General features: G+C 36.6%; 3 protein-coding genes across 4 annotated transcripts; 1 reads left to right on the top strand and 2 right to left on the bottom strand.

Moving 5' to 3' along the window:
- Positions 1 to 9,351: 9,351 nt before the first annotated feature.
- slc30a6 (solute carrier family 30 member 6) lies at positions 9,352 to 26,964 on the bottom strand. 2 transcript variants are annotated; one of them, XM_060864385.1, is made up of 15 exons: positions 26,745 to 26,964; positions 26,216 to 26,262; positions 24,142 to 24,228; positions 22,544 to 22,628; positions 17,728 to 17,770; positions 16,882 to 16,947; positions 16,600 to 16,680; positions 15,635 to 15,670; positions 15,062 to 15,156; positions 14,359 to 14,407; positions 11,915 to 12,034; positions 11,421 to 11,523; positions 11,257 to 11,304; positions 11,066 to 11,134; positions 9,352 to 10,350 (listed from the first exon to the last, which is right to left on the bottom strand). In XM_060864385.1, the coding sequence occupies exons 1-15, from the start codon at positions 26,926 to 26,928 to the stop codon at positions 9,826 to 9,828; spliced, it is 1,638 nt and encodes a 545-aa protein (XP_060720368.1). In that variant the 5' UTR covers positions 26,929 to 26,964; the 3' UTR covers positions 9,352 to 9,825. The 2 variants fall into 2 exon arrangements, with proteins under 2 accessions (XP_060720368.1, XP_060720369.1); XM_060864386.1 differs by lacking the exons at positions 15,062 to 15,156; positions 16,600 to 16,680; positions 16,882 to 16,947; ... (3 more) ...; positions 26,216 to 26,262; positions 26,745 to 26,964 and having other exon boundaries at positions 15,635 to 15,657.
- A 2,664-nt stretch (positions 26,965 to 29,628) lies between these two features.
- mpc1 (mitochondrial pyruvate carrier 1) lies at positions 29,629 to 33,320 on the top strand. The gene is made up of 5 exons (XM_060864384.1): positions 29,629 to 29,826; positions 30,483 to 30,486; positions 31,425 to 31,521; positions 32,417 to 32,549; positions 32,931 to 33,320. Exons 1-5 carry the CDS (start codon positions 29,756 to 29,758, stop codon positions 32,953 to 32,955), a joined length of 330 nt encoding a protein of 109 aa, XP_060720367.1. The 5' UTR covers positions 29,629 to 29,755; the 3' UTR covers positions 32,956 to 33,320.
- A 4,809-nt stretch (positions 33,321 to 38,129) lies between these two features.
- chs1 (chitin synthase 1) lies at positions 38,130 to 47,491 on the bottom strand. The gene is made up of 19 exons (XM_060864383.1): positions 47,336 to 47,491; positions 46,863 to 46,998; positions 46,025 to 46,210; positions 44,345 to 45,429; positions 44,152 to 44,247; positions 43,904 to 44,068; positions 43,671 to 43,818; positions 43,512 to 43,577; positions 43,151 to 43,385; positions 42,482 to 42,682; positions 42,052 to 42,336; positions 41,741 to 41,920; positions 41,050 to 41,593; positions 40,688 to 40,833; positions 40,222 to 40,580; positions 39,887 to 39,997; positions 39,568 to 39,785; positions 39,396 to 39,462; positions 38,130 to 39,250 (listed from the first exon to the last, which is right to left on the bottom strand). The coding sequence occupies exons 1-19, from the start codon at positions 47,380 to 47,382 to the stop codon at positions 39,179 to 39,181; spliced, it is 4,347 nt and encodes a 1,448-aa protein (XP_060720366.1). The 5' UTR covers positions 47,383 to 47,491; the 3' UTR covers positions 38,130 to 39,178.
- Positions 47,492 to 52,919: the final 5,428 nt, after the last annotated feature.

Raw genomic sequence — 52,919 nt, 5'->3', positions numbered from 1 at the left:
GATGACCACATCCACTGCTGATGTGGATGTTGCCTGACCTGAAGACCAGATCCACCTGCTGATGTCTAAGGAACGTTGACAGTTATGTTTGTCTAGAGGATGTTCTCCACCGCAAGTGACTTGGTTAGAAGGCTTAGAAAAGCTATCTAGAGGGCAGTGGTCTAATATTTAATATTACATTTATATTATTGCAATTTGGCAGACATTCTTATCTTATCTAGACTGGCTTACATTTCAATCTCATTTTATACACTGAGCAATTGAGGGTTAAGGGCCTTGCTCCAGGCCCCAGTGGTGGCAGCTTGGTGGACCTGGTAGGCCGACACCTTAACCACTGGGCTACCACATCCTCCTAATACGCTATAAGCATGATAAAAATCCATAGCTGATTGGAAACATAGGCTGTTTTTGGAAAAACTAATCACTCATACTATTCAGTCCTGAAGAAAAGTGCCCAAACCTATTACTAGGAATAACTTAAAATGGCCTACAAGGAAAATGAAAAAAAAAAAAAAGACCAGAAAGACAGAACTCAGATAACAGAGCTAAGATTAAGTGAAAAGCTGTTACACAGTCAAAGCTTCAACTAAAACATTTACAAATGTTGGGTTTTAAGCAAACGAGTAGAAAAAGATGTCTTAATGCTCCAAAAGTATCCTAGATTTGGATTATATGCACATGTCTGACCTCAAATCATACGAACATTACTGATACTTCAGTCAGAGGCACACAATTCCTTTTCCTAAATGGCCAAATGTTTTCATTTGAAAACCTTAAATTTTTCATCAGTAGCTTCAGACCATCACATTCCGACTGCAGCTGCATCTCAATATGACTGTAATCTATAGACAAACATCCACTCTGCATTTCTAGTTCTGTGATGGTCTGCTTGGGAAAGATAAACCTCTACTGTTTTTCTATGTAAAGTGGGGAAAGTAAAGGTTATGGGAGTGTCAGGTCATCCTATTATCATTCTAACATTTAACAGCTGTCACATCAAATGCACTTCAGCGTCTGTGTGTTTTGTGTCACTAACATGCCACAATAGTTGGTGCAATGGAAGAATGGAAACTTAATGAATGAAGTTTTCGTTCACATTATGTGGATGGGTGGATGTGTGTGTCGCTTACCTTGGAAGAGATGGCACCAAGATACATTATGAGCACTATGGCGATGTTTTGCTGGGAAACCCTGGGAAACCCGAGTCCTGGCATTCACCTGGATGTTACTTTGACACGTATCACCTACCTAAAAAGCCCTTTATGGCAATGGTAATCCCTGATGGCAGTGAGTGCTTTCATCAGTATAATGCTCCCTGCAACACAACAACAATTGTTCAGGAATGGTTTGAGGAATGTGACAAAGAGTTCAAGGTGTTTATTTGTCTGCTTCTGTGGGCCGTGCTGGACAAACAACTTCGATCTGTGGAGGCCACACTGCACAACTTAAAGAATATTAAGTATCTGCTGCTAACGGCTTGGTGTCAGATACCAAAGAACACCTTCAGAGGTCTTGTGGAGTAAATGTCTCGACTGTTTTGGTGGAAAAACACCAAATCTATCTATCTATCTATCTATCTATCTATCTATCTATCTATCTATCTATCTATCTATCTATCTATCTATCTATCTATCTATCTATCTATCTATCTATCTATCTATCTATCTATCTATCTATCTATCTATCTGTCTGTCTGTCTGTCTGTCTATCTATCTATCTATCTATCAATATATCTAACTGCACCCCTGCTAACTTACAATATAAATAAAAATCTCTGATAAATCTAAATCATTGATGGTTGATAATCGATTATAATTGTCATGCACTGATCCAAACCAAATATCGCATTTTATGTGCACAAACATTGTGTACACAGCACTAAGCTCCCACTAAAAGAGTGCCTATATGACATTTGTGGGATAGCAGAGTTCTCTGCAGTAAACCTTCGGAAAACTGGATTCTGTCATTATTACAAGCAGTAAACAAACAAATGCTTGATTTGGAGCTTGAACGGTGCAAATCCCCTGCATATGCGAGGAACTAAGCAGCTGGATAACAGATGCCGTAAATAAGGCTGCACTGCAAACAAACATCACATTTTTCCCACATGAGTGAAATTCCAAAGACCGAGAATGCAATGTTTACACTCATCTCAACAAAACAGCACAGAATGAAATTGTATAGCAACATGGGTGATGTTTGCTCAAGGAAAATAGGCTTAATAATTAATCAGCGTTATGAATAAACAGAGACATCGTTAGAGTAAGAAACGAGCTGACTCCAATTGAATAGACTTGAACAGATCTTCCAAAACATGGGCTTAGCTACACCATTCATTCTTAACCAGAAAAGCAAAACATCATTATTTCACCACCATGTTATATTGTGGTATCTATCAATCCAGGCATTGGTCTGTTAAGGTCCTATAAAACACAGATGAGTTAAGAGTGATTTTACGTTAATTACGCAATTAAATAGACAGAATTAAGAATTGAATTTTTATTTATAGTTTGTCCATTGTTAAAAGCGCTATACAAATTGATATAGTGTTTTTCTCAGGAAATAATCATTATATGGAGAACAAAATATAAAATAATACAAATAGGACAAAGTATCTGCTATTGTTCATTCGTTTTCTAATGAAGCTCGTGTATACTGTTTACAATAATCAGATATTTCTACTATTAATTACCATTTGAACAGACATCAATACTCTACTGTTGTGTTATTAATGATGTGGTCAAATAAAAAGGTTCTGTTAATATAACCTTATTAAGATTTATACAAACATAACATTCTTTTATATATTGGACAATTATCATATGGAAATTTTATTACTGGTTCACCCTTACTGTGACTGCTGGTAAGAATGATCAGCCCTTTATTAAAGAAATGACTAGTACATGGTTAATCGTGTTAACAAAGGACTGTGTGTGTATGTTTAAATCTTAAACTCCATGAGAGTGTACATTGAGGAAAACCTCCAAGTGTGTTTACAGAATGATCCCAATTAAGGATTATAAGAAAGCTATTGTATATTGCCAAGAGAATGAATTAACAATGATCTAAGCATCATAATATGTAAATCCTTAAGTAAATAAATAATTGACTGCTAAATGTTTCTACAGTGTAGCACAGACACCTTTGAATGGTGGTTTTTAATCTTACTAACATTTCTTCAGTTTACATTGAACATTACTTCCAATGCAAAAAGTATCTTCCTTTAAATACATTTAAATAGCTGCGTTTGCATTGTAATGAATGCAAACTGCTTTTACTGCAATCAAAATAAATGAAATTTACATTCACATCGATGAACATCTGTAAGCTATGACAATCAGACTCATTGACCTCGACCACATTAGTGATTGCAGGACACAAAGAAGGTCTACTTCCTGCCACCAATCTGGAGGATGCACACCACCCTTGTACACACACACACACACACACACACACACACACACACGCACACACACACACACACACCAAACAGAAGTAAACCTGAGCAGATGTTCCTAATAGAAGTCCTCAGTGAGAAAATGATTCTGAAAAAAAGCAGAAAGCAATAAAACAGATAAAAAATCTTTCCAAATTCAAACAATCTTTGACTTGCTTGCCATGCCAAATTCTCCTCTTTGATGTTCCTTGCAACTTGATACTAGGTCTAAAAGAGAACAGCGGATAAATAAAAAGAAAAAAGAAAAGGAATCAGTTATTCTTGAATCAGCAATTATTCTTGACATGCTTGCAACACTATCCTACGATTTTTTTTTACTTATTTGTCATTAAAATAATATAGACCACAACTGTATTAAGCTGTGGAATGACTGCTGGACACCTCACACACAAAAGTAAATATAAACCATATACAAGTTGATGCATGATTACACATATGTGCTTTGGCTATTACTGTGATAAAGTATTTACTTGTTTTACAAAGGAAATGCACACGGCAGAACAGAATTTATTGGAGGCTTTTTTTAATAGCACAATAATAACATCAGTATATTACGGTCAGTTTCAATTAAATATTGATCTTTAGTCTTTAGGAAACCACAGAAATGTCATTTTTGCTTCAGTTTTTAATTTTCAATGTTTTTGAAGAAAAGTTGGACAGAGCTTTAACATTGATTATAATACTTGAATCGAAATATTTTTTGGTAACACAACAACAACAACAACAGCAGCAACAACAAAAAGAACCCATGACAAAATAACAAAATGCAGTATTTTCTTTAGAATATTAGACATTTAAAGATTGTAATGAGATCATATTGCCATAATTAGCAAATAATTTAAGTGTTTTACTAATCAAACCTGTAGCAAAATCTAATGGAATTGTTTGTAAAATATTACACATTAACTGATGAAATAGTTGCTCACACTGAGCTGAGTATTATAAAAAAAAAATAAAAAAAAGAAGAGAATAAAAACAATCATTTGAATTAAAAAAAATTAAATTTCAGGTCTGAAGACGTATGTTAGGTGTTATACACATGTGACAGTATGGACCAATGTGGAAAACCTCTACAAAATATCTGTTCCTGTACAATTTTCCAAAGACAGCATTAAGTCAGCGGCTGCTGTTTAGACTTAGTCCTCAGAGAAGAGCGCCACCTAGTGATCTATTAACACTTCAAATGGGCTACATTCAGTGCAAAAAAGGAGGCAAAAATTAGCTGAATGTAATGTAATTATACCAATAACACCATAAAATTATATAATTATATGGCTCTATCATGACTCATCAGACCAGGCCACCTTCTTCCATTGCTCCATGGTCCAGTTCTGATGCTCATGTTCTCATTGTAGCTTTCAGTGGTGTACTGGGATCAGCATGGGCACTTTGTCCAGTCTGTAGCTATGCTGTGTTGTGACACCTTTCAATCAGAGCCAGCAGGAACTCAGTTTGTGCTAAATTAACTCTTTTGAGGGATCAGACCAGATGGGCTAGCATTCGCTCTCTACATGCCTTCATGAGCCTTGGGTGACCATGATACTTTCATGAACCTCTTTTGGTAGGTAGTAACCACTGCATACTGGGAACATCTAATAATAACTATACATGCCACCCCTGATCTCCCAGTGTTCTGAGTTCCCAGAGTGACTGCTTTTCCTTTCCAGACAGTGAAAATTTGAAGACTTTGGAAGAAAGGAATTAGTGTTAAGTCTGTAATGAACTCTGTAATGAATAACCCTGTTACTTTCTTAGTATCTCTTGGTTGCACAATTCCACTGGACTACAAACTGTTGTAGAAAGGACATTATTTACATTTACATTATTTCCTGTCCAGTGTCACCAAATTCCCTTCTTTCCAAGCTTCTGTTAAAGCTATTTTGAGAGAACGTCCATTGAATTGAAAACCTCACAGGACCTTCTGTATCAGAGACATTGCTGACACTGTAAAGGGGTTTTAATATTATGGTATAACCGGTGTCTTATAAATCACTTCATATTGTAACCATAGCATTTATTTCAGTATAACAAAAAAATTTGCATGTGTTTTCAAGCTTTCTATTTTCACTGTGATTCTGACAGATTAATAATTATACATTACGCATCCAATATGTCATATGCAACAAATAAAAAAAGCAGTTTTTCGCCCCCATGTCAATTTAAGACCTGCTCACACTAATAACAATAATTATCCTTACCAGAAATGTTTGCTGTTACTAAAAGGAATAATCAGGCAAATAAAAAAGTCTAATAGATTTGAGACTTTTTTTTTTGACAGTTTTGCTTTCAAGTCTTTATTGTAAAATTGCATCTTAAAATATTTATCATATCGTACACAGTTATAGCAGGAAAATAATTTAATAATCACATTATAATATCACTATGGTTTGAGGTTTCTTCCTAATATAATCTCAGGAAGTATTTCCTTGCCATTTCTTGCTCATTAGGGATAAATTGATTAATTTAGATTTTTTTTTGTATTAAATTTTTTTTTATGTTTCTGTGAAACTGATTTGTGACAATTCTGCTACACAAATGGAATTGAATAAAATTAAAACCCAAAATACACATTTTTTACACACTAACATATTACTCAAAATAACAGAAAAGCCTTTGATCACATGATAAAATAATTGACTTTATGTACGCTGTCACTATGACTAGACTCAGACCTTGAAGTGTCCTTCAGTATCCAAAATCATGTACAGACTGTGACAGAAGGGCCTTCTACGTTCAAGATTTTCTTTACCTCTGTGATTTCACATAGAAGAGTGAACAGAGAGGAGGTCGGGGGGTGGAAAGGAAATTAGAGAAGACTAAGCACTTCAATTAAATGACCTAATGGTCAACAAACTCCTCTAATGTCACATTGCATCACGCAACTTTACCCAGTCAAGTGGAAAGACAAGGCAACACAGTTCCTACATGGAAAGACAAGAGACATGATTTTGTTTTTCATGACTCAGCCATTTCCTGAATCCTTTACCAATCAGGACTCGCTGTTAGCTTTACTCATCTTTACTCATCTCTTCTTTATGTTATTTTAGACTGAATTGCTAATAAAAGAACAAAACACAATAGATAAAGTGTTGGTATTGCCCCCCCCCCCCTCCTTTTTTTTTTGGAAGTAGCTTCAATAATGCAGATGTCATTTTATTTAATACTGTTTAATATATACATTTATCTTTGTATTTTTGGCTTTCATAGTCTGAAAAAATATGATAAACAATGTCCTTATTTTTCTCTCAAGAGGATTGGAGGAAAAATTGCATTATACAAGTGTTTCATTTAAAGTAACGCACAGAATCACTGCATTATTATCTGCTTAAAACAAACATACACATAACTATAATAAAGCTGAAAACAATATTTGCTTCAGCATTATCAGGATTTTCTTTTATCAGGAACATTAGTAGCATGAACAGAACTAAATGTTTATTACTGTATATGTTACAAGCACATTTCATCAACAGATTTAAGAACTACCTCCTTTATACTGTAAATAACATAGTGTATTGTTTTTTTATTTTTCATACAAATGACCTCACGAGGCTCACAAGGCACACAAGGCATGCTGTCAAGTTGGATTGGGACCGACCCACAAATAGAAAGTACTTTTAACCCCTCAATGACTTGGTTGAAACCTGCCCATGAATCGAACCCGGGATCCTGCCACCAAAATATATAGATATTAAAATACTGCATGTCATGTAAATTGGATACGGTGGCCAAATATGTTTATTAGACTCTGTTTACTGCTTTACAAAACTGAGATTAGTTGTTCTACTTTTAAATAACATCAGTGCAATAATTATACTAAGTTAAAAAGTATATTAAGTGCTCGTGGGGAGAGATTATATTAATGTTAAGTTTACCCAACATTATGTGTAAGGTTAAATATCTGTTTGGATCCTGTATATCATTAACGGTATCATTAACTATCCAATCATGTGGAAGCAGCAAGAAAGCATGCAGATGCAGGTCAAAAGCTTCAATTAATGTTCACATCAAACATTCAAATGACTAGGTAATAATGATCAGTCTGATTCAAACTGAGGATGAAGATGAGGGTAATTCAGTTCAATTCTATCGTGTTTGTATAGCTCTTTTTTATTTTGTTTTACTTTATGTTTATCCATTGGAACAGATTACAATCAATGAACTGAAAGTATGTATGTATGTGCATGGCTATCCCTAATGAGCAAGCCGGAGGCGACGGCAGCAAGGAAAAACTTCCTAAGATGATATGAGGAAGAAACCTTGATAGAAACCAGGCTCAGAAGGGAACCTCATCCTGATTTGGGTGACACTGGATAGGAAATGATGTAAATATAAATAACTATTTACAAATAACTAAAGAACTAATGGGTCATCGCAAACTCTGAGTTCATCTATGGACCCACAGCAAAGTCTTTTTCTACCTTCACATTTTTTTGTGAATAAACATACAAAAGGGATGTAAAGTTTGAAAGAAATTATTAAAATTATATGCAATTTTTATTATTATTTTTTATTTTATTATAAAGGACACTTTTTATTCCCAATACACACCTCAAATAAAACTACGTATTGTGTAGAAACAAAATCCCGTAAATCAAACCTTTTTTTTTTTTTTGGAGATCCTGTGCCTACTGAAGCCTCAGCCTTCTGTTCCTGGCTGACAGATGTGGGAACCTGATGTGGTCTTCAGCTGTTGTAGCTCCTCCACCTCAAGGTTTGTTGTATTGTGCAATCAAATATGATTTTCTGCTCACCACAATTATACAGCGTGACTATAAGATTCTGTATTCTGTCAGCTTGGACCAGTCTCTCTAATCAACAAGGCTTTTCTTACAGCAGAAAGGCCATTCATGGGATTTTCTTTTTTTCTTTACACCATTCTTAGTAAAGAATCTCTAGAAACTGCTGTGTGAAGACCCCCAGGAGATCACCACTTAATTAAAGAAATACCAGTTTTATTTATTTACCAGATGGACTGGTCTATTTATTAGACCAGTCCATCTAGTAATAACAACTGTGCCATGGACAAAACCACTAAGAACCAATTTTCCCCTATTCTGATGGTTGATATGAACATTACCCAAAGCTGCTGGCCTGCAATCTGTATAATTTTATGCACTGCACTGTTGCAAACACAGAAGAAATCAAGTTGGTAGACTGTGTCCTGGATGATTATGTTTTCAATCCACACTCACCAATTAGGGGGATACTTTAAAGATTCATTAGACATTAGCCTATAAAATAAGTGAGGGATGATAGCGTTAGTTCACAGTACCATTAGTTCACCAGTTAGTTGTTTTCATTATTAATGTTGTCCTGCACCACTAAAATGTAGGGTTCAGAGTCACTGTTGGGAAAAAAAGCCTACATCATTTACATGTAAGAGCACTTGGCAGATGTCCTTACCCAGAGGGACGTACAAAATTTAGATACATAAAAAGAAACAGGGAAAATAAGAGCTAGTTTAAATGTTTCAGGAAGATGTAGGTCTTCACTCGTCATTTAAAGACAGCTAGTGACTCAGCTGTTCGGACATTTAGTGGAAGTTCATTCCACCACCTCGGTGCCTTGATGTATACTTACCTCTTACCCTGAGAGATGGTAGGACCAGTCGAGCATTGCTAAAAGATCAACATTCCCAGTAACCAAAGTTAAAGCCACTAATAGACACAAAGCTTGCCAATCCTGGCCTGTATTTATCAGGGATATAACAACTTGATTGGAGTAGTTTAACCGCCACATTTATCCAACAAAAATAATCTTATATATATATATATATATATACACACGTATATGAAATCACCTGTTAATGCAAATTAAGTGATTTTTGATGTTATAGACAGCTGCTAGATCCTCTCTTAATTATATAGTCAACAACAATAATACCTACATGCTTTTCCTTAAGTAGAAATATTTAATAGATGTAGATGTTTTATTTTGGTCATTGACATACTTCCCATTAAAACAATTTACCAGTACTTAATATGAGTAATTGTTGTTTGTAGTTACTGGATAAAAGTGGATCTTGCAAACAGATGAAGAATCAATTACGTCTTAAACACAATACAGGTATAATGCTTATATTCAAGCATTCCTGGGCAGAATTCTGCTCAAATCATAATACACAAACCCACACACACGTCTTTTTAACACAAAAGTTGATTCAGATCTTTTTTTACACGACCCTCCTAAATCAACATCAGTGGGCAAAACTGAGTGTGATCTGTTTAATAGTACAAAAAACGTAATTAGAAAATTCTTTAAGGAGAAGACTGTTGGTCCTATTAATTAAATAGTCATAATAGTTACGGTCCTCTGCAGCTCAGCGTGTTCTTGGTTGACGTTTTAGTCCAGCTTGGAAAGTACCATCAGTGTTTATACGGACTGCTCTGTGATGGCAGCATATTGCTTCCGTATATGTTTGGAGCTGCACTAAAAGAAGTCCTGTAGCTCTGAATGGAGGGGATTCTTGGTCCTGTCCCCAAACCCACACCAAGGCTGCTTCCTGGCTGGGCTAAACCCTGACTGAGCACCGTATTGTATGTAGAAGGTCCGTATGCGAGGCCCATGTTATAAGGTCGTTGCTGATGAATATTTGGGAGTAAAACAGGTCGCACGTTCCTTCCAGGTGTGTTAAAAGAGAACTCAGGAGGTGGGCTACTTGGTTTAGAGGGCGTAGAAGTCAGTGGCTCCAGTTCTTCGAGTTGCTTCCCGGATGCCATCGGCATGTCGGAGATACTGAGAGGGCCGGTGGACAAGGATGGACGTGTCCAATCATCCTTGAATATTTGTACAGTGAGTGTGGAGACAAGTGTGTGGAGACGACTGGTAACATGAGCCAGCACCATTTGCTCGTTGGCATCCCGCCGGATGCGCACGTGGATGGAGCCAGCCTATGTTTACGAGAAAGCAAAACAAAGGAAACAAACATGATTACTTAAATAAACTCAAATTTACAGAATTTTACAGTCACTGTAGTGAGGGCCTGTGTACATTCACTGGTTTCTGCAGGTTTACACTACATTAAACAAAATAATATTATTTGAAAGATTTTTCTAACATGCAAAAGATCTATCTGTACGGTTTAGACGTTGATGAGGAAGGTCAGAGATGTATGGCCAAACTAGCTTGATCTTTCAGGAAGTCTAACCCCTTCTTTACAACCACAGTAAGCAGAAAAGCATCACAAAAAAACAACAACTGAGGTGGATGGGCTTCTAAAAGAAAGGGACCACATCATGAACCAGAGTCTACAGTGGGCAGAGGTTCATAGATACTTGAAAGCTTATGAATAGAAAATCTTCAGCTGTCTAGTTTTGGTGAGTCCCAGAGTACCCACTGTACACGTAAAAACAAAAAGATATTCCACGATTTAAAGTTAAAACCCTTCTACAAAATGAATCACAGGTTCAGCACACCAATCAGGAGTGATACTTTTCCTATAACTGCTTACTTATCTTACGGAGAAATTAAAACAAGAAAGACTTCCAATATATAAACACTACCTGAAAAAAATTGTATAGTCTGAAAACTAGATTATAAGTTTATGCTACAGGGGAATAAAAAAAAAGATTTCAAAAAAGAAAAAAAGCAAAACCAATATCGCACCAGAGAGCCAAAGCCTATAGTCCAGAAGTGTTCATTCCGAACTTCCAAAACTCCATCCAGGGTTGAAACCTGCAGGAAGAGTTACGCATTGTTAACAACGATCATCATTTGGTTGTGTTCCTGTATAAACATTCGACTGGAAGTAGCATGATTTATTTAATCTTGTTAACTACAACTGCTATGAAACTCACCTCTCTAAGCACTTTGTCAAGCTGTCCAATGACATGGGAAGGAGTGGTCTGTGGAGAAAGTAAGAAACTTAACCAATAAATCGATTTTAATCGACATCAACAATGTTGTTATATCATTATACCTACATGGATGTTACTAATACAATGAAACAGTATTATGATACCTGGAGAAGAACCTTTCCACTGTACACACTCATGGGATACATGGTGCCAAAGGTCATGAGGGCGATTACTACGGCAGACGCAGTGTCCACTGCGTTATAGTTGCTGCAAAAACAGAATTTGATGGGATTACATAAGCATTATATTTATAAAGAAACTGAGCAGGATGATTTATGTAGTGTTTGTATACGTTTACTGTGAACAGTACATGGAAATCGAAGGTACACGGTGTCACAGTAGTGGAGCCTATTTTACAAACCAAATATGTGACCCATGTGGAGGTCTGTATTCAGCAGTGTGCTCACAATAACCTGGTTTCATTTATCCTAATCTGCATTTCATATACTGCCAGCTAATTTTTGTCTGAAGTTGCCAAAAATAGAAAAAGATAAAAACCCAGATTGCGATTAAAAAAACATTTTTTGTCATTAAGTCTAAAAGTAGTCCAGTTATATCTAGGAAATGCTGTGTGAGAGAAATGTTTTAAAGCTCTTACTTAATCTCGATCAGCATGTAAGTGATTCCAAGAGCAAAAGCTCCAGCCAGGTTGATAAGGACGAAGGGATTCATTCGAGGCAATAAAATGCTGCTGAGTGCTGGGACGATCCCACAAAGACTGCAAACACCAAAACAGTGCAATGAACATAAATATCTTTACAGCGTTAAAAACAAAACAGCCAAGAACTTTGACAAGTCCTAGAATTTTACATTTACATCTATCACTGTAATATCTATACTGGAGGTAAATCCAGGGTTGTTCTGCTGCATAAAACAAGCTCAAACCACAAGTGCCACAAACATCTTAAATATGTCTATAAAAATTTTGGATGTCCCAAAGGCCTCCATATAATTCTTTTTTCCCAAGAAAGGACGCATTGAAATCATTGTTGTCAGTGGATCAGGAAGCTGGTGCAGGGTTGCCTTTGAACTGCATTTACATGCATAACACCAGATGTGTTAATAAGAGTTCATCGTGATTGAGAGAGATGGAAATCTGTTTTGTGAATAGTTACATTTTGCTAAAAAGAGTTAATTTCCCAATTGTATGGAGAATTTTGGGACAACCTGTATAACAGCACTCAAACTTGGCAGCTGATAAACCTGAACAAAAATATGATTAAGGAAAACTCAATACTGGATTAACACCAGGGCAAGATAGTCAAAACAATTTCAGTCTAAACTCGGAACATGCTGTAAACCTGCAACTTGTTATATTTCACTATTTAAAAAAAAAATAAAAATCTGAAATTGAAGTGAATGAGGCACGTTTCTTCTAATAATCAGATAATCTCACTGGTGCATTCATTTAATCCTATTAGAAGCCATGCATTGTGATTCCAAACCCTTCCACAATTTCTACTGTATAATCCTGCATCCTCTGTGATGGAAAACATGAGATTATGGCAAAACAAATAGTTGATAATATGTTACATAAAAGCTCAAACCAATCAGTAAATCCTCTCTAGTGAGCAGCGGTGAAATATGACGGGTTTTTACTTAGTAGTCACTCAAGCTTGTCACCACGGTCAAATAAACACATCACGATTTAATCGTTTGACTGAGCTTTCATAGCCATCGTCTTGTTAACTCACATAGAGAGCACAAATGACTCTCTATGTAAAATCTTCAAATAATCTCTTTAAAAATGCGTTACGTATTTATATTAAATAAAGAGGCGTGATGTTTATTTTTCACCAGACGCTTTTTGTGCAGACGGTTAGAGCACCACACTACATCTTTATATCATACTTCACAAAGATTTCATTTTAATCAATATACTCGTATACAGTGTACTCCCCAGAAACGGTTTACAGCCAGGTCTTATTGTTTCTTAGCGAGTAATTAAAGTCAAGTCAAGTTGATTTGCACAGAGCTTTTTACAATAGACAACGCTGCTTTACAGAAATATATAAATTCAAAATAAAAATTTTTAAATGTATAAATTGATCCGTAATGAGCAAGCCAGAGGTGGTGGTGAGGAAAAGCTCCTAGAGATGAAATGAGAAAAAAACCTTTAGAGGAACCAGATTCAAAAGAGAAGCTATCCTCATCTGGGTGACACTGGATAGTGCAATGATAAATAACGTCCCTTAGATAACTGTGTAGCATACGGTCAAAGATAGCATTTACATAACCAAGAAATTCCTTCTGTTTTAACATCAAGTCTATTTTGTTGAAGCTACCGACTGATCGCTTTGTGTAAAGCTGTTTGTATCGAATGCAGTCCAAAGCCTTCTTTATGGTTTCTAAGAGATACCACCCCACAGTGAGCTCATGTATCTTTTGGAGCCATCCTCAGCTGTCCATTTGGAGCCATCTCCAAGTGAGGAGAACGCCAACGTAAAGAACGGCATTAGGATGGATCTCGAATGTAATAATAATAATAATAATAATAATAATACGTTTTCATGAAACAAGACATTTAACACCTTTCTCTGTTGGTCTCAGATCAATTGTTGTGGTCTAGACTAGAGTGTAAATGCTGTGTAAAGAAAACTTCATTCCATATTGCCATACTATCCATTTAATGTCAACAGTTTAATTTTAAATGTGTCTGTGGCAAAATGGTAGATAAAATTATAAATCTACTGGCTGAACACAGCTAAGTCTTTTGGTCTCGCAGTTGAACCATTTCTTTCCTAAAAAGCAAAAAAAAAAAAAAAAAGAGGACAAAAAGATTCCAGTGACCCCAGTAATTACACCAGCTGTGACCAGCATGACCTTCAGTTGTAGCTCTGCCCTTAAGGTCATAAGGGTAATTTTAGGAAACCTGAAGAGGGAAATCCTGTAGACCATTTGTATTCACTACATCCACACAAGAGATGTGAAAACATCTTCCCTAACATACTACTAAGTCTCCAGAAGTCAAAGCTTTCCATTTGGGAGTTTGACAGATAAGGATCATTCACAGATGAATGACAAAGTGAAAAAGGATCTTACCTTTGGCTCAGGTCAGCTACGTGTTCCTGAAGCCAACTGGTGCTGGCAGCTGTTGGAAAGAGAAAGAAAGACTGTAAAAGAAAAATCCAGATTCAGATCTCGTATTTGTGGGTGAGTGAGGTACCGGTAGCCGTGTCGTCACCTGATCAGGCCTGGGTTGAGTCTAATGAATCAAACCCCCAGGGTGAGATTCTCAGGCATATTCTCACAATACATGCAAATTATTATAATTATATTAACACTGATTGATTGCTTATTGATCATTGATTTTGATTAAATCGGTTAAGCACATAACAGACAACTCATTAAGCAGGATGATGGAAAAATGGCGGACGACACTCTGTGGACAAGAATTGTTAAAAGTGCCTTTTAAATTAGCCCACAGTAAACATTTGAAGAAATCATCTACTGCTAAAGCTAGCTGAGTCACACCATGTCATTTACCTTCGACTAGGAAAAGGCTAATACTACCACAGTTAGTACAAATCCATTAGTGTTCCATCTGAGACGATGCTAACATTGTATAAAGTCATTTGGAATGTATGGCTATAGTCTAAATGGCTCATATATTGTATTATAAGCTGTGAAAAAAGCAGCCATGTTTCATCTGTATGCGCTCATCTATTACAGTTTTATGATTATTTGGATTGATCTTTAGATTCAAGTTCTTGCCATGAGGAAAAATGCAATGAAAAAAGCCTACCCTCAGAAACGTAGGCAAAGGGCTTGTTCTTGATTGAAAGGAGAGTCAGCAGGTTGAAAAACAGAGCCACAAAGGTCCCGACTAAAAGGCGCCCTCTACAGGAAAGCAGCACAAATCAAATCAACAGTAAGTCAAACAACCAAGTGATGTCAGGTCAGGAAGGAATTATACTTAAACAGATTAGACATGACAGGTGGTTTATAGCATTAAAGCTTATCTAAAAGCATGACGAGATTGTTGAAAGTCTTAATAGAAATGTGTCAGAAAAGGCATTTTTCACTGGACCAGTGTAAGTATGCAATGTTTATGAGTTGAACCAACATTAGAAAGCGAGGACAGATGTAGACATTAATCTTTTGTTTGGAGAAACATGGAATGACTAGCTGATAATCTCATTTGTTGAGTGGAGAGGATTAACGCTCCCAGTAGGGACTCGGGTTAGTTGCTGTCTCCTGACACTGTTGTAGGATTAGGTGCTGTGTGCATGTACACACATTTGGAAACACGAGTGTGTAATTGTGCACATTCAGAATGCGTGCATGCATGTGTAAGTGGAAAGGAACGGAAGCTTACGTGTGCACCTCTGGCTGCTCCATAAAGCGTTCCACGCTGCAAAGATGACAACAATAAACGTTACTCTACAAGAACCGTGTTGTTAAATGTCATTCGCACTGCACCCCGCACCCTCCGATCTACCAGCACTGCTCGACTGGTTCCACCATCTCCCAGGGTAAGAGGCAAGTATACTACAAGACTCTTCTCTGTTCTGGCACCAAGGTGGTGGAATGAACTTCCCCTAGAGGTCCGGACAGCTGAGTCACTGGCTATTTTCAAGTGGAGGTTGAAGACCTACTTATTCAGGAAACACTTCAACTAGCACTTCTTTCCTTATCTTTTGCATATAAAAAAAATTTAAAATTGACTTTTTCATTGTAACTTCGAACAAATGTTTTAAACTCAAGTAAATCTCAAGTATGTAACCTAGTGAGCCAGCACTAATGTATTCAATGTTAGAGATTTAAGCACTTATGTACAGTACGTCGCTCTGGATAAGGGCGTCTGCCAAATGCTGTAAATGTTAAACATAAACATATATGTATATTATATTTCATTTATATTATAGGCGGCACTACTGCAATGAAAGGTTTATGGGGTAGGGAGATGTACAAGCATAAAACAGGTAATGGTTATTCCCTACGGTATGCTCTGAAACATTTCCTAGACCTGACATGTTCGTAAGACGTGACTCATTAATGTTGCCGTTTCTGCTCAGTTATATTAAGCTCACGACTTTCATATTCCATACAAAAGTTGTCTAAAGGAGTGATCACTTTTGTCAAGTTAATAATGTTTCATCGAGTTAGAATAATATCTGTGGTGAGCTTCAGAAAGCTCTGAAGCATAAACTAGGTTTAGACTAATACTATAGTACACAGGTAGAGTAGCTTGTAACAAACTAGGTTTAAGTCAATGAGACAGTTATGACAATGTAATTTTAACTTTCAGAGCAGGGAGGAGTAGAGATGGAAATGACTCACCTTTCCTTCAGGATGAACAAAGCACCCAGCTGAGCCAGCACTGTAGAGGCAAACACTGCCAGGACCTCAAAGCGCTCGAAACTGTCAAAACATAAGATAGGGAAAGAAAAAACAACATTTTAGCATTGCACATGATCACGCTGGGCAAGAAAGCAAAGCAAGTCTTTACTATGGAAAAGCAGAAGTGTCTGTGCCATTGGTTCAGTCTCATGCTAAAGATGTGATCGAGATCTTGTGGAATAAGAAGGCCTTAGTCTAAAGAGAAATGAATCTTGCACTTACCCAAACGAAAAGGTCTGACTTGGCTTTTTCATAGTCACCCAGGAGCTTATGAGGCATGTTATCAAACTGGAATAGAACAGAACAGAATTAATAATAATAATAAAGAAAAAACAAGCTATGGGAAACACTATAAGCACATAACTTTTCATTAGATACCATCATTGCATTATCCTAAAACAAATTTTAAATCTGTATATTAAAAGAAAACTTTTGAAGACCAAATCCAAATTTAACAAATTTAATGTAACAAAAAATAAAAAATAGAAAAGTAGAAAAAAAAATAATTCTTTAAATTCAATTTCTGTCATGATATAAAAATAAATAAATAATATATATATTTTATTTTATTTTTTTTAATTTTGTATATTTAAAAGGTAGCAAACAGTATTTTCCTTGTCACTAGTACAATCAAGGCACTACTTATTTTTGGTAGTATATTTTACCTAGGAACATTAATGTGGTGCATCTATAATTGTTTTAAATAAAATAAATAATATTTTAAAGCGTAAAAAAGGTAGGAGTGGTGCCAAATTATTTGGGTTATACTAAGACTGTACATTAGTTTCTCGACATATTTTCAAAACAGCATAAATGTGCATTGTCTGAATGTGTGCTTTAGGGTTTCATGAACTAATTAAAACCTTATTTAATTAGAAACTTAATAACGACGGTGTTTGTGTGATCCATTCAGACTCTGAGCAGCATGGGACGAAACAAAAGCTGTGCATTACAATGCAAATAACTGAACATGGCTAAGCTTCCATTGGTGACTTATTCTGCTATTACTACTGGATTGAACTACTGGAGTATCTCTTTAGAAAGGTTGTGCATATTGTAGACACTTACCTGAAAAGATCAAAAATGGTGAGGTATGTGTAGGCTGTTAAAGCTGAAACAGAGCAAAAGAATCTGTATAAATAAAGAGCATTGAATTGCACATGAATAAAAAGATTCATCTGAAGAAAGCTTGAGAAAGCCACGCTGCAGATGCTGTGTATGTTATGGACATGAAGGGGAAATGAAGACTCTTTACAATTCAATACAAAATGAACATCACTGAAAGGACGCACAATATGAACAAAGGTCTGCAATGTGTATTACATATCAAACACCAGTGAAGCCTTAATGTGACAGTAAAAGTTCGGTTGGTATTAGTTGTCTGTCTGTTGGATTGTACGATTAAAAAAAAAAACACCATCAAATGGAACATTGTGTTGTTACTGGGTTCGTAGGCACAACTGCAAAACGCTGAAGGGAAGAAAAATACAAGCGACACTGTATAGTGATAGACAGCCAAATCCCTGGTGGAGGGGAACCAAACCCTTGTAGCATATTGTGAGCAGATTAAGGTCACTTGTGTATGTTTACAGACCCAATCAATGCATATGAAAGGAGGAGAAGCAGTGGTGGAAAACAGAGCCGGAGCAGAGAGATTAATATTTAATAAGTGTCTGCAGGGCCTGAGCACCAAAACATGTCAAATTGCCCACTGCTAGCTGCCCTCCTTCCTCTTCCTCCCCTGTGGGATTGTGAGGTCCATTAACAAAGCATCAAGCGTTGCTTGGTTATTCAAAACAAAAGCGTAAAGTTAAGGATGCACAGTCATGGTGATTGCATTCTCCTTCTGCTGTGCGGTCGCAGAACAGCTCGGAAACCCGGTATTTTCGATAAGAGAGTGAAAATTTGCAAACTGCAGCGCTCGGCTGTCATTGAGCTCGGGTGTCTGTTGACGCGGCATGTTGAAATAGCGATATATCAGGCCAGATGTAAACCAAAAGCCTTATTGATCGACTACAATGTAACACCTGGTGAGGGAAACAGGAGAATGTGGAAGGACGCGAGCCCTGCTGACATGAGCTTCTTTGGGAGTAAACTGAGACGGCACTGCTGGTAGAGCCGAGGCGAAAGCATGGCATGGACAAACGCTGTCCATGTGAACAACAGACACAAGAGACTGGGCATAATATTGCCAGCAAATTGGTTTCGTTGACTAAGCCTTAATTACAACTCTATATTCGCACCATCAAGAATAAACCACGTCAAGTCAACATAGGAACGATGACGGCACTCAAAGAAAAATACCAACTTGTTGACATGAATAATCAAATATTTAATAAAGCAATCCGGTCTATAACCAGAGACAGATATTTATGGTAAATATTCTCTCCTAAGTAAAGAGCAGAAAGTAAATGTAGCTTGTTACAGCATTCAGTGACTTGATAAATGGTGAGGACTTCTTTGAAATTGTAGGAGGGAGTGGTTTTAAAGAATAATTAATAGGTCTGTGTAAGGCAAGGCCACAGATGGAGGAGGGAATACAAGACGTTAAGTAGGCTGTCTGTAATGAATAGAAGAGTTCAGACACGTCTCACAGGAGCTTATATTGACGTTCCATTGCTTTAAGGGCTTCCACAAGAACATTTATTTAAGAATCACAACATCTGAGAAAAACACTGATGTTTAACTGGTATTAATAATAATGAAGATCGCTATGCAAAAGCAAAACATTCACAAGGTGCTGAAACTGGAGCTGTATTATAAATAATAGAGTAAAATATTACATGTCACTCTGGCTTAAGATCTCATTGTGGCCAGTTGTCTCTTTCCTTCTCTCAGTTATAAGCAGATGACAACAATGCAACAGAGGAAAACACAAACAAAGGAAATGATTCAAACATTAACTAATTTAGTGACAATCTTACTAACAATCTGGAAATAAACCAAAAGGAATGAAATTCTTTGTGAAGTGTGATATGGTAAAGGGTGAAAAATGAAGGTAGAATGTATAATAAAAGTAAAGTTAAAAAACAAGTTTCTTGGTCAGCTGGAAAGCAGACATTTGACCGTTGGTGACCTACTAATCTGACCACTCCCCCACCCCATCACACAAACCCATTACACACACCCATCACACCCCATCACACACACACACCCATTACACCCCCATCACACACACACACCCATCACACCCCACCACACAGATCACACACACCCCCATCACACACACCCCGATCACACACACACACCCCCATCACACACCCCCCATTACACCCACACACACCCACACCACAATCACACCCACCACACCCACACCCATCCCACACCTATCACACCCACATCACACACCCACCCCTTTGACTTGCTCTTGATACACAATCTAAGTGGAGAATCTGTGCTAAAAACAATGCAGTAAAAGACAGGCTGCCATCCATAAAGCAAGTAATAAATTTCCTAAAATAATCCACAGTAAAAATAACAATACTGGTCATCGCTTTTCTAAAGCAGAAAAATAACACAGTCTTTTCCCATTTTTTGTCTTGAAGCACCTAGACCACTTCAATTTGAGACTTGTGCCACATCGATCTAGCTAAAAGAAGTGTTGACAAAAGAAGAATGTGCGTATTGGATTAAAGTGTGTACATTTTCAACAGCTGGTAACGCGATCCAGTCTTCCGATGCAGAATTTGACCTCGGAGAGCTGACTGAAGCAAGCGGCATCCTGTAGACTCATCTGTTTTACATTTTAGAGCTTTCTGTGGGACGTGAAGATTGCTTACATGCTCAAGCAAATGGAGATGAACACACAAAAACAAATGTGTGGGGCATCACATTGCCAAAACCATCATAAAACAAAAAGTGACAAAAATGAATGATGAAAAAAATACAACGGGGGTCAAACAATGAGATCTTAAGCTGCTCAGTAGAAAATATCTTTGAAGATACTTTCAATCACGAAAGAACTTTTGTGATCGTGCTATATCTATTCACACTAATCAGCTAGACAATTCACTCAATCCTTACGCTTTCCCATTTTTACAGCTTCCAACACCTCAACTTTGAGAATGGTCTCTTCACTTGCTGCCTAATTCCACTTATTTACAGGTACCATTGTAAAAGAATAATCAATGTTACTCACATCACCCATCTATGACTTTCTATATTTCTATATTTCTATATCTAATCTATATAATCATAAGAAAGAAAAATGACACCCTCTTTAATTCTAGGTTTAATTTATCAAGCCTTAAATTATTTCTAGAAACAACCTCAGGTGACAGCAAAAACTTAGACTCATTTGTGTGTCTTGCAAGACCAAATTTCAGCCCATATAAGCTGCTGGACAGATGGCTTCCTATTGTCTCAAGAATATTCTGGTATGACGTCGAGGCCATTGTCTGTCTCGATGCCTGCATTTTTTCTGATTCCCTGGCTGCACAACAAGCCTAGATCCTCACCCCTGCACTACCGTGCATGCTGTTATGGGGCGTTTGTGATGTGCTGTTTTCAGTTTTAGCCAAACCTTGGTCTTATCGGTGCGACGGATATTGTTCCAGAACTTTTGTGGTTCCTTTAGATGTTGGAAAGAAGAGGATTTTTTTCTCATCACCCTTCCTTGAAAGCCATACATGGCTCTTTTTTCATTGTGCCATCATGAACTTCAACATTTGATATGTTTACAGATGACTCCAGCTCTTGTGGTTTCCTTTATCTCTCTTAGCGTGCACCTGACCTTGGCCTAAACTTTCTGGAAAGACAAGGCAATTTTCTAGAAGGTTCTCCATTCTCCCATGCCTTCTGTAATTTACAGTGTTTTACACCCTAGAACTTTTTATTCCTTGTACCACTCTGTGTAAATTCTATAGACCTTTGTGTGTGAAAGTCTCAGATTCGTAGTTTCTAACAAACCCATATGACATTAAAAACATCAGAGTGGAAGAAAACGTGATCTTAGACTAGGACCATTGCATGGATGTTAATGCGAACGTTACCTGAAGTTCTTCACCCGTATCGGTTGTTTACGTACTGCGCTGCTGCTACGTGACTGACAACAGTTTTTCCTAAAAAAATATCAGTGAGTGAGCGTTTGTATATCTTTAAGAGGGTGCGGCAGATTCGGTCTCGATCCCTGTTGCTACAACTCGAGCAAGCATGCAAGAAACAAAATCTTCCTCTCAATGCCATAAATATTAGCGTTTCATTTCGGTGTGGATAAACACCATATGTGAAGTGTACCAACACACTCTTGTCCTCTGGATCTTTTGTCCTTTGTCTGCAGGAAGAAGTGCAGATCGGTCTGCTTGGTATTGACGTCGAGATCGGCTTTCACTTCTCTGCTCGATACACGAGCGGCGTCCGTTTCCTGTGTACAGTGCAGTGGTGGCAGTTTCTGCCGTCTGTCTATATTTTTTCACTTTTCCCTCACACACACGGTCAGCTGATACTTAATATGTTTATGTATACATTCACATAACACACACACAAATATATGTGTGTGTGTGTGTATATATGTATATAAATATATATATAAATAAATATATATATATATATATAAAAATATATATAAATATATATACACACACATATACACACATATACACACACACACACACACACACACACACACACACACACACACACACACACACACACACACACACACACACACACACACACACACACACACATATATATATATATATATATATATATATATATATATATATATATATATTGCACTGTATAAGTTTACAATCAACTGAAAAAGTTTTTCCTTCTGGGGTTCCTCAAAAACCCTCCCCTCATTGTACTGTCCTGTGTTAGACGCTATACTAACAGAGCACTTTGACTGAGGTTTATTATCTAAAAGCAGTGGTGTACTTACCCATACTGTTTGTGGAGTTGCACCACATCAGCAGAGAGGCTGTACAGACTACATTCAGCAGCCCGAACAGTAAGATCCTCCATGACTGCAACACATTTAAACACATGCCATTCCATGTATTACAAGGTTGCATATCCCCTTTATCCATAACTCAGAGTAATACTTGATGATATTAATCCTGTTCGAGAAACATCAAGTATGCAAGCAACATACATTACATTAATGCAAACATTAATGTCCATACACTGCACTGAATCCATACATTAAACCCTGCATAAATTAACAATGCCAAAGGGCCTGTGAAAAAAAACTGTCAGAATGATTATTTCATAAATTAAATAATACAGTAGTGGAACCTGTACAGATTTATCCCTGATAAGTCAACCTGATGTCTCAAATTAAGAAGCGTGACCAGAGAAACAAAGTGTACTATCACCTTGGTGTATGTTACGTACCTAAAGCCCAATAATGTGGCTGTTACTGAACTGAAATTGTAGCCGGCCCTGTTTACTATTTGTAAGGCCAAGATGTTCTCACAGAGCCATAATTAAAAGTCTAAAAATTCCCAGATATTTTTAAATAATAGTCCTTTATTTAGTTTAATAAAGGTCATTCACAATACAGTGGGTTAGTTCCTCTCGGTCACGTCACGTCACGGCTAGCTAGCCCTGCCCATTAATGGTCCAGCGTGTTAGCCCCAACCACTCCATTTAGAGCAGGTCACGATCCATCTGTACTATGAAGTTTCGTCCCATCAGTTTTGTATAGCTCTAAATCTTCATTTTCTCTGTCTAACGATCGTAGTACAGAACTGACCGAAGATTTGTATTTTTTATAGATGCTTTTTAGCAAAGTATTTTCTGGCTTTCTGTTCTTGAATGTTACCATTGGTTTATCTCTTGAGGTGAAAATCAGCACTTGGAATCGAGAGACACCTCGAGATCTTTATTCTAATTATTTTATAAAATAAGGAGATGTGATAAAATAATGAGGAATCTGGTGACACCTGGCCATGAAACTGCTTAAGGATGACGGAAAAATAAATTAAGAATTTGTTTCCATTGTGTTGGTAAACAAAGAGAAAAAGACAAAAGCAAAGCCACTTTCAAATACTTGATGGTCAAACAGACTCAACTGTATACCAGCAACTCACAATACCGTCATTAGACACCTCAAGGCAATAAAAAAAAACACCTCCAGGCGCAATGTGTTTAAAAAAAAAGTATTCATATTCAATATATTTTACTGAATTACTTCAGTGAAAATGTTTAACTAAGTAACTTTCCAAAGACATAACTAATAAAGTACCCATCCTTGATCCCAAACACAGACCTCATATTGATCTCTGCTGGCTTGTTAAAGTATAATGTGTAATCCTATCCTGCTTGGTTTGTAAAGCAGCGCACTTATAACGAACAGAACTGGATTACAGCCCACCTCTGACACCCCATGACTTCATCCACTGCAGTTACAGTGATTTACACAAGTAACCTTATGACTTTCAGGGGAAATAAAAAAAAATAAAAAAAAAGATTAGCATTTGGTCTTAAACCCAAACCTTCAGTATATACACCCAAACTAAAAACACAATCACTCACCCGTCTCTCTGAAGTGACCAGGTTAAACTCCTGGATGAACTTGCTAAAGATGGACTTGTGTGACTTGCGGAAAGGATGAATGGTGCCCTTTAGGAGTGAACAAAAAAAAACAAAAACAACCAAAACGTTATAGTTTTAAATAAAGGTCTGGCTAAAATAAACAACATTTTCTCACCTTTTCCACATCAAACAAATTTATCAATAATACGCACTTCCTGATACTTATTAGTATTTTTTTTTTAATTCAAACCAAATTAAAATAGCTATAAAACACGAACATTTACATTAAGATTTCAATATCCGTTACTGAAGATCTTTAAGTGTGTCTACATTCTGGCAAACCTTACAGATAACGTTGCGTGTGGCTCATTCTGTTTCTTCCTCAACATTACGCCTATTTCCAAACCCTGTTCATGTCACATCGGCGGTGACGTGACTGCAAAAAAAGGAGTCTGGTTTCCATTTATTTTCAATGAGACCTTGTCATTTCTGGTGTTAGGTAACATGACAGTTTGTGTTGCCGGGTTGGTGGAGTAAGTGATATGACAGTTTCGTTCAATTCAATTTTATTTGTATAATGACTTTACCGATGAACGTCCTCACAAAGCAGCTTTACAGAAATATATAAACTCCAGATAGAAATGTGAAATTTGCTCCTAATTACCAAAGCAGGGGCTAAAACTTGTCCCCAAAGATGTTTGGAAGAAAAAAATGCTTGAAAGTACCCAGACCCAAAAGGGAACACAACCTTACCTGGGTGAAACTGGACAATAAGATTTAAACCATTTCCCTTCAATAATTCTGTATTATTGATTCCGATGGGCCATTTTGTGGAAACAGAAACTACCAGCAATAAACGATGGTGGTAAGTTTCTTCCTGTTGTTGTTTGTGTGTATAGCACATTAGTGGAACCAGGGCAACCAACAGTTAAAGTAAAATGACCAACAGTAAAATTCCTAAATGTAGGAATACATTTTAGTTACTGAACTGACATCAGTGAGGGCGGGATGAAGCTTTCGTGCCTACTGTATTGAACAATCTTCAAAAAACAAAGACAGAACTGATGTAGACTCTTTCAAATAATGGAATACTTGATGGTTTACAATGTTTTTCACATTTCACACATCACAGTCAGCGTTATTTTAAGTTCCTAACAATATAATAAATACTATAAAGCAGACAAGAGAGATTACAGACGAGATACAATCGTGTCCTAAAGGCTCTGAAAGACCACATTAAATTATATGTATTATATATATATATATATATATAATACATATATATATATATATGTATATATACATATACGTATACATACATATACATACGTATACATACGTATACATACATACATATATATATATATATATATATATATATATATATATATATATATATATATATATATATATATAAAAAATCAGAGATAGCTCTTTGTATAAGAGAGATGTTAATTGTACTCAAGTTGTGATATTTTAATCCAGTCAAGTCCATAATTAAAAAAAACTGAAAAAAATGCATCAACCTTATAAGTCATATTACAACAACCTGTGTGTGTGTGTGTGTGTGTGTGTGACGAATGGCATTAAATCCCTTTGGCTCCTGGTACGTTTGTAAATTGACCAGGTAACAGCTATGAAATGCCTAAAAGAGAAAGTCTCGTCGACCACAAGTAAAAGAAACAGTCTACTTTTGTCCAAACAGTACTGCGCAGTTTTTCCCATCACATCACAGTCAGCTTTATTTTAAGTTCCTAACAATGTAATAAACACTAAAAAGCAGACGAGAGAGATTACAGACGAAATACAATCGTGCCCTGAAGGCTTAATATATTTGTAGTTTAAATTTTCACAACACTTTTGAACAAATGTCAACATTGTACCTTCCTGACACATGATTTGAAGCTCCTGGAGATGACTCTTAACTTCACCTGATACAGTTTACACAACCAGTTTTACACGTTTTACAGAAAGGGGAACTTCTCTAAAAATTACAGACACTCTGTCAGATCCAGATCAACTGAACTCAAGCAGTTTAAAAGACACACAGACTGTAAAAGCTGAAGAATTTTACCAGAACATATGTGTCTGCTTCTTGTTTCTTCCTGTGTACTGGTCTATCTGTAAACAAACACAAGAAACAAAGCTTTTAAGCAGAATAACACTCATACAGACGTATTACACTCATCACAGAGTAAAGTCGTTATTATATAAACTATACAGTCTCACTTAGAGACACAATCACGGGTCATTAGACACTCAGTTAGCAACAAGCTAACAGTCATTAAAACAGATTCGGTGACAATGTATAAAATATAAAGCATGTTAATTGTTCTTATTATACGGAACACCTTTTCACATATCTGATTTAATTATGTTTAACTTCTGTAGTTATTGGGAAGATAACGTTCATAGCGTATTGTTCGAATTAGCTAAACGTTAGCCATGTAGCTAAGGCCGTATCTCAAACGGCTCCGTAACGAATACGAAGTGCACTACAAAGGCTACGAAGAACACCGTTTCGCACACTATATAGGGCACCTAGATAGGGAGCTATACCGCCGTTTGGGATTCGTCCCACACAGAAGATGCTAATGAAATACCCGAATCCTTGAAGTTAATAACGTCCACTGAGACCATGTCAGGTTTATCTGCAGGTCCGGTTTTCCTCTCCGTTACGCCAGAAGGTACCACGTCCGGCTTAGGACCAAGTTTCCTCGGATAATAGTCGGAAACATGATGATACGGTAGTCCTGATGCAGACGTGGACATACCGTCCATCGCCATTTTGGAACGCCGCTTCTTCTAATGTTATGGCGTATTCGCGCCCCCTAGTGTTCGTGGAGGTTAAAGCTATAATAAATTAATAACAAATGAGCATAAAGTCTTTTTTTAGTTTTAGCAGTTTAGTTTGTCCACGATTCACTTTACGACTCTCTGTTATAGTTTAGTACATTTTTAATGAAGTAATAGTACATTAAATTCAGTGTTGTAATGTAACGGAGTACAAATACTTCGTTACTGTACTTAAGTAGAAATTTCACGTATCTGTTAGTTTACTTCGCTATTTAAATTTATGTCAACTTTCACTTTTACTCCACTACATTTCCCAGATAAAATGTATACTTTTACTCCGTTATATTTCCACTAAGCATCTTCGTTACTCGTTACTACAAAATAAAATCAGAAGAAATGTGTGCGACTGCAATAAGGGAGGTTTGGCGAATCACTGCTCCTAGATTGCATTACGCTCTACGGAGAAGCACAGCCACGCGCAGCGTGCACGCGCAGTCAGAGCTGGAGGCATTTATCTACTGTATAACGTTAATCGGCGGAAAGGCGCAAAGACGGCAACCAAAAGCAGTGGAATTTCACTATTATTACCAGAGTTGTAGCACAAACACAATATTAATGCAAACAATCCATTCAATACTAAATAAAAATAACATTTATTGATTTGGTCTTTTTCCGGAATATTTTTTTATTAATGACTGCATTCATTGGACACACTGTTTGTAGAGAATGCACACATACATGAACTGATTTGATTCAAGACTGACATTATGCATAAAATTTTGGTGTCCACTTTTGCCATTTTAAATAATACCATAACTTTTGGCTTACTATGTAGTCATATAATATACAATATAAAACTCTTCTTGTTTTAAATTCTCACTGAGGGCTAAAACCCCTAAAGATGAAACCCTAGAACCGCCCCTGCTCTTATGCCTACCGAAAAATCACAGAAATTTTACTTACTTTTACTTCAAATACTTAAGTACATTAAACATCATAAAATTACTTTTGATACTTAAGTACAGTATATATCAGATACTTTAAGACTTTTACTCAAGTAAAATTTTATATTTTATAAATATTATATTTATATTTTCTATTTTATATCTGAGTATATTTTAATTGATGCCAATTAAAATATACTCAGATTTTAATAACTTTTCATTCAAGATTTCACATATTTTGGAATTTAATTTGGATATCTTTTCAATCTTTGTGTAAACGTTCCCCCTCTAGTGGCCATTTACAGGAAGGACAACACTCAATTTTCTAGGACCATGTCTGTAATCCTAGTAAAGGTAATGCATTAAAAATATCTTTCTGCCTCATATTCTCTCTGTTTCAAGAATTTCTTCCCTAACTTTCAGAACACCTCCCACTTTAAAGATTTGAGGTCAATGCCTTACTTTAAGCCACAACCCTTTAAAAAAAGTCAAAAGCAAGAAAAAAATTATTAAATAATTAAAAAACAAAAAAACAAAAAAAAACAACAAAACAAAACAAAACAAAACAAAAGAAAACAAAACAGAATTAGAATCAGAATTAGAATTAGGTTTATTGGCCAAGTGTGTTGCACACAGGAAATTTGGTTCCAGCTGTTTGTGACTCTCAAATGTACAGACATAAATAACACTATATTAGACTATACAATACAGACATAAATAACACTATATTAGACTATACAATACAGACATAAATAACACTATATTAGACTATACAATACAGACATAAATAACACTATACTATACAATACAAGACAATACAGACATAAATAACACCATACTATACAAAACAATACAGACATAAATAACACTATACTATACAATACAAGACAATACAGACATAAATAACACTATACTACACAAAACAATACAAAACAGACGATGAGAGACAATATAGACAGTATGGGTATTGAATATGAATACAGAATATATGACAGATTAAAGTACATGGTATTGCACAGAACAGTGCTGTGCAATATTATGCTTTTGTACAATATACAGCAGCAATGTGTTTAACATAATACTGATGATGTGATGACTGACAGTTCTGATAATGCAGTACTTATAGATATGAAGCAGGGAATATAATTATATTCAGTTGTTAATCAGGGTGATAAGGGGCCTGGGGACAGAAACTGTTCCTGTGTCTGGCAGTTTTGGTAAACAGAGCTCTGTAGCACTGAAAGAGGTTGTGTCCAGGGTGTGAAGGATCAGTAGTGATTTTTGTTAAACCTGTTATGTAAAAACCTGCTTTTCAGCTTTTCAAACTAGCTTCTGATTCTAATTACCCTAAGTACCCATTTTACATCAAAGGAGTTTTTTGACAAAAGCCTTTAAGCCTTTTTTATTTTTTATTTTTGTAAGCTGTATACATACACCAATGGACAATATATGATTGTACCTGTCAGAAATTATATACTGCATGCAGTACAGAATACTAGTAATATTTGATGCTGAGTAAGGACTCTTATACTGAAAAAGTGGCTAAAACAGGTAGTGACGTACAATTGCCGACTATTTGTCCTCTACCGTTTTGACAAAAGCATTTTTAAAAAAAAAAAAAAAGTTGTATACACATACCAATGTACAATATATGTCACAAATTATATACCGCATGCATGACAGTATACTAGTAGTATTCGATGTTGAGTAAAGACTCTTATACTGACAAATTGGCTAGAACCGGAAGTGACGTAACGTTGCTGGCAACGTAAAACAGATTTGTCCTCTATTTTCCAGTAGACTGAAACGAACATCTCGGCCTTCCAGCTTAGATTGTTTAATTTGTACGTTAACATTTATACTTGAGTGAAACAATGGCTGGTACTTTGGCCCGTAAAGCTGTGGATCATCTCCGCAGCAAGGAGTTCAGGGATTATTTGATGAGGTAAGATGAGCTAGCAATCTGCTAGCTAACTGAATATATCTACTACAAATTCTGACCATTCGTGAACAGTTAGTTAGTTAGTTAGTCAGTTAGTTAGTTAGTCAGTTAGTTAGTCGAATAATCAACGAGATCGCTAATTTAGATAATTTTAACAGAAATGAGCTTTGACCGAATTGAAGGGCGATTTGTCAAAGGCCACGTCCTAAACGACTCCCTGTTCACTTCACTACGTACACTAGGTAGTGTATGAAGTCCCCGCGTTCAACAAGCCTACCTAGTGCACTTTGTATAAGCATGACGGCTTATTAGATCAGCCTCCTCTGTTTACATATCAGCATGTATTGATAGTTCTGACAAAACGACAAGCAAATAAATAAAGTCTTGTTTAAAGTAAACAAACAAAAAAATCTGGGCGTCTTTCTTCTACCCATATAGTACGAATAAATAATTAAATATGTCTTTAGGAATGAGTTTTGCTTTCTGCTCTTTTAGGTCCATTTTTTTAAAGTAAGTAATGAGAGTTTTGTATGAGCGAATTTGCACTTTACATTTAATGTCAGTTTGTATGAATTAAGCTTTGCTTCATTTTCCCTTCAATAATATTTTTCTTTTTTCTTTTCTTTTATTTCCACTGCACATGGAACCTTCAACACCAGCACAGTAAGTGTGTCTCCTTGGTTATGATTTTTTATTAGTTGACACGTTGAAAACACTTGACATGTTGTTATAGAGAAATAATCCTTGACAGGACGGTTTTATTTCACTTATTCCACAGCGATTTGAAAAAGATCAGTTTTTTATTAGTTTATATAATGGAACATCCAAGTATCCCAGTTTCTTAGGAGCGCTTGGTTGCACTATTGGCTGAGGAGGTCTGGGTTTTTAATTTTCCAGATAAAGGGAAGTTTCTCACCATAGATTTAAAAGTGCAGTTATGACTTTTTTACTCTGGGTTATAAACCCTGCTCTGAAGTGAACGCATTGCAGTGCCAAGTGTATATAAAAACCCTCGTGTTGTGTAAACGCTAATTGCAGTAGGAGTTATTTGAGGGAAAATAAGAAACTAAGTTAAACAGTGACAGAATGCATGTCAATTGGAGCGAAGAGGAGAGTTATTATTAGTCCTGTTCAGAAAAGTCAAACTGTCTGGCAGAAAGAAATAATAGAGCATTTAAGGAATTCTCTGAAACATTAACAGAAGCTGGTTATCAACAAATGAATATAATTACACAACGTAAAATGATAACAAAGCTGTGAAAGATAACAATGCTTGCTTGGGCACAGAAGACAGACATGACTGTTATTTAACGTGCTCGTTCTGAGTTTATCCAATCACGGTTGATGAAAGTGTAAAGATGCAAATAAGAACCCAGGGTTTAAGAACGTACAGTGTGAAACGTCACTGGATTTATTACTAACCCCAGGTGAACTATGTATGTCTCGGGGGTTTACAAGAACCCAGTATTAACTGTTTCACGTGTGAAAATCTCTTTAGTGTGTGTCTGACACATACCAAACACATCATTCAGCCTTCACATAGATCTTTTAAGAAAAGTGTGATTAAATTACTGTTGCTGATCTGCTTTATTCATTTTCAGCACTTTTGGGGTCCAGTAGCAAACTGGGGGCTGCCGATTGCTGCCATCAGCGACATGAAGAAAAGTCCAGAAATTATCAGCGGACGAATGACCTTTGGTACGTGATAAAGCAGATGTGTCTAGTTTAAATAGTTTCACAAACTGATGCTTTGTCTGTGGTTGGCACACATGCGTAGATATAAAATGCAACCTCTGCGATTTTTTATTTATTTATTTTTTTTTTTTTTAATATTTGTATATATGCAGAGTCAGCTCTAAAATTATTGGCACCCTGGTTTAAAAAATGTGTTGCAGATTTTAATTAGTTTTCCATAATTATTTTTCATCATTATGAATCACACCCAGAGGTCTTCAACAGTAAGCCCGTATGGAACGTGTTATCTGTAACATCGAACTTCATGTTTGATATTGTTTTATGAAAATGGAATGAATTAGAATCATCACTTGATGAAAAACAAGGGGGGTCTCAGACTTTTGTACACAACTGAATATATATATATATATTTTTTTCTGTAGCTCCAGTTCTCTCAGTTTTCTAGGTGAGATTATGACAAATAAAAACAGACCATTTTTTCCCCTAATCCCTTAATTAACCCGTCTTTCCAAGGGTGCCAATATTTCCGGAGTGTTTTTTTCCATAATAGAGGCATCTAAGCTTTTAGATTTAGCCAATAATAGGTTTCAGTCTGTTTATTATAGCTGTTGAACCAGTTACAACAGGATCTCTATTCTCAAATGCTAAAAGGAGACGGATCATTTTTCTCTTTTGTGTCGAGGTAACACTGGTGACTGCTTTTGAGGTGTTTTAATACACTTTATTATGGACTGATTTAAAAACAAATTGTTTGGTATAAGCGGAGAAAATCATGAAAGTGAGTGAGGTTCGGTCAGTACACCATGTAGTCTCCTGTTCTATCACTTTTGATCCCATCCGTATGAGCTGTATTACTTTTACGTTAAATATTTACACATATTTATCTCACTTTCTCCAGCTCTGACCTGCTACTCGCTGCTGTTCATGAGATTTGCCTACAAGGTACAGCCAAGGAACTGGCTCCTCTTTGCCTGCCATTTCACCAACGAGGCGGCGCAGCTCATTCAGGGAGGACGGCTTATTAAATACAAGTAAGACGTCGCCGTTTTATAGCCTTCTCGGTAAGAGAAGAAGCCTTTTATTCTTTATTTCATATATCACAACTTTGGAGTTTGAGGTCAGAGCACAGGATCAGACATGATACAGCGCCCCTGGAGCAAAGAGGGTCAAGGGCCTCACTCAAGGGCCCAACAGTGGCAGCTTGTAAGTGCTGGGGCTTGAACCTCGATCCTCTGATCAACAATAAGTGCCTTAACCACATGAGCCAGCACTGCTCCAAGGAGCTAACTGATTGACCTCTAATCTACAATTATGTCAACTTGTCTAGCAAAGTATTGAAACAATTGAGAACAGCTTTGTAATACAAAATAATTCTATCTTCTTTCTCCTTTGTTTTTCTCTTCTCTTTCCAGCATGGAGAAAAAAACAGCGAAATGATGAGCAGCCGTGACCGGCGGCGGTTTTCTCTCCATAACGAGCGGATCATAACTTTCAGAAATAAAATTTTAAACACAAAAAACACTTAGAATTTTATCTGAATAACATCATCAGTACAATTGAGCTCCCGTATCAAAGGGACGTAGGCTTTCAGAATAGATCGGAATAAAAATGTATATAAAGAACGATTATTTCTAAGACTGTTACGCACACTTAGCTTTGTGTTTTTTTTTTTGTTGTTTTTAATCTTTGGTACACATCAAGCTACTGATTTCTGGAATTGTCATTTCAGTTAATTTATTCATGGCTGAGAGGTGTAATATAAAGTTAACCTCAAAACAAATAAAATCTGAATTAAAAGCTGATTTACTGCATTAAGTGCTGGTTTGTTCTGGCTATGAATGTGCATCGTTCAATCCACAAGTTCATATTCAACCTGAAACCCCAGTGCAAAAATAAATCTCTTAACTCTTACACACTGCCCATATTCTATAGCTTCATGCTAAAGTATTCCCTCCATAACAAGTTTCTACACCGAATATCGATATCACTGATCTGTTTATAACATAGAAATAAGTATAAATGTACCATTAGGGAGTTTATCCTTGATTGAATCAATTCAGTTTGATTTTTATTTGTATCACAGTATAAACAATGGGCCTTGTCTCAAAGCAGCTTTACAGGAATATAAAAATTCAGAGTAAAAATGACAAAGTTTAAAATGTTTCGGGGAGCTGGGAGAGTGTACGTGTTTTAGATTTTAAACGTAAAAAAGCTTTTATATCAAGACGTGAAAACAAAACCGGCCGAATGATTTGAATAGATTTTATTACGTTCCAGAAGTGTCGAGTTTGTTATATAATCATTCCTAAGCATTACAGCCATCAAACACTTTCCTCATGGCAACAACATAAAAATACTTATAATTACTATCTAATTAAAGCTATTAACTATTAATTCGGCTTTTGCTTTGTGACGGAAGACGAGGGAACATGAGGGAACACTGGAAAATTGTAGGTGCTTCGTCTGGCTCGGGTTTTATCCCCTATTAAAGGCGGCTCTTGTGTGTACAGCTAAACTGGCTATTTATTTTTTTAAATAAATAAAAACAAACGGAAAATAAGAGCTAGTTGAAGAATTTCAGTAAGAGGTAGGTCTTTATTATTCGTTTGAAGATCGACAGTGACTCAGTTGTTCAGACATCTAGGGGAAGTTCATTCCACTACCTCTGTGACAGAACAGTAAAGAGTCTTGATGTATACCTACCTCTTAACCTGAGAGATGGTGGGACCAGTGCTGACAGATCGGTAGATTGGAAGGTGTGAGATGGAGGAGTGATTGAGCTTTGAGGTAAGAGGGAACCGGTCCATTTTTGGCTTTGTAGGCAAGCATCAGTGCTTTGAATCAGATGTTTTCAACTACTGGAAGCCAGTGGAGGGAGAGTAGCAGTGCGGTGGTGTGTGAGAACTTAGGCAGGTTGAAAACAAGTCATGCAGCTAGAATTAAAATTCTAAAATTTTAATTATAGCTGTATTTAAAATTAAAATTCTTCTAATATACTTTTCTGGTATCAGGTGCAGCAGGACACCTGAACGTCACATCCATGTAAATTTCCCATTCCATATTTAATCCACTTTGCTGTTATAATGTTGTATAGTGTTATAAGCTCTCCAATCTTCTCCTCTGAGAAGGCTTTCCGGAGTGTGTTTGTTTGGATTTGTGATCAATCATCTACAAGAGCATTAGTGAGATTAGACACTGATCTCATAATGAACTCAGAAATTACTCTGACCTATTAGTTTCTCAGGAGCTCTTGGTTGCACAATTCTATTCGAACACAAACTGCTGTAGAAAGGACATTATGATGGTGGGTTCCTCATGGTTCCTCACAAGGTTTCTTCCTCTTATCATCTCAGGGAGTTTTTCCTTGCCACCGCCGCCTCCATTTTGCTCAATAGGGATAAATGTTAGTGAAAAATTAGTAATTGAATTTTAAACTTTACAATTTTTATTGTTACTATGCTTCTGTAAAACTGTGTTGAGACAATCTCAATTGTGAATAGTGATATACAAATACTTTTTAAATTTGTTTTATGTGCGTGATCGTTAGTTGTCCATATACATTTGGCCATAAGTATCCAGTGTATGAATCCAGGTCTTCTTATTCCCGAAGTGCTTAAATTATCACTTAAAACTTTGTGCTTTTCTTGGTTATAGTACCACCAACAGAGTTTTAGATACCCTTACTCTAGTAATTTTAGTTATTCTAAATCGGTGACCTAGTGAACAAGTATCAGGATGTGAAAGACTTCTGTAATCGCTCTTGATAATGGCGTCTTCAACCAATCTTATCCTGCCACGCCGAGTCATTTTTCCTCACTCACTCTCACTCACTCATTTTCTACCGCTTATCCGAACTACCTCGGGTCACGGGGAGCCTGTGCCTATCTCAGGCGTCATCGGGCATCAAGGCAGGATACACCCTGGACGGAGTGCCAACCCATCGCAGGGCACACACACACACTCATTCACTCACGCAATCACACACTACGGACAATTTTCCAGAAATGCCAATCAACCTACCGTGCATGTCTTTGGACCGGGGGGAGGAAACCGGAGTACCCGGAGGAAACCCCCGAGGCACGGGGAGAACATGCAAACTCTACACACACAAGGTGGAGGCGGGAATCGAACCCACAACACTGCAGGTGTGAGGCGAACGTGCTAACCACTAAGCCACCGTGCCCCCCCTCATTTTTCCTCAGTTTATGCAAATTCAATCAACAAACAAAAAGGCGTTATTTGTGCATAAAATTTAATAGCATTCAACGTTAACATTTATCTAACACTTTCATTTAACTAGCACTTTCCATCGAATGTGTAAGTATAAGAACAAAAAGCACTTGTCTTTTTCACTTTTTCTACACCACAAATACTGAACCTTGTAAACAAACTTAGCTTTCATAAACACTACAATGCATAATCTCTCCAAATCACATTAACAATCATTTACACAGATATGTTGTTGAACCATTACATTAAAGTTAACAAAATCTACCACAACTGTTATAGAGCCAGGTAATTATTACATTTGGAATTGATTTAAAAAAAAAAAAAGAGTGTACGTGTTTTAGATTTTAAACGTAAAAAAGCTTTTATATCAAGACGTGAAAACAAAACCGGCCGAATGATTTGAATAGATTTTATTACGTTCCAGAAGTGTCGAGTTTGTTATATAATCATTCCTAAGCATTACAGCCATCAAACACTTTCCTCATGGCAACAACATAAAAATACTTATAATTACTATCTAATTAAAGCTATTAACTATTAATTCGGCTTTTGCTTTGTGACGGAAGACGAGGGAACATGAGGGAACACTGGAAAATTGTAGGTGCTTCGTCTGGCTCGGGTTTTATCCCCTAATAAAGGCGGCTCTTGTGTGTACAGCTAAACTGGCTATTTATTTTTTTAAATAAATAAAAACAAACGGAAAATAAGAGCTAGTTGAAGAATTTCAGTAAGAGGTAGGTCTTTATTATTCGTTTGAAGATCAACAGTGACTCAGTTGTTCATATATCTAGGGGAAGTTCATTCCACTACCTCTGTGACAGAACAGTAAAGAGTCTTGATGTATACCTACCTCTTAACCTGAGAGATGGTGGGACCAGTGCTGACAGATCGGTAGATTGGAAGGTGTGAGATGGAGGAGTGATTGAGCTTTGAGGTAAGAGGGAACCGGTCCATTTTTTGCTTTGTAGGCAAGCATCAGTGCTTTGAATCAGATGTTTTCAACTACTGGAAGCCAGTGGAGGGAGAGTAGCAGTGCGGTGGTGTGTGAGAACTTAGGCAGGTTGAAAACAAGTCATGCAGCTAGAATTAAAATTCTAAAATTTTAACTATAGCTGTATTTAAAATTAAAATTCTAATATACTTTTCTGGTATCAGGTGCAGCAGGACACCTGAACGTCACATCCATGTAAATTTCCCATTCCATATTTAATCCACTTTGCTGTTATAATGTTGTATAGTGTTATAAGCTCTCCAATCTTCTCCTCTGAGAAGGCTTTCCGGAGTGTGTTTGTTTGGATTTGTGATCAATCATCTACAAGAGCATTAGTGAGATTAGACACTGATCTCATAATGAACTCAGAAATTACTCTGACCTATTAGTTTCTCAGGAGCTCTTGGTTGCACAATTCTATTCGAACACAAACTGCTGTAGAAAGGACATTATGATGGTGGGTTCCTCATGGTTCCTCACAAGGTTTCTTCCTCTTATCATCTCAGGGAGTTTTTCCTTGCCACCGCCGCCTCCATTTTGCTCAATAGGGATAAATGTTAGTGAAAAATTAGTAATTGAATTTTAAACTTTACAATTTTTATTGTTACTATGCTTCTGTAAAACTGTGTTGAGACAATCTCAATTGTGAATAGTGATATACAAATACTTTTTAAATTTGTTTTATGTGCGTGATCGTTAGTTGTCCATATACATTTGGCCATAAGTATCCAGTGTATGAATCCAGGTCTTCTTATTCCCGAAGTGCTTAAATTATCACTTAAAACTTTGTGCTTTTCTTGGTTATAGTACCACCAACAGAGTTTTAGATACCCTTACTCTAGTAATTTTAGTTATTCTAAATCGGTGACCTAGTGAACAAGTATCAGGATGTGAAAGACTTCTGTAATCGCTCTTGATAATGGCGTCTTCAACCAATCTTATCCTGCCACGCCGAGTCATTTTTCCTCACTCACTCTCACTCACTCATTTTCTACCGCTTATCCGAACTACCTCGGGTCACGGGGAGCCTGTGCCTATCTCAGGCGTCATCGGGCATCAAGGCAGGATACACCCTGGACGGAGTGCCAACCCATCGCAGGGCACACACACACACACTCATTCACTCACGCAATCACACACTACGGACAATTTTCCAGAGATGCCAATCAACCTACCGTGCATGTCTTTGGACCGGGGGGAGGAAACCGGAGTACCCGGAGGAAACCCCCGAGGCACGGGGAGAACATGCAAACTCTACACACACAAGGTGGAGGCGGGAATCGAACCCACAACACTGGAGGTGTGAGGCGAACGTGCTAACCGCTAAGCCACCGTGCCCCCCCTCATTTTTCCTCAGTTTATGCAAATTCAATCAACAAACAAAAAGGCGTTATTTGTGCATAAAATTTAATAGCATTCAACGTTAACATTTATCTAACACTTTCATTTAACTAGCACTTTCCATCGAATGTGTAAGTATAAGAACAAAAAGCACTTGTCTTTTTCACTTTTTCTACACCACAAATACTGAACCTTGTAAACAAACTTAGCTTTCATAAACACTACAATGCATAATCTCTCCAAATCACATTAACAATCATTTACACAGATATGTTGTTGAACCATTACATTAAAGTTAACAAAATCTACCACAACTGTTATAGAGGCAGGTAATTATTACATTTGGAATTGATTTAAAAAAAAAAAAAAAAAAAATCACAAAATCACACAGTCAGCTTGTAGGATTGCATAACTGTCTAATCCAGCAGTAAACTAACTAACCAGAAATTACAGCTTCATTTTTAAACTTCTGGCACCTGGCTCGTAAATGGACAGTCATTTGGTTGTAAAAAAAAAAAAGTGAACCACACAGAGCATGTTTTGAAAAAAACAACAACCTTGTTGTGTGAGTCTGGTGATCTTGTACCTTTATAATTATGACAATCCTCTTTCAGGAATCTGGGATTTTGATTTATAATATACAGCACCGATACAAATGAGTTGGTCAATCTTGAATGTAAATGATTATATGATAGCTTTATCATTTGTTGATAAGAATTGTTTCATGACTGCTTATGTTAACACAAACTCTTTAGACATACAGTAGAACTGCAGAGAGTCTTTCAGCTACAGCTTTTCTTTCTTAGCCTTCACCATAAAAGAATCACATATATATATATATATATATATATATATATATATATATATATATATATATATATATATATATATATATATGTATATATATATATATATAATAAATACAGTACACAGTATTTATTGCACATACTTGAGTCATTGCATTATTTTCCCTTTCTATTGGCTAGATTTTCATTTGCATTTTTAGTACAATAAAACTTGTACTTGTACTAAAACTGTTATTACAAGAGTGCAGTCATAAGTAAATATAAATTTACCGAAATCACACATCTCTTCATCTCATCTCAAGTCAGCGTCGGTAATGACAAGCTCATTTACATTTTGGTTCTCCAAGATCATGGCTTCCTCATCCTGCACAAAAAAAATAATCGTCAATGGATTAAACCCACCGTTTTCATCATACATTCTTGGCATATTGGGTCCAAAGCTAATATAGACATAAATTTGGTAAAATACCCAAATATATTCAAAAGAATGAATCAAAATGATTACTCACGGGATCCTTTTCTCTGTAGTCCTTCTCCGTGCCTCTGTAGGCTAACACATGGATCAAGGTGTATACTCTGTTACGGAAGACAAAAAAAAACAAGAAAGCGTATAAAAATCATCAGTACAACACTTAAGCTCATTTGAACCGTATCATACTGTATTATGCATATGTAATGTACCTGTGGTAAAGCATAGCCAGAAACTGGATCAACAGAAGTAAGGCAAAAGACAGCAAGAACATTAAACTTAGTGGTTCCACCTTCAAAGGTTCATCAGCCAAACTGCCATTAGGCAGATATTTAGGAATCTTGATGCTAATTATGTCACCTCCAATGGCTTGAAGAAAAAATGTGGCCACAACCCATAAGACGTTCACAATAAAGTACAGAAATACTGCCTGGAATGGAAACAGAGTAGGAATTTTAATGAAGTTAAAGACTAGATTGATGGATTTCAGTGAAATTAAGGAAGAGAATCTGAGATTGTTAGGATTGTCACCTTGTTCCGTAGGGATTTCAGTTCCCTTTCCACTTGCTCTAGATGGCTTTTGGGATCTTGTACAGGTTTCAGATAGCGCTCTATCAGTTTGTTCCAGAAGTCTGTCTCATCCTGGATAGATAAACAAATATTTGATTCAATGATCAGTATGACTAATACAATCATCTACAGACCAATCCTCCTCATAAAGTTGCTAATTTCCAGGCTGAATTTATTAAAGAGCAACTCCTAAACAGCTGCTGTTCTCTTTAAAACAAAAACCAAGAACAAAAAACATGAATTATTGCTTCCAGTATGTGATGAAGTAGATGGAAAGAGCCCAGTGCTGTCCTTACCTCAGTCAGTCTTATAACCTGAGGAGCTACCAGGGTTTTCTCTATAGCTCTCTTGACTCTTGCCTCCAGCCGCTTCATGTGGTTGATTTGCATGCGGTTGCTCTTCAGGATCCTCCTTGCTGACTCATTAAGTGCATCCTGTAGTTCTTCTAGTTGGCTCTCTGACAAAATGTCCTCTGGGCCCACTTTGTCCTTTAGTTCTTCATTAAGCGTTTCTGATAGTGTCTGCACAAGTTCCTCACACAGATCTTCCTGGTTCTTATTTCTGAGGGTGTACCTAATCTGCTCCTGGAGGTTCCTCTTAAGATTTGCATAAGTAAGCTTCCTCAGGAATACAGATTTCACTGGTCTGACCCAGTCTGTTCAACAAAAAGAATGACTTTATAATAGATCCTTCTAGATTTACTAATGCTGCTTGCTAAAGATTTAGGTTGATCAAACCAATTACTCATTTTTTAAGACTTACCACTCTCAGGTACAACTTCCTTTTCTTGCTCCTCTTTATCACTGTATGTATCCAAGTCGTCCTCTTCCTCATCATCATCATCATCATCATCATGATCATCATCATATGATGTGTAAGTTTTTTGATCCATGCTGAGGTCACTTGTACTGTAAAAAAATATTTAATATTTAATTAATAGACAGAAAATACAAATGGCCCTTGCCTCAAATGCAGGCCTCTAATTAAAAACCATGTAATTGTATTCACTATATACTTTTACACATATTAGAAATTGCTGTTTTTACTGGCTATGAAGCACAGAAGAGAATATAGACAGTTGTAATTAACTTTTGAGTGGAAATAATAGCTGGATGCAGGTCTACCTGTTCACAGATTTTGTTTCTTCCTTGTCATTGGACAGATTCTTGATGTTCCTCATCCTCAGTGAAACGCCTCTATTATTTTCAATAGGGTTATCGTCAGTTTCAGAGTGCTTTAAACTTTCTTCAGCATCCTGCAAAGTTGTCTCCTTCTCTGGTATGGCTGATGAAGCATTGGATAAACCATTTGGATTAACTGCATGCTGGATTTGCTGTAGCATCAAGTTTTCAGTTTCTTGAGTGACTTGGATATTTACATCCCAGCAACAGAGTTTGCAGTTGCGGTTGCACAAAACTCCAACATGTCTTTTCTGCTCCTTCTCTTTGGTGGATTCTCGAGTGCCCCAGGAGACTATGTTCATGTTGACCAAGGAGTAGATAGTAAGGAGGAGGTAACCACTGGGGATGCATATAAAATACATGAGACCATAGACAATCATGCCAAACTCCTGCGGATGAAGTAATGCTGTGACAAAGTACAAGATTGCCATGGACACCAGAAATATCCCAGTAGGGGTGATGAATGTGCCTTCTTTCACCATGTCACCTGTTGGCACATTGGGATGTTTAAGTAGAACAACGTGATCACAAACGGTGCTATGAAAGGCCATATCATTGTTGAGTTTTCTTATAGATATAAGATGACGGATATTTATAGCAAAAATGCAGTTGGGACTAATAGGATATCACTCACCAATAATGGAGAAGAAAGATGCTGTCATTAGAAATGCATAGAAAACACTTAGAATGGCTGCAATGGTAATTTGAAAGTTGGATTTGGTGAAGAAACAAATTAGCATGTAAATAACTGGTGGTATGACGGCTATGATAATAGACAGAGTCCCTTCAATTCTAAACACAAACTGGAAAGCCCCTAAAGAAAAGAGAAAGATAAACAATATATCTCAGGTCAATAATACAGAACAGTTCATTTTCTTATATTTATGCATCACTGATATTTTCTGACCAATAATATGCCAGAATATACTGGCTTGATATACTGACCAGCTACCATCAAGGTGACTGAAGCAGGTCCGAGAATCGAAGAAGCCACAGTGAAAATTTGGTAGAAGATGTAGAGCATAGATATGGAAGAGTTTCTCTTTACAGTTTCTTTTCCACTGTGTAGGAGGTCTAAAGTATTTGCAAGAGTTGAGGGGCCCCAGCGGCGCCTTTGGTTGTAGAACTCCTTAAATTCTTGAGGAGAATTAGTGTAAGCATCCGAGGCAGCGTTGTACTCCACTCTCCATCCCTGCTGGAGAAGCAATGTGCAAAGCCAGCGATCCTCACCTAAAAATACATTGGAAATGATTTGTCAGTGTAATGAATTAGTTAAATGTTAGAACTTCCCTTGACAATAATAACCTCCCCACATTTTATTTTGCAGGTGTTGGATTGTGGGTTTGTGTAATCAGTCCCTGGGAATGTCTGTTACCTTGATCATATTGGACGTACTCAGAAGCCCTTGTGGCCTTGGTGGTGTATCGCTTGAGCACATTGTCATCCATTAGAGCTGACCCCCTGAACAGACTGAAGCATCCAGGGCTGCAAAGAACACACCCAAATACATGCTCTGCTGTTTTCTGGAGCCAGTGACCCACAGCATACTCAAATTTCTGGTACCACACCATTGGCCCTGCAATCAAAATTTGAGCGCTCATTAGCACCTTAAGTAGGTACTGTAAGGAGCAGGCTGAATCAAAAGTATTAGAATCCATATGCGGAGTTTATTCAAAGCACAAGCACACTAGATATAGAGAATAGAGAAGCAAAGGTTGAATGAGAGAGAAGGCAGAGGTCAGAAAATACAGAAAGGCAAACAGCATGGCAAACAGATCCAAAAACACAAAATTCAAAGGGCACAATACGGGAGAACCGATACACGTCTTGGTAAGTCAGAGAACTGACAATACTTTGCAACTAGCTTAGCATGAGCTAAGCTTAGCATAGCTAAACTAAGGATTTAACTCTTGACCTGAGCACAGTTCAATATTCTTGTGAGGGCTCCCTCTGTTGGGTCTGGGGTGGATTTTCAGCTGGTATTGTTACAGGTAAATTCTGAATAGGAAGGAGACAAATTTTATCAAAATGAAAACAATCTTACCCATTCCAGTTGGATGAATTCTTCCACATGCAGCACCTACATTAGCATACATTCGCAGACGATCAACCAGTAAAATCACAGCAGAGGGGTGGAAGTCAGTGTCACCATCCAAAGCCAAGATATATGTATTGTCATCTGATATGTATTTTCTTTTACTATCGTTGTCACAGTTTGGTAAGAGGTAAGCTTCTCCATCCAGTGATATGAGACTTGGACGATGTACAAAGTTCTGTCTCTGTTAGCACACATAAAGAAACGTCCACATAAACATCAATTCATCCATTTTCTGTACTGCTTATCTTACACAGAGTTGATAAAAATACAGAGTACCACTTTAACATGATATTATGAGAAATCTTACAGTGATTTTCTGGGGATTTTTCACGATGTAACCTTTCCAACCCAGGAGATAATACATATACATTATCTGCAAAGAAAAACAATCAAATTATGAAAGGTTGCAGTTGAATGATCATAATTCTAAAACACAGCTCAGTATTTATAATTTCTTCCATCTCACCTGTGACCATCTCTTTTTGTTTCTTATAAGCTCTTTGTCCTTGAGATGGACATATAACATATTTCCCTCAGGTAGCACAAATGCAATCCGACCACCATAAGGAGTGTCAATGATAGACACTTCATCTGGCTCTTTGTTTGTGAATACTCTGAACAGCATAAACGTTAAACTTTTAATTAGGAAAGAATCACTGGATAGATCACAAACTACTGAATTTTTTAAATGGTTCTTACCTGTACACTTCTATGACCACATTGATTAGATCTTCCACATATGAATTGACCAACTTTGTCTCAGTCTCTTTCTCTATCATGAAGGCATCATCAACATAAATATGGCATTCGAATTCAAAGCAATTCTTATGCTCTTCCTTTGGGTCACCTCTGTACCTGTCCAGCCTAAAACCATGACAAATTGGAATGAGCTAGACATTACAAGTAGACCTATGTTCCTTATATAAACAATACAAAGCAAATTTTACCTGAACATTGAGGTAAGGATCTTAAGCATTTCATCATATGTTTCATGCCACATTGTTGCACAGAGATATATGACAACATTTTCTGCCTCTTCATGGCTGAAATTCATATATTTAAAAAAATGTGAAACACGTTTACAAAATGTTACCAAAATGACATTTGGTGTTCAATTAAGTTAAATTAATCATATTTTACCTCTCTGGGTCCTTCACTTTCATTTTGGTGTTTAGTAGTAGTGACTGATCGATGAAAGCGGATTCATACAGCCGCCGAACAAAGAGCTGTGATGTCCGCTCAATAAGGGGCACCTTCATGCTCCACACATAATATGAGCACGAAATCAACCCAAGCCACATGCAGGCACCTTCAAGTGCAAGCATGGAGAAAGGCCAAACTGCATAATGGCTACTCAGTGTTGTTTTACAGATACTATTGGTGAGCTCCAGGATGATCAGTGGAGTACTGTTAGAATCCTTCAGCTTCACAAGACCAGAACAAAAGTCCAGAAATGGGTTATAGATTGGTGAATAGTTGGCGGTCAACTCAGAGAAGTATGAGGTCTCTGGTGCCACATCCAAGGTGTTCACTTGAGTCAGGAAAAGTGTTATGCCTACAATCAGTGTAACAGGACCTGTCAGTGAGACTGGCGTGGCAAAGCTCATTCTCACTGCATGTATCTTGCAGGCCACAACCCCGAACCAATGGCAGGCAGCAGAGCAGAAGATTTGGAGGAAAAACACTCCAAGGCCCACCTCAAGAGTATCTTTTGAAATTTCTGTGAAAGCACCCCAGTTGATGCGGTTCTCAGCTATTAGGCAATAATAAAAGAAATACACCCCAACAGTAACAGCAATCCTCATGAGACTGGTTAACATGAAGACAGAATCTCTGAACCCATCTAATTCGTTTAGCATATCCTGAATCTTGTTGCTGGCCTGTAGAGAATTTTCCCACCAGTTAAAAGAAATTAGAAGAGAAGAAAATATAGCAATACCAACATAGTAATAACAGTCTTGCTCTTGGTGTGCAGTATGAGAAGTTATTCGCACATAGTAATCAATAGCAAGCAGGCAGTAGCCAGTGGACACTAGAACAATGGAGCAAATAGGGAAAATGATCATCCAGCGATGGTGCTGAAGTTGAAAGAAAGCATGAAGGAAGGCAGTGCCGATGCAGACTCCTCCAGATATGAAAAGGTTGGTCAGAACATCAAACTGAGGCATCACAACCAGAACCAAGACTGAGGTCCCCACCGCCACCAAGATCTCAATCCCTGAAATCTGCAATATAATATGATAACATTTGTGAACCACTTCATTTAGTGTGAAAATCTATGCAGTTTTATGGGGCCATATTTCATTACCAGGGTAGTCAGTGTCTTTTTTTAGTTTTAAGGTGTTCAGGTCACTAAAGTGTTGTGAATTATTGATCCTAAATCTCTGTAGACTTCTATATACTTATGAAAAATAAATATAGATACATATGATATATACAGAGCTAGAGGCATCAGTTCAGAAAGTGGAGAGTCTTCACAGATATCTTTGTTCTTCCTGATTAGCAAAATGAAACGGTTTTTAAAATTCATCTACCTGGACAAATGGACAGAGAGGTATACAATTTATTTTCCCAAAGACATATTAAAAACAACCCATCTATTTACTGTATTAACATGAAACTCCACAGAAAAACACCATCACATTGAATTACTTGTACGCATAAACTAATCAATGGTTAATAATTAATATCTGTTGCTACCATTTTGTCATGGTTCACTGCCTATCCAGATCGTTGCAAACAATATATATATATATATAAATCAAAAAGTCACCAATTAGTGAAGAATTTGTTTAAATGATTTGCATTATATTAACTCACAATTCCCAAGATTTTCATGGTGGGTGAAACATAGCTTTTGAAGGCACATTTCCACAGACATTTGAGGAACACCAGCAGGTTGGGTGTTACCAGGGCACACATCAGCAGTAGGGTGTAGAACTGCCTATCTGTAGAAGTCCTGAGGGATTTTGGACTAGAAAGTGTGGCCAATGTCAGGAGAGAACCCTGTAATAAGATTTGTTATATTATTACCAGGCTGTTTAAGGCTATTTAGGGATGGAAAACAACAACCACAACAAAAACAAAACGAACTTAAATGAAAACAGCATGGATTTTTCCTCCAAAGGTAGAATGTGTGAAAGATTTAATTATAGATTCCATATTCCTTGTGGAGAAAATTTAAGAAACTTCATGATGTGTCATGACTTTGAAACAAGAAATTAAATAAAGACAATTACACAAAAACCACAGTATGACTGAATAATTTTATTAGCTTCAATTATCTCAAAAGATACCATGTGAATTTGAATTTTATTATGATCCCTAAAGCTCCCTGTAATGATTCTTAATTTACTTCCTTATTACAAAGTTTCCAAGTCATCAGACTGCTGCTTTGTTCCACACGTTGCTAAGATATCACTTTATACCGGTGAGGGTAGGAATATTCAGGATGATATAGATTACAGAGTACAAAGTAGTCATAGCTCAGTGCTATCATAAAATCCATTATAAACTGCTAGATACAGCAGCAGTTCCGTGTGAGTTGTTACTTGGATTGAATAACAGAAACAGTTATAGCTGTTGTTATGAAGCCTGCGCAATAAATAATTTATGAATTATTCATACGTAATGCAAAAGTTTCAGTGTTACAGTTCACCTTGCTGATGACGGCACTGGTCAAGACCAATAAGCCTATAACCACTGCCATGAAGTGCTGCATTAACATCAAGCATGTTTTCTTCTTTTCTTTCTCGGCTCCAATCGGATTTAGCTGAAAGGGATCCCATGTGTCCCTGTAAAAGCATTAGTGTATCGTTCATTTTGAGACGCTCAAATTTACACAGAATACGGCATATCATTCTTCCAGTTGACAATTATATGTACAGTCTGTACAGATATACTGTAAATTGATTAGGGACACGTTACTTTCATAGCCATAAGCTGGTAATATGTGTAGCCCAGACTGGCATAATATACTTCTTTTTTTTAACTAAAGGTGGATAATAATAATATTCTTAAAACTTTCTCACAAATCCACTTGATCCACTTAATTAACTGGCAAAGATAAATACAAGATCTCGACTAGACAAAAAATATGTCATATATAAAACAAATTAGATTTGATGGTACCTGTGCCTCCCCTCTCTCTTTTGGCCCCTATTCCTCAGCTCTTCCATGTTGTTCTGCTAGTCCATGAACAGTATGGAATCAAGTCACATCTAGAGACTGGTTTATTTATGCCTTTTTCCTCGAGCTATGACTATACCCTTAGCCCTGCCTCATTTATAATGCACAAGGCCATAAACAGGTACAAGGATCAACTGAGCAGAGATTCCCTTTGTGACTTTAACAGGAAATGATTAGTTTATATACAGGGCAAAGACCAAAAACTGGTAACTAACAACCATTTTAATCAAATGTAACATGGAGTATTAAAATAACAGTAACATATAATCACCCTACTTAAAGCTAATACAATAGAGATATTGTATTACCAATAGAGAAATATATATCTATATACAGTATATAGATAGATAGATAGATAGATAGATAGATAGATAGATAGTATTCACAGTATATTCCATTTAGCATAACATTAAAACCACTGACAGTGAAGTGAATAGCACTGATTGTCCTGGTACAGTGGCATCAGTTAAGTTGTGGGATTATATTAGGCAGCAAGTGAACAGTCAGTTCATGGAGTTGATGTGTTTGAAGCAGAAAAAATGGGCTAGTGTAAAGATTTGAGTGATAATTAATAGCTAGTCAATCTTGGTATACCTTGATCATCAAGGTCCAGCCATCCTATGTCACATATTCTGGACATAACCCTGACTCACCCAGTTATGGGCTGCCATCTTCAGCACTCTTATATATTGTATACATAAGAACTGTACAGATTATATAGTGACATTATATTTAATATTGTTTTTAGATTACATCCTTTCCTATCCACCTTCTAGAAAATCTTTTTTGTTTCTGCTATGTGTGAGGAATGAAATAATGTTCATTTAAACAAAGTAATATATTTAAATAACAACTTCCAAATAGCTGCGATGGGTTGCCACTCCGTCCAGGGTGTATCCTGCCTTGATGCCTGATGACGCCTGAGATAGTTCGGATAAGCGGTAGAAAATGAGTGAGAGTGAGAACTTCCAAATAGTGATATATTCTTCTAAAGGTCAACACAATAATTTTAGTATTTGAGTTGCAAACCATAATTTGTGTCAGAACAGTTTAAGGTTGTCTGGTTAACAGGTTTCTCATAGGTTTAGGCATGCAGTTAATTATAGGCTTTATTTTTTGAGCATTTCTAAACTCCTTCTAGCTTGTGTGGGCTTGTTCTTCTATGATTACTCGTGTCTGATTTCCCGTGATACAACTGTAAAGCTAATTATAACTGGCAGGGTTGGTTAGGATTAGGGAGCTTTTGTGATTGGTTTTTATAACCTCTGATCTAAAAGTAGGTGAAACAGCGATGTGAGTTACGAGGCTAGCTGAAGGTATGTAATTTGTCGCCCTCTTGCTGCATTTTACATAGATCTTATCTGACAGACACACTTATAACCAGCAACTTACATGTATCTCGATTATACAATAGAATAATTTAGAGCTAAGGGGAAATTTTACTACTTAGACAATAGTGTGCTTATTTGGCTTTAGCTTATAACTATTAAGTCAGATAATAGGCCTCACTGTCCATTTATACAATATTTATTAAACGGATCATCCCATTTATGCAGTTTAGTTACAAACATTCAGTGAGGTTGAGGTCAGGGCTCTGAGCAGGCCATATATGTTCTTCCACTCCACAAGTTAGACAAATTGTGTGTTCATGGAGCTCTTTTTGTCTACGGTTGTCATTCTGTAACAGGTTTGGGTCTCTTAGTTCCAGTGAAGAGAAATTTTAAAGGTAATGCTACAACATATAAAGACAAAAATGTGTCAAAATAACCACATATTGATATAATGGCCAGGTGATCAAACTTTTGGCCATATATTTGATTACAGTTTAATAAAAAAAAATCATCCAAACCCAAATTTATTAACGGAAACAATATATTATTACGTACAATATAATAAAATGTAATATTATTATAACAAAGGTGAGAAAATCACAAAGTGATTGTGTACACACACAATGCTTGTTCAGTCTCTTTTCTCAGCTTCACAATAGCTTGGTTTTCTCCAGCAGGTAGCTATCTCTCAGCAGTCTCTCTGATCTTTACATTTGCTTTTCTGTTTTTAAAAACAAACGCGGTCTTCACATTTAAACCCCAGGGCGAAACTAACACAGATATTCAGTGCTATTAATAATCTAAACAATCAATCAAACAGGATACACCTGGGTAACACGAAACACTTGTCACCTGTTCAAATATTTTAATCACTTGAGAAATGGGTGGGTTCAAACAAAAGGTGCCATGTTCTAAGTTTCGTGCGATGTACAAATCAGGAAATTAAAACTTTACTTTTCATCTCTTCTAATATTTATCCTTTGATCTCAAAGCCGAATGTCTTCAGTGTATAGTAATAACAAATGAATTGACCTTGCTGTCCAATGTTCATTTGATGTCGACTGTAGACTAAAATGACCTCCTAAATATAAAATTTGCTTCATTTCTTTTAGTGGCTACTATCCAGAGTTAAGCATCCTTCCACCTCGATATTGAGGGTGGACCACTATACTATGTTTAGTATATTTGTGACTTAAAAGGCAGGCACATTGTATGGTGTAACTTGCGGACTTGAAAAGGTACGGTCTAGAGAAGTCCCCATCGGTGCCCACAGGGGATAGCCTAGACCAATCTGTAATCATGGACTCCCAGGTCCAGATGTAGAGATGGTGAGTTGGCTCTGAGAGCCACACTCTTATCACTCCTTACACTGTACCATGCTCACTCAGATCTACTAGCACTGCTCTACTGGTCCCACCATTTCTCAGGTTAAGAGGTCAAGACTCTCTTCTTTTCTGGCACCGAGGTTGTGGAATTGCTGTCTTTAAATGACAGGTGAAGTCCTACATCTTTCTGAAACACTTAAACGAGCTCTTATTTTCCCTGTTTGTGTTTGTGCAGAGATTTTAGGCTGATGTTCTGTTAGCTAGTGAACCATTGTTATAAAATAAAATTGATGTATTTATTGATGGAGACATTGATGAAAGCACTGTAAAAAGAAGTTGCCCTCCAAGGAGGTTGCCGTCGCTAAGAACAGAGGCCACATTTCCCAGAATCATTGTGGACTCTTTAAACAAGGGCCTCTGTGTTGTTTAAGCCAACCGAGCAAATACATCTATCTGCAAATCTTGCACAAATTTACATGTTGTGTAATTTCTTATGTAATTGAGTATTATTTTATACTGACTGACAAAGTGGATAATTGAAGCTTTGCTTCTTTTTTTAATTTAATTTCTGAATTACTTTTTGGCCCAGTTTTGTGTGCCTGTGTGTATGACCATTGACTTTCTTTAATATTAAGTTTGGTTTGTTTAAAAAAGCCTCTTCATTATGGATCCTCACTCACAGGTGCTAAAAGATATACACCAGAATCCTTCTCTAGAAAGTCTAGAAAGAGAAAAAATAAAAATCCATGCATCGAAGCTTATTAAGAATCTTAAATTTATATTTGTAAAGGAGGTGTTTTTAATAATAATAATAATAATAATAATAATAATAATAATAATAATAATAATAATAATAATCATAATAATCATAATAATAATGAAATATGTTAATATATATTAATACAAATATTATTTATAATCATATGACAACAATATTTTCAATACTGCTCCATACCTGTGTAGACAAAAAGTTTTCATACTTTATGTCTCAGGGTGCCCTGATACTGTATCTGTGTCACCTTCTGGCTCAGTGTTTCAGTTATGCTGTCATAGCTAGAATTGCCGCATTCCCTGCTGTCTCTCTCTCTCTCTCTGTCACACACACACACACACACACACACACACACACACACACACCAACACACCCACAGACACACAGTTTTGCACTCAAGTCTCCATCAGTGAAATATTGATAACTTCATCAAGATAGGCTTTATGTTGAAACCAGAATAAACCTCATGGTTATGGATTTGTAATTTTTGACCATATAGTACACTGTTATTAAATTATATGTTCCTGCTCTGTGACAATGCCCATTGTTAAAACTGTTATAACTGAGTATAAAATTGAGTAACCTAACTACAGACAAATCCATTGCTACACGTGCTCTACACTCTTCTGAAGCTGGTCTTCTGACTGTCCAAACAACACGGCTAAAACTATGGGTGATCAGGCTTTTTTTTCTTTGGCTCCCAAATTGTGGAATTCCCTGCCCTCAGAGATTAGGAATTCAGAATCCCTGGGTGTTTTTAAATCCCACCTTAAAACATACTTTTTTAGGGTAGCTTTTATGTAATTTCTTTGTTATTTTTTGGCTTTTTATTTTTTGTATGGTTAGTTTTAGTGCCTGTACTGTTATGTGTATCTTTTAATTTCATCTTTTATGTCAAGCACTTTGAGAAGCTACTTTTAAAGGTGCTATACAAAATAAAGTTTATTATTATTATTATTATTATTATTATTATTATTATTATTATTGTTATTATTATTGCTGATATATGGCCTAACATTCAGTTTTCAACACTGTCTAAGATGCCCAAGGAATGAGATTGATGATGATGATTTGGGTGTTTCCTCCTTGGACAATTTGTGGGTTGTACTGCGTGAATCATCAAGAAAATGACGTAAATAAAGTAACTGTTTAATTAGACTCTACTGTTTGTACACAATAGGAAAAATGGGTGCATTTAATTTTATAATTTTATTCTTGTAGTATTAAAATGGGAGGGCCAAAGTTTATGGCAAACATATTTAGAAACTACTAGGGTTGAGCAATGCATGATGTCTCATCCATGGCAAAAAAAAAAAAACAACTACAGGTCCTTATCCTCCAACTGGTTTTTCTCCAGTTTAATTAATTAATAGATTAATTAATTAATTGATTAATTAATTAATCTATTAATCAATCGATTAATTAATTAATTAATTAGTTACCTCAAGGCAACATATAACAGATAAGTTTAAACATTTGATATTTTTATGCAAAAAAAAAGAAATATATGTATTGCAATCATCAATTTATTTAACCAAACACATGAACAATGAAATTCACCTATTTTTTTTTAAATTATGCTTTTCATATTTAATAAAAAAGCACGTTTCCTAACCAGCTGAGGTTCGCAACCATTTAGGAACACAAATATAACCAAATCATCCTATCATCACATCAAACCGTTACAATGTTGTTTCAAGGTAAACATTAAAAAAAACTTATCCCATTATGCATCTTATCTTTACAAGTAAGCAAATATATACACAAATCCCTGCATGTACACAAGCTCATACACACAAGCTCCTTCCTTAATAATGCATTTCATGATGAAGCAATTCCTCGCAACAGAAAAACACAGGTATTTACATTTACAGTGCCTGAACCACATTGGTAATTGCACCAACCATTTATCTTTTAATCCAAACAGGTCTGTTCAAAGTGAACCAGCAGTGATGTTCATGGTACCTCCATTTTCCCCATCACCAGCTTTCCCATCTTTCTGAACTTCTTCCTGTTAATTTTCTACCATTGTGGTACTTTCGTCTTCATTCTTATTTCAGTTTTCACTTTCAATCTATCCCTGCCTGAACTGTCACTAT

Source organism: Tachysurus vachellii, chromosome 2 (genome assembly GCF_030014155.1).
Source record: "Tachysurus vachellii isolate PV-2020 chromosome 2, HZAU_Pvac_v1, whole genome shotgun sequence".
Taxonomy (NCBI): Eukaryota; Metazoa; Chordata; class Actinopteri; order Siluriformes; family Bagridae; genus Tachysurus; species Tachysurus vachellii.
This window is presented reverse-complemented; position numbering and strand designations above follow the sequence as displayed.

Coding starts and splice junctions, on each gene's coding strand:
- slc30a6 (XM_060864385.1), bottom strand. CDS start 26,928: ATGGCGATGGACGGTATGTCCACGTCTGCATCAGGACTACCGTATCAT. Junction 16,681..16,881: donor AGTCAGACCTTTTCGTTTGG/GTAAGTGCAAGA, acceptor ATGTTTTGACAG/TTTCGAGCGCTTTGAGGTCC. Junction 15,157..15,634: donor GAGCAGCCAGAGGTGCACAC/GTAAGCTTCCGT, acceptor GCTTTCCTGTAG/AGGGCGCCTTTTAGTCGGGA.
- mpc1 (XM_060864384.1), top strand. CDS start 29,756: ATGGCTGGTACTTTGGCCCGTAAAGCTGTGGATCATCTCCGCAGCAAG. Junction 31,522..32,416: donor CAGCGGACGAATGACCTTTG/GTACGTGATAAA, acceptor CACTTTCTCCAG/CTCTGACCTGCTACTCGCTG. Junction 32,550..32,930: donor GGACGGCTTATTAAATACAA/GTAAGACGTCGC, acceptor TTCTCTTTCCAG/CATGGAGAAAAAAACAGCGA.
- chs1 (XM_060864383.1), bottom strand. CDS start 47,382: ATGGAAGAGCTGAGGAATAGGGGCCAAAAGAGAGAGGGGAGGCACAG. Junction 46,211..46,862: donor CCAGTGCCGTCATCAGCAAG/GTGAACTGTAAC, acceptor ATCTTATTACAG/GGTTCTCTCCTGACATTGGC. Junction 45,430..46,024: donor CCATGAAAATCTTGGGAATT/GTGAGTTAATAT, acceptor ATTATATTGCAG/ATTTCAGGGATTGAGATCTT.